At 33.4% G+C, this 70,775-nt stretch overlaps 2 protein-coding genes across 2 annotated transcripts; both read left to right on the top strand.

Annotated features, from left to right (window-relative positions):
- Window positions 1–2,417: 2,417 nt before the first annotated feature.
- LOC143250380 (uncharacterized) lies at window positions 2,418–7,210 on the top strand. Its single transcript, XM_076500824.1, has 5 exons — window positions 2,418–2,442; window positions 3,454–3,549; window positions 5,053–5,161; window positions 5,286–5,562; window positions 6,980–7,210. The coding sequence occupies exons 1-5, from the start codon at window positions 2,418–2,420 to the stop codon at window positions 7,187–7,189; spliced, it is 717 nt and encodes a 238-aa protein (XP_076356939.1). The 3' UTR covers window positions 7,190–7,210.
- Window positions 7,211–60,266: 53,056 nt separating this feature from the next.
- LOC143250382 (uncharacterized) lies at window positions 60,267–64,776 on the top strand. The gene is made up of 4 exons (XM_076500826.1): window positions 60,267–60,424; window positions 61,711–61,821; window positions 62,919–63,088; window positions 64,598–64,776. Exons 1-4 carry the CDS (start codon window positions 60,267–60,269, stop codon window positions 64,774–64,776), a joined length of 618 nt encoding a protein of 205 aa, XP_076356941.1.
- The last annotated feature ends 5,999 nt before the right edge of the window (window positions 64,777–70,775 follow it).

Genomic DNA, 70,775 nt, shown 5'->3' on the forward strand with positions numbered 1-70,775 from the left:
GTGAAGCCTAATAATTATGTTTAATGTCACATTTGCTCGCAAATATTTCTGACTCATTTTTCTCAATATGCTTATTTTAAGTCAGTGGTGTGCGGAAATCTCGTTTTGGGAGATTACTTTAATACTAGAACTCGTTAGTATGTCTCATTTACAGCGATCAAAAATATATTTTTTTTATGCGTTGTATCTATCGAAAAGTATCGAAAAGCTTTTCATTCTCTACAGTTAATTAGTAAGTTAAGTTCTTGTTTTCTACTCCAAGTAAGCTGTCAGATCTATTAGACAAAAGTGAAAGAAGATTAATTCATACTTACGGTTTGTGGTCCCCATATATAGTTGTCAGATTTTCATGTATTACACGTGGACTGATATTATGATATTAATACAGCTACAATAAGTACATTTCTATGTAACTTGTCTAAACATTTTCAAGGTATCTCTAATTGTAGCTGTATTAATGTCAGTTCACGTGTAATAAATGAAAATCTGATAACTATGTGTAGGACCACAAACTGCAAAAGTGAGGTGATCTTTCGCTTTTGTTTAATAGATTTGATAGCTTACTTGGAGCAGAAAACAAGAACTTAACTTTCTATTTGCGGTCACATACAGTACTTGTACTTACTTAGCGAACTCCGATCTACTGTTTTCCAGAGTAAAAGCTCACTACTGTCAGTTATTCTGAATTTTCTAATTGAACACTAACATCTCTGCTCTTGTTTTATATAATTTATTTTGTTTTTTCTGATATGTATTGATATATTAGTGATACTTACCAATGATCTGGATACTTTTCCAATCATGGTTTTCAGTTGTTTGAGGCAAATCATTCATATTATTCGTTTGTTCACCCACAGAGTACATAAATTCTTTATGGAATTGTCTCTGCTGATCACTCTGTTGTTACTGCACCGGATAGGAATTTTAAAATACTCTCATCTACGTTAATTAAACTGTGTTTTTATCGATTTCGTTCATAAAACGATACGTTATCTTTTATGTCATTTAATTCTAATGAAAATTGAACTGTCTTATCTTCATATGATAGTTTTTAACAACCTTCGTGTAATTTCCTATTAATACTATATGCATTACTCTTAGTACTCTCAGAATATTTTGTAAATTATAAAATCTTGTAAATTAAAAGTATCATGTTCAAATTATAATACATCGAACAAGATTTATTGAAGTTTATTAATTTTGATATAAAAGTGTTTCTTTATATTGGTTTAACGTGTGTTTGCTCTTGTATTGCAAGAAATTATTTGGTTTTCGTCTAGTGATGTTGGATTCTCTGTTTCGTATTTAAGTGTTACCTATAGTATATTTATTTGAGTTGCAGTGTTAAATTAAAAACGTGAGATCCTATTTTCTTGTGTTATATGAATCTTGTTTTGAGTTTAGGGCTTGTTTCTCTGACGTAAAATACGTGGAAGTTGTCATAAAATATTTTATAAATGACATTAGTATTGTATTTGCTTTATATTTTTCAAGAATTTAAGTATTTTGTTTATTGTATTTGGGGTTATTTGATATTTGGTAAACATATCCACACATAATTACTATAAATGTTACCATCAATACTACACATTCTAAAGATAAACCATACGACTCTTTGTTCGTCCATATACTGGTCCAACTAATCAGGACTCCAGTAATGGGTGATATTGCCCAACTCCAAGGTGCTAAGTGGGTCGGCAGATTATTTGAAGATGTTGATAATGACAGCTATAATATACTTATGAAAGATGCATCACATTCCATCAGTTGATGTTAAAGATGCCCTGAAAAGAGCTATTTCAGGGCAGTGATGAAGACGAACCCGCAATCTTATCGGTACTACTGTAATAAACATATAGTATCAGTCAGAGGTTGCCACTAATGTTCATAGCAATAATACTTTATAGTTTATAGGGATTAGTAAGCCATGCCAAAACAATATTGAATATGCAACCTGGCATATAATGTGACTCAATCTGATATAAAGTCACGATAGAACAGAATTTATCAGAACAACTTTATGACATTGCTTAACATTTCGTAAATGGTGTGATTTAACCGAAAATTGGTTGCTTTTGGGAAAGGTTTGTGACAGACCTTTCCAATGTAAATTTTTATATGCCCAAATATGAAAATATATTCAAATGAGAATTTAAATTTTTCGAAACAAAGATATTTATTGTAATGTAAGAGCATCGAAAAAATAATTTTGGTTCGTCCGAACAATTCATAAAAAGACGTGCAACAAGTCGTACGAACACAAAGGTCAGGATAAAAAAGGCTGAAGTGTCCCAGGCGACAGTACGTAAAAAATATCCCAGTCTTCTAACCGCTGAGTAATTAGATAGATATGCATGTTATTGTACACACACACACTTACCACTCTCGTCACTGATGTAGTAATTATAGATTTCTATATGATCACAGACCAGATGGATTATGGTAAACCTGTAGAGAGAAGTGATGAGGCTCCAAAGTTATTTTGATATAATGAACTCAACTTGTGAATGTTGAAGCAAAGTCTTATGAACTGTAAAGATTCAAATCATATCTACGAAGTTTTTTAAGAACGTATTTTGAATAAACAATACTTTAAATTTACAGTGAAATGTGTTAGATCGCAATATTATTTATCTTGATAAATCCACAAAAAATTAAGTATTTGCTTTTATATTAACTTCAAATGAAAAATTTTTTCGGAATGCATTTCATGCAACTTCTGCATTATGAGGATATTATTTGATATTTTGTTTTTGCAAGACACAATCATGTACTGATACATTTTACCAACGTAATATTCACAAAGGAATCTGTATTTTCATAACTGATATTAACATAAACAGTGACAACAGTTTCACGTTTAACTGTGACAAATAAGAATTTTAGAAGGGAAACACCAACAGAAATCAAATGTACCAATAAAAAAAAGATCGTGTGTAATATCATAAATTTCTAAGTTTGTGTGATTAGTTTTATTAGTTAACTCCATTAAGAAGTACATAAAGAAACAAAACTCTGCTGTTAAGAAACTGTTTTGACACGTTTTATTTTTCTCACGATAGGTAACATTAATGTTGTTATTTTACAGAGTGAGTCATAATTAACATTATAACTAGTGCATCGTGCTCATTGTGAAAAACCTTAAAATTCCAACGGTGACACAAAACGTGCTAACAAAAATGTTAACGCTCTGTTGTTTTCCCCAGTGTATGTTCCAGCCGAGAATCTCAACTGTACTCGGGGATACCGAAGAGATGCTGACAGGTGTTGTAAGTATATATGACACTCAATTACTTTAAACTGTTCACAGTAAACACAAATAGATGAATGACTTTTAAAATTATGGAATTTTAGTTAAACAAATACGTTTTATGACGCTAAAGACGTTGTTAGAACAATAATAATTAACACTTGGTAAATAAATGTTTAGCTATGTACTTTTAACGCTTTTAGATCCATGTCCTCCTGGACACTATGATAACGGATCCCAAACTCACTGCCTGCCGTGTCCAGGAGGGACTTACATGACGTCTTTTGCTGCTGACGCCTGTGTAGCTTGTCCTGAAGACGAAATTACTAATGAAGAAGGAGCTGATAATAAAGATCTTTTTAAAAGTAATGGAACAAAAGGGTTTTAAAGTTTTCTTTTATTGTTTCCTTAACATTTCAAAAATGTTTATTTTTGTTCAAACAGATTGTTATAATAAGACACTTCTTCATAGCTTTCATGGTTTTTAATGCATTAAAAAGCTTTGCTTTAACTGGGAAATCCTACTACTCGTTTTTAAAGATGGACTGAAACATTTACGACAAGTAGTAATGAATAGCTGTCTTACCTCCAGTATATCATTTCAAAATTAGGAACGGCTAACGCTGAAAGCCCTCGTTCAGCTATCCGTGAAATTGAAAAACAAACAAACATAACAGTGTCTCAATATCACATCTGGGTGCGTCACATTATTACTAAAAAGACCTAAAGATATTTAACTAAAACAGTGTATGTCCCAAAACATAACTTAAATCTATGTTTAATATCTTTATTTTGTGTTCATAATGTCGTTTTTGTAATAAAATACAGTAATTTGTTCAAATGCAAAACAAATGTTTTAATATAAGTTTATAATAACATTGGATTATCAAAACGTTAGCAGCGTCTCATGAGTTCTCAATAAAACTATTAGAAAGAATTGTTACCAAGTAAACGAAAAACTTCATGAGCAGTGACGTACGACGTTCAGTGTTTGTGGTCAAAATGGTATCGTTATTTATCTGGGAAATTTAGAGTAAAGAGAAATTTGTAAAAATTACTGTTTTTAATAGTGTTGTAAAGACGCAGAAACTGTCATTCAGTGGATGGGATTCGATAGTAAAATATAATTATGCACCATAATAAGGGAAGTAGTTAATTATAAAACTTAACACAGTAAGTGAATACCGATTAAACAAACTGATTTTATTAAGTAGTCAATGGAAAGACAGTTTGTTTAATTTGTGTTATACATCTTTACAGTTTTAATGAATCGAAGTTGATTTAACTCACTGTGTTATACTGAGTTGTATAAAATGTCAATTATCGTAAAGAAATGTCGAGATTTTTCTTATATAGTCTGATCACGTGTGTTTGGAATGGAAAGTTAGTAGGGTTCTTGATATATTGTCTAATAATTTAAATATGTTGGAAAACTCAGCTGATTTCCCGTTATATAACTATATAGTTGTTGTTATTACATAACTGTACTACTTGTCTACAAGTAAGGAGCTCAAATAATATAACAGGCGTTATTTTTCTTTGCTAATTATCTGTTTAACGTGTAAAGAACAAATGTATATATACAGTTGTCAAATTGTAAAGGTTGTTATCAGTGCTTAATATGAAAATATATTATAAATGTAAGAAATTTCATATTTAGTCAATTGAAATTTTAATATGTTAATGAAGATTATTGTTGGGCTTAAAGATTTATACCCATTACTATTATTGTTAACTTACATTTGAAGTTTTATTTTTCTGTTTTACGTAAACTGATTTTAAATACGACTCTCTGTCTTAAGATCGAATTGAAGTGGTTCCGAAGGCTACGCTCCACTTGACTTCAAAATCTACAGTTCCAAAATGTGCTTGGTGGACAGCACTTATTTTGATGTGTCTTAGTGCTTTGTGGTAAGTTACAACTGCAAGTTTTAACTGTGACGCATTATCCATAGCTTATTTAATAACAATATGTATATTAATGGACTTGAAACACGTGATTCTTATTTATTTATTTTCTGCAATGATCATGCAGCGTACTTTGTGTTTTCTACGCCTGGAAATATAAACCTCGGGAAGAACGGAATGTTTTGAAAAACCGTGTCGAAAACAAACAGCCTGGTGCTGAAAAGATAACCACTGATGAATTGGATATATTGGAGGCTATGCCACTGATCCCTGAATGTGAGAAGAAGGTCTCTGCAAAGAATGTTAAGAAGACAAAAACTAATGTACCAAGAAAGCAAAAAGTAACCAAACGAACAACCCTGGAGACGATATATGAAAACGACCTTGGTGAAAGGAATTCTTTGGTTCGAAATTCAATTAAGTTTTTATTCATCTTACATTATAATTAATATTTGATGTAAGTAAATTCACATTTTTACAGTTAAAAAAAATGCGTTCAGAGAATCTTTAATGTTCAGAGTCGTTGAAATGCGTGCATTTTTTTTCTCCAAAATAGACTTATCCATGTTTGATACCATTGAGGTCTAATAAGTCTATATGCTAGTTAAATTGATGAATCACGTCTTCTTCAACCTTAGTACATGTTGGAAGACAATTACCATCCATTAAACTGAAGCCAGAGCCAATCATAACAATATATGATTGTGTAAGAAGTTCGCATTACCTTTACTGATGTCCACAGCATTAGTAACATCTGGAAAACATAAAGATCAGAATGCCCTTTCGTAATTTTTCATTCACATACATACTACCACTACTGATAATAAAAGCGAATTATTTTGTACCATAATATATCATATCCGCTCATATTATTCACTTTATTTCGTTTTTTAACTGTATGTACAATGAAATGACGTCATGTTGGAGCTTTGAACATCTGATTCAGATATTATCAGGTTACACATAATCGGTATATAACGGCAACCTTCTTTAAAAGTGGATTGGGACCTTCTTAGCCAAGTACCAGTGTATTTGTGCCATTTTGTTGCAAGTGGTTCTACTATATCTTGTTAATGACGCTTTGAGACATTTTACAATAGTTTTTTTCTTCTTTTGACTGTCAGCCAACTTTCATTGGTCTGAAAGACATTTAGTGAAATATCCAGTTCTCTTCTTTTGGACTTTACTAAGATTATTGATTGTTTTAAAACGCAATAAGGTGCGTGATTTATTCCAAAGTTGCAAAAAAATAAGACAGTTTGAAAACTGTTTCTCTCTGTAACATAAGGTATATAACTTCGTTTGAAGTTCAGATCGCATAACTTTTCATGTTTAATTTATATAAAAACAAATTGAGTAGAAAACATGACATTTAATTATAACCGTACTTTCTTCTTGTGTAATTATATAACAAAAAATTGAGTAGAACACTTAACATTTAATTATAACCGTACTTTCATCTTGTCTAGTTATATAACAATAAATTGAGTGAAACACTTGACATTTAATTGTAACCGTACTTTCATCTTGTCTAGACAATAATATAAACAATCTAGTTATCCTTTGTGAACGTGTAAAATATAAATGGAAAACAGTATTTAAGCTATTGTCTGCTGTATATCATTCTTTATTCACTGCGTTAAGCAATGTTGGAAATAGTTTTTCTAGTTTCCAGAAAACATTTATGAGATAACTGAAACCAATTTCATAATTTATAATTTTTGTAGATACATTTATTTGGTTTTATGCATGTTATAGTAAAATTATTGCTCAAAATTTGAGTGTTGCACCACTAAATATAACTATATTCTACATCTTCAGAGAGAAACACCAGCGTCAAAACAAGGAAAAGCTATTAAAGAATATATCCAGCGACCTCTGTTTCCTAGAAATGTGAACAATTACGATGAACTTATTATCGTTAAACCAAAGAGTAAACAAGGACATCGAAAAAAAAATGTTGTTATTCTCATTGAAAATTCTGACAGCCAAGATACGTTTATCATTGGAAAAGTTCGGAAACCAATCTGATTTTTCTTGAAAACTGAGAAATAGAATTAATAAACGAATTTATAAAACAGCCATTGTTGAAATGTTCACTCTGGAGTTAAGAGAAATCAAGATGGCTTTTATCTCCGCACTATACAGTTACACTAATGGGATTGATACTCACAAAATTGCACAAAATCTTTAAATTCACAAAGTAATTAAGCTATTTACATTTATGTACAAGCAAGTTAAATATAAACTGTGAAAACTTAGAGTCTTAACATTTTATCGGAACATTCATAACTATTATTGAAATTTAAGAGACTGTGGCTTTAGTTCAATGATTCACAAGCGTTTTTTTCATGTTTTTTTTATTATTTCCTTTTTTGTAGCATTTACTTATTACAATATATAATGTTAAAACTTGTTTATAATATTAAATCAAAAGTAACGAAATGTTTGTATACACATTTTTCGCCCATTTAAATGTAACAACTATTATACATTAAATGCTCATTTCGGTAATAATTGTGTGTTTGTTTATATTGTTTGTAAAATAGCTCTAAGTATATTTACTGTCATAATATAGTCCAGCAATTCACAGTTGTTACACTGAGATTTACATGCGACATATTTTACGGAAACGTATGATCTGCACGAACTTCTTCAATTTCTTCGTTTAATGTGTTTGACGTAGTTGATTACTTCGATTAAGCCACGTATTGGTTCTTCAATTATTACACATTGATAATTTTCTTGTGCTTTGTCTATATGTTGGATTACGTATTAATTATACAACATTTTCAGTAGAATTGTTGTGATATGCCTATGACATATTCTGTTCTTATCTTACAGTTTATATTTATCATTTTCAAATGGTACTCAGTGATTAACGTGTAACACTGTTAAGATATAATTTACATGCACCATTTTCGGTTATTAAAGTATTATTGACATGTGTCATCTTTCAGAGTGACGTGTAGCTGTTAGAGGTTGCGTCACACTGATTGTTACAGTTTATGCCTGAGATTAATGAACTAAAAGTTGAAATACATTTTTACTTTGTGTCCATCAGATGTGCTAGAACTCTAAATAAAGATAGCTTAACTGACTCTCGACCATAGTTAACTAGTTCACGTGTTTCACGTGCATGTATAACGTGTCCTCTGCATGAGGAACAAGACTCTTTCCATCATCTGATAATGAATGAATGAATGTCGTCGGTGTTTGGGTACATACCCTGGAGGGTCAGGTTCTCTAAGACTTCCTCCAACATCTGATAACATGGATACATGTTTTGTTTTTTGAAAAGGACGCCAGTCTCCCATTGGAAGGTCGTGTTTTCAAAATCAAAGTTTCCGTTAGATTATTGTTGATTTGGCGCATCTTAAATGTCGATCAAAATGTAAACAGGCAACTATGCTTTCAATGTGTTTTACAACTGAGCAACATTCTTGGAGTGTAAGTTAATAATCAACTAAAATTTTCTTATCATCAGTTTCACTATCATCAAATTCAATACACGTGCTCTGCCTGTAACTTTGTTGTTGCTTTAGTGGTTGGAGTTGAAGATATTCTAATTTCGTGGCTGTTTGATCTTAATTAATTCGTCCTGACAAAAAATGTCGGACAAAAACTTAATACAATTCATCACACGATAAAACGAATATTTTATTAGTTTAAGAAAGAAATGTTAAAACTAAACCGTCATTTAACTTTTAAATCCGATGTAGAATATCCACAATCACGAAAACTTCAGATTTTTACTCTCTCATGAGCTACATTTTTGAGGAAAACAATTTTCAACTAATATCAGTACTGATACATAGTGCAGAATAATTCTAATATTTTAACTACCAAAACTGCCATTATGCTATTAAACATAGGAGGATAGATTCAGAAAATCAGATGTTTCATTATAAAGTGGTTGTTTCTAATAATTTTTATATTTGATTAAATATTAATTTCACTATTTTTAAGAGAATTGTTAGAAATACTGAACAAATCTAATAACTGTAAAAGAGGGAGCTTCTATTTTATTGATCAACTGCCTGATCAGAAAATGTCAGTTGATAAATAATTTTTCTTTGAATTTCGCGCTAAGCTATACGAGGGCTATTTCCGCTAGCTGTCTTTAATATAGCAGTTAAAGACCCACCGACGATTGTAGGACTACTATTTTAAAAATAAATAGTGGTATTTACCATGACTTTATAACTTCCCCTACCGACGAAAGGGCGAGTATGTGTGACATCGATTCGACCATGTGACCCTCAGATTATGGAACGAGCGTCCGAATCACCTAGCCAATTAATAAATTGTGAAAATTTTGAAAAATGTCGTCCAATTTGAGAATACAAAAATATATTATTATATTTTCAATAAAATTAAGTAATCCACTTTCATAGAAACGTTTATCATTTATACTTAAATAATTAGGTTGCTCCCTTACCTTCAATCAAAACATAATCACATTCAAATAATGGCGTATTCCACTTACCTTGAACAAAATTATCTTCCTATTATGCTTCAAAATTTGAATTGTATTTTTGACTCGTACAGTTATCAAAATTAAATTCAATAAGCTTCTTTATTTTGTATTTCATATGATTACTTTTCTTTTATATTTTATTTTGCACGTCTAGTTATATCAAAGACTATTGACGAAGAATAACGTTAATAAGTTTCAGATATTTCAAATACTAATTTATTCTAATACTCGAGTCATCATTCAAAAGTATCATCTAAACTAATAAGTACAGGCTATAAATACATCTAGGTAGTTATGTACACTATACAATATATTGTAGAAAAATATCATCTTTGATAATGAAAATAACAAATCAAACAAGAAATTCTTAGAAATAAAGTTTTCTTCCATTTTATTTTTCTTTACCTTAGATACTTTTTCTCATTTCTCCACAAATGTATAATTCACAGTAGACAAAAAAATCAAGCTTAACAGAATGTTCTCGCACTTTTGTAAAGTACATTTTTTTAGTTTATTGACACAAAATCGGAATTCGATTATTTAATCTATCGTTTCTTTATTCACTGAGAGAGCACGTCCTGGTGTTATCGTACCTGGAGGGTTTTTTATTGGCATCCCGCTGTTAAAAAATTTCTCTCGCACTTTAGGAAAATGGATTTGCTACAAGAGGGACAGTAAAATTCCAATATTTGTAAAACAGTTGACAATGAATAACTTTTTCTAACTGTCTTTTCTCTAGTTTAAAATACAAAACTTCTGAGCTCACAAAGTACTTGCTCAGCTTTTTGCTAAAATTATGAAACAAACAAAAACACCTTCACTTCGTTTTTATGAGCGTAAAAACACACACCTAAGATTATTTATTATACTTTTCGTGATGACACCTTTGTATTTTATGTTTCATCAATCACTTCAAAAAGAATCATTCGAGGTTATTTCACCTGATTTATAAGAGAGCTTCTCTTTTCATTAAGGACATTTTTCATAAACTAAATTATGAAGGCGATATAATTTAGGAGTGTCTTTGAGATCTTATGAACATGATAATCCATGTTAAAAAACTGTGTCTAACAATCCATTCTGCACATTAAGCTCTAATCTAACTGTAATTAATATACTCACAAACGTAAATAATAATAAATATCTATTTTCCTTAACTCCTTCAGCACCTTTATTTTGTACAATGTGTAAGCAAAGTTCATCGTTTTTCTATCATCCTAATGACGAGAAACGCCACTTGTAGATAAAATATATACACTGCCAGCCAAAATCTTAAGGCCAATGAACAGAAAGAAAAAATATGCATTTTGCGTTGTTAGACTCAACCACTTATTTGAGTAGAGCTTCGAAAGATGGAAATAAGAAAAGGAAAAAAAAAAAATTTTTTAGCATTTAGTAGGGAAAATGTGAAAACTATGAAATAAGCCTAAATACTATCTGGTCAAATGTTTAAGACCATACCAAAAAGTAGTCCTAAAGAGGATAGGAAATGCCCAACAAGAGGTCTCAGTAGTGAGTTGCACGGCTGTCATTGCGAATAACTTCAAACATTCGCTTTGGCATGATTAACAGAAACGTTTGCAGAAGGCTAACTGGAATGTTATTCCAAGTGGTGAAGATGATTTTACGAAGATCATGCACTGTTTGAAATTGACGTCCATTTCTATAGACTTCATTTGCCATCCACCCCAAACATTTTCATTGGGGTTCAATGAAACACGCTGAATGGTCCAAAAGAAACGCGTTATTCGCCATGAAAAAGTCCTTTGTCCTGCGGGTATTGTGGATTTCAACGTTGTCCTGCTGAAAGATCCAGTCATTTTCACACAAGCGAGGGTATTCAGTCAATAAGGATGACTGCCAATATCGCCAGCTGCTGTTTGACGCCCCTGTATAACCTGAAGCTTCATTGTTCCATGGAAAGAGAAAGCACCCCAGATCATAATGGAAGCTCCTTCACTGGGTCGTGTAGAAAATGTCTTCGGTGGGATATCCTTGTCGTGCCAATAACGTTTGAAATCATCTGGACCATCCAGGTTAACTTTTTTTCTTATTAGAGAACAAAACATTTGTCCACTTTTCTGCGTCCCATGTTTGGTGCTTCTCAGCAAAGTTTAAAAGAGCTGTTTTGTGGTGTGGAAGAAGGCGTGGCCATTGAACACGGTTACGTTTCCTAAAGCCTTTCTCTTGTAAATGCCGTCTTATTGTTTTTGAGCTGCATTCTGCGTCCGATATGGCCTTAAACTGGCTCTACGATTGGCTGGTGTTGTCTTGCCGGAAACCCGTCGAATCCTACTGCTCAACGTTAGCGAATTTTTTTTTGGTCGACCACTTGAAATTCTCGTTCCGGTCAAGGTCTTTTAAGATATTTGCAACAGTAGTTTTACTACGTTCAATCTCACCAGCAATGGCACGTTGAGAGAGACCTTGCTTTAGCAGCTTGACAATACTGCCACTTTCACACTATGTCAAGTTTTCAGCCTTTGCCATATATTTTCCTCAATGTAACACATGAGATGTCAGTGGGAGATGTTGAGAACGCTAATGCTTGAACACAAATGATTAAATTTCGTTACGTGTTTACCTATTAACGCTTCGTTTGAGTATGGTAATAAAGTTCGTTTTTTTTTATTACCCTTTTATTATTTTCATCTTTCGAAGGTCTTCTCAAATGAGTGGTTGAGTCTAAAAACAGAACACAAAAAATCACCTTCACACGTTTTCGAACACTTCAAATAAAATAAAAACAATATAACCATAAAAAAAAACACCCAATTACTAAATAAAGAAACCAATATAAAGAAACTGAAAATTAAATAAGCATTACTTATACAACAACTCAAGCCCAAAATAAACATCAAACATCTAAGCACTCCCTCTACATTCCTTCTCTCAATTACACATCCCTCTTCAAACATGTGGTCAGCTATCAGTCACTTACCTCTTTCTTTATTTGTGAGCTTGACGAAGATCGAAGAATGTCGAAACGTTGTTCGCTTCTCTTCTTAAAAGTTTCTTAACACATACAAGTTTTTAAATATATACGTTTTTCTATCAGATCTCTAGATTCTATCAGAACGTGACGTGTATAAAATTCAACTTGTTACGTATTATTCTTTATCCTTGACGAGTCTCCTCTTTATTACGTTACTTACTTTACGTATTACTGATTCAAATCAGTATAAATATGAATTTGAAAATAGAAGATAAATAAATGTTAATACGTATTAAATTTATGATATTTTGTAACAAGTTTGAAATAAACAACGTTCTTTTTTAAGAGAAATATATTTTAATACAAAAATTATAACTTATGAAAACCGTTATCACTAAGAGTTATTACAAATGATGGATTATATACAACAGTTTTATAAACTTGTAGACGTTAATAGTGCTACTCCTAGTTTAAGCTATTTAGTTTGATTGGCTGCACATCCTTACAAGCTGAATTTTTCCGCCGAATATATTTAACATTTTCGAAGTAATAATAATGTAAAAGTTGATTAACTGAAGTTGAACGGTTTGTAAAGTTAAAAATCTATAAATGCTGCTAGCCAAATTGTGTAGTTTTCCGATTATTTAGGCTAATCACAGTTCTAATGTTGCATTCTGATGGTAAGTGACTAAAAACATTCTTCACGTAATACTGTCTCTCGGTTTTTATATGAATCAAGTGTGTCGTTCGAAGTTTCAAGAATGTTCTAGTGCGTTTTCGTAAAAGACATTTTGTGTACTACTCTCAAGAAACTTCTACAAATTTCTCGGAAAGGCTGATCTCAAGAAAAATACAAATACAAATCAAATTAAAGAATTTTTGCTTTTAAAATTTCTTCTTTCCCACTATTTTATGATTGGTTATGTTAATATAGATTTAAAATAGAGATGAAGTTTCTATTTTTGCTACAATTACGACCAAAATAAATAAGATCGTAGATGTTTTTTTAAGAATGACTCCACTGACACAGTTTTATGAACATATAATTTAATGTGTATCTTTTTGTTCTATCTAATACAAAGTTAGTTTTCAGCTATAAGTGAAATGTGAGTGTACTGTTAGAATTCCATTACCATTTGACCTTCCTTCAAGCCTTCTTTTGTTAATCATTTCATCTGTGATTATTAAAAACTTTAGTAACAATTATTTGGTGCTTGTTAAAAACAAAACAGATATGATTATACGTTACACAGATATTTGTGTCTTCAACGTGTTTTATATGTTTTTACAGCAGTTTCTTAACTTTATATTTGTGATTAAGGTTAGAAAAAAAGGATTGGTACAGTTTTCCATGATGATAATCGCTTCCTGTAGGCGGAATGTTGGTGTGACTTTTAAACTTAACAACATTTACGAGTTTAAAAACACCTGATAGTAACAAATATTTTTAAATCTTCCATATTAAAAAAAGTTGTATCCATCTTAATACAAAAAAAAAAACAACTGTTTTCCTTCCTTGTTATAACCACGGCAGCTTTAGTCACCTAGCAGGAAACATACAGAGTAATGGACTAATAAAATGGACAATTTTGTCAAAGAGTTGACATTGATGGTGTCTGTTTGCAATATAACACATTCACACAGCTGAACAGGGCAGATATCCATTGGCATCTTATGGGTTTATCTTTACTATTTTCGAAAGAGCTGATATCCTACAAAGCTATGTGCAGCAAGAGATGTAAGACCTGTGGGTATCAAATAATATTACTGTTTCCGGAGGTGTTTAGATTCGTATGCTGCAATCATGTATATATTTGTATGGCTCTTATAATTGTGGTAAACTTTATATCCACAACTCATAAAACACCCACAGATAAAGTACTTATACATCTTTGTAAAATAGATACGATCCGTCAGACACCTAGAGATTTTTGGAAGAAAACAGTAGCGTATTTTGGAAAGCACTTAGTTTTCTATTGATTTTTTTTTAATTTCGCTCAAAACTACTTAATTGTTATCTGCGATAGATATCCCTAATTTTGCAGTGTAAGACTAGAAGGAAGGCAGCTAGTCATCACCACTCGCCGCCAACTCTTGGGTTACTCTTTTACCAACATTTTACCAAGATTGACCGTCATATTATAACGGTCGCACGGCTGAATGGTTGAGCATGTTTGGTGTAACCGGGATTCGAACCTCAGATTACGAGTCGAATACCTTTTCCCACCTGCCCATGCTGAACCTTGAGTCGAACACCTTAACCCTCCTGGCCATGCCGGACCTTTTCTATTGAAAAGACTGATGACTACTTTAAAAATTTAGTGGAGCTTTTATGTTACTTTGCGTTTTCAGCCTTTTACAGGTTTTCTTTCATTTTCTTTAATAGTGTGATTAAGTTTTCTCTTACATATATCGTCTAGTTAAATTTAAATCAATTTTTATCGTTACTAACTTTAATTGTCCTGTGGTCTTTATTTTTATAACTTTAATCACCAAAGTATAAATTTCTATAATTATATCTGTTTTTGCTGTTGTGTACATTCGAATTTTGTCTCTATCATCTCACTGGCAAGGACTCGAATGCACTTTTATCTTTTCACCATAAAACACTAACATCTGTACAGTTTATCAAAGTACATGTTTTGTCTTTATTGAGGGTAAAAACATTGGATATATTCACTTCTTTATTGATGAATCTACTGTTTCTTACTTCTCATCCGACTTATATTCCTGATGGTAAAAAAAATAATGATAATTTAAATAACGATGATTTTCAAAACCAAGTGTAGATGTTTATCAAGGCCGTTAATAGTGTAGTGTCGCATATTTTACTGTTCACATTATTAACAACACATAGACAATATATATAGTTTGATTCGAATTTTAACATGAAAGGCAACTGTATTTTATCTGCACATTTTATTTTTCATATTTTAACTGTCTCAAAGAAGGAACGTGCCAGTAGTTACATAGTAAGGTTGAGCTTCGTTTCTGTGATATTTTACCCGTTTAGGTTGTGGTGACCTTTGATTTTGGTTTTTAAACGTTGTAGTTGTTACTGTGTGTTTTCTTTATTAAGTGGATTATTTTCATTTTCTATAATCGACATCGCGGGAAACAGATGAAGATTCGGTTTGTTTTATGGAACACAGTTGTCATGACAACTTTAGACGAAACGTTAAAAATTCTGATTTCTGTCATGCCCCATCTTCTCGCATGCTGTATACCGCAGTATATTTAGAATCTGACAACGTAGAGAATCAAAGTAATTTTATTTATTAAATAAGTTATTTACACGCGTGCAGAATTAAACAATGAACAGCTCTGTATATATTATGCTTTAGGTAAGATAATTTTGAATCTGTCAAGGATTCTTGCGTGTAAGTATAGTGGGATGTTTTGATCCAGAGACCAAAACACTCTTAACTTAAATACCCTTGGTTAATTTTTGTGTAGGCTAAGAATATGTATAAGAAATGCAGATGTACAAGTTTAATGTGAAGTTGATCTCCCAATAATATCTACAAATAAGGAAAACATAATTTAGATTTTATCATGAGGAAACTGTTTGGATTAGCTTTAAATTAACCGAGAACTTGGAAAAGGATATAATCTGTATTTTGTAAAAGACAGTATTATAAATAATGTACATTGACATGCCAGTAAGACGATTGTGACTGTTAACTTTATTAATTAATTTAATTAAGAACGAAATATTGGAACAATCAACAGATGTTCATGCAAACGCATAACATTAATTAAAGTGTTAAATATATTACAAGTAGAAATAAGTAATTCGTCTTAGAGCGAGAATATGAAGTTTATTAATCATACCAACTAATTTATTTTATATTTATTGTTTTTATTACGTCAAACCTGGGATACTTTTAGAAATAATGAAACCAATTTAGAAGTGGACTTTATTGACTGTGAAGAATTTTGTAGAGTTTGTGTAGTTGTTGTTTTTTTAACATTGTCTGGAGAAGTATTCTGATGTATATATTATGTTTGAAATTAATCGCAAAGTCCACCATGGATATGAAACCCTGCTCACTAGAGTTGTAAATCCCCAATGCATACTGCTGTGTCACAGAGGGGTCTACTCGAGTTACCCAATTTGTATCACTTATTTATTTCAACTTTAACTTAAGTTAAACTTTAAAAATATTCAAAATCACAAGTGCAGTGGTATGTTGTCAACTGCACATTAGTTCTTTAAGTCATGTGTTTTTTGAATTTCAAGTTTTAAAAGAATATTTTAAATTATTAAACATATAAATTTATATATTACTAAATAATATATGCGTGGCAATATGTATTTATAACAACTCTCATTTTCCCTTAGTTTGCAATATTAAAAGTAAATACTAAATTGGAATACTGTTTTGATCTTCTGCAATAGTGGTGACGAAAGCCCTTTTAATTGTGAAAACTACTTTCGAATAATAAAACCAGTTATATTATTGTAATGTAGTCTAGCAAGTCTAATCCTTAGGAAAACCGAGCTGAAACCCTTTTACATACTATGTAGCTATAGTTATTACATAGCATAACATACTTATGTTATATAACTGAGAGAGATCTTGTGAAACTAACTGTGTCTAGGTGATTAATTTAATTAGTAAAGTGTGTTGTTAAAGCTAGTAAATAGGAGTTAAAGATACCAGCTGGTTTACTTCTGTATTGTTTATAAAGATTTGTATAGGTTGAATTAACTAGTTTCATTCTTGTTTTATAGTTTCAAAAGGTGAGTAACGATCTTTAAAGTAAGCTACTTTGGGATTAAATAAACTTAATTTACTTTAGTGAAATAAGTCAGATTTTATACTTTATTATCATTATATATTATAAAAATGCAAGAAATGTCGTTCTTATTTAATTAAAAATTTTAAGATATTAAATCAAGATATCGTTAGGCTTAGAGAATTACACATTTTTCTGTTATTAATAACTTATATTTTCATTTTTGTCTCGGTTTCCTGTAATCGATACAGTACGTAAATCGGTTTTAAATACGACTCTTTCTCTTAAGGTTCAACTGAAGTGGTTCTTAAGCACCATTCCTCTGGGCTTCAAAACCTGCAGCTGTGAGATTCCAGTTTTTGATATTTAAAGTATGTGGAACAGGAATTAATCATTTTATCATACAGTTGTGGAAGAGAATCTGACCTCAATACCGACTATCGTTTAATTGAATAGTAGGGTTAGATGTTATAATTTGTAGCGCTCCCTCATTTCAAAATGCCAAGTGTGTTCAAAGTCCCTTTTTGGAAGTTCAAAAGTTAGTACGTTTAATTAAACTTACAAATAAAACCAAACAAGGTTTGGTTATAGCTAATACTACTTACCGACATTCTATATAATGATTAAACATGTTTTTCCTCATAGTAACTATTATTTACTAAATTGTTCTGTGATTTTTCAAGTATTTATCGTAAGTGAATAAAATGATAAAAATACATTGATTTAGATTTAATATACAAGAAACTGAAAGAAAAAAACACTTTTTTTTTTTTTCTCATTTTATTGAACAGCAATGTTATTTATATTACTTACCTAAATGCTTCATTAAAGTTTGGTTTGTGTGCCCAAACTGCTGTTAGAAATATCTTTCTTCATGTGAGATACTATAGTCATGTATCTTCTTGCATACGGGATATTATGTTGATACATCTGATTTCAGGCTAAGTATTAATTTAAGACCTTCGACTATTTATGAGGTACTATGGTGATACATCCGCCTTCATATGAGATACTATATTTGATGGTGTGAAATAATGAAATATTATGACTGAATACACTTAGCTAAGAAATAGAGGCAATTATTTATTGCCCAAGCATAAGAGTACTGTTAAAATTATATCTGTAGGTAGATTCGGTTTCAATAAATAAAGGCGCAACCCAATATCTAGCTTATGTAATAATGTGAGAGAAAGACGTCGACAGAGAATAAAGAGAGAAACTTATATCCTGTTAAAGGAAAAATGTTCGGTGTGATTTAATGATTAGCATGTTATATTTTGTATTAGAGGGTCTATATTGGCATCTGATGACAAACAAGCAAACAATTTATTACACATCGCATTTAAGAGCTACCAGTGTATTATTGTGTGTGATCCTTTTTTCTTTTTTTTTTTAATTTCGCGTAAACGTACATGCGGCTATCTGTGCTAGCTGTCTCTAATTTAGCAGTACAGGAAGGTGGCTACCATCACCTCTCACAGCCAACACTTTTGCCAACGTATAGTGAAATTGGTCACACCTTATAACGCCCCAAGGCTGAAAGGGTAAGCATGTTTGATGGGACGGGATTCGAACCCGCGATACTTAGATTACGAGTCGATCGCCTTAACCACCTAGTCAGGCCAGGACCACTTGGGGTACCACAATTGATAGTGGAGGAAGCTATATACTGACTGTCTGCCTTCCCTTGTGGAAAGTTTCAGTTTTAAGATAACGTAAATTAAACACTAATTCCTGCAATCTAATCTTTATTGACATATATATTTGACTCTTGAACTACTCTTGTTTGACTGTCACTCTTATAGCATGCCAACACAGCACTAAAGTGCAGGGTATTATTTCGTTTAGTAGTAACTGGACTTAACCAAGAACCCTCAGTCCCATAGTCTGGATTACTGGTAGTTCGCTTAAAGAAGTGAGCAATAGGCCGCAAATGCTTTTATTGTTTAAGTCCGTATTCCTCGCATTCGTGGGTTAAGTTTGTTGTTTTTCTGCATAATTCTCACTGTTTTCGTATGAATGACACACAGGTTGGTTCTTCGAAGAGGCCCACCAAAATGGCCTCACTATCCTGTTGATAGCTATGACGTGGAGCTCTGGAATCGCAGGTCAGTCTTGAAGTCCTGAGCTATGGGTACTTCACCCCTAGGTTTTCTTGCATTTTGTTTTATTCAGTATGACGTCTTCGGTATGGAGGGTCTGTAAGGAAGCGATATAATCCATATCGGGTACTAAGACCTGAGAGATTGATTGGTTGCTTTTAATTTAACGGTAGCTATCTGTGTCACCAGCCCCTGACTTTGAAGTGATAGAGTAGAGGGAAAACAACTAATCAACTCCAAATATCACCAACATTTGGGCTATTCGTAACGAACAAAATGTTAGATTCTCATGTTCTTATGACCATGTTCTTATTTAATTTGGGTCTTGTGTTTGAGAAGTGGTTCTACTGACCATGCTTCGTTCTTTCAGCTGTATGTGCGTCATAATGGTAACAGTCAATCCCACTTTTTCTTTAAGAAAAACTCTTCAGACGGTGAATGGGGTGGACTGATTACCTTACCAATGTTTTTTGGTTCAAAATTACGGTCTGTTAAGCCTAAATCAATGAGTGTCTCCGACATGGTAACTTATCGCATTATGCGCATAATATGTCAATTAATTGTACAAAGTAACTTATAATACGTGTATTTTTTTAATAATAATTTCCTTGCTACTGTATATGACAATTTTTAATTGAGTTAAACAATCAACTTCTGTAACCACTGCAAACCTTACAAGAGCAACGTCTTGAACCTACTCTTTTTACTGGCAACAGACTGTGATATTAATTATTGTGTTTTTAGGGCCTTGCATAGCTTGGGAATCAGTACATTTGACTCGTGGTCCATTTATTTGTTTTGAATTAAGCAGAAAGCCACACAATGTGATATCTGTGTTATCCCTACCATGAGTATTGAAACGCGATTAATGATTTACATGTTATTAGAGTCCCATCTTCAAGTTGTAATACACACAACAATATTTAATAAAAGTTTTAAGTATAGGTATAAACGTGTTTTACTTTGCATAGGTTTAAAGTGGTTTTACTCTTGTATTAGAAAGAATTATAAGGTTTATTGCCTTATGATGTTGAATTTCCTCTTTGGTAAGTAATTGTTACCAATGATATACTTACCTGAGGTGCAATTTTTAAAAAAAACGTGAGATTTTTTGTTGAGTCATATGAATTTTTTTCAGAGTTATGGTGTTGCTTCCCCGACTTAAAATACATGAGACTTACCATCATGTAATTTATATACGACATTAGTATTGTGTTTTCTTTCTATTTTTTTACCAGAATGAAATAATTTTGTTGTTAATTCTTTTTTGGATTAGGGTTATTCACAGGGTGATTATTAGGGTTATTCACAGGGTGATTATCGCATTGTTGACTTGTTACTTGAAATATCCTTCCCAGTCACTCTATAACCTAAAAATGTTGAATATTATTTGAATATCGTAATAAAAAGTTTTAAGTCACTCATTTCAGAATGTTTCCTAAACTAATTATCTTCAAGTGCGTTTCTCAACAGGCATGGCATGGCCACGTGCGTAAGGCGTGTGACTCGTAATCCGCGGGTCGCGGGTTCGCGCCCGCGTCGCGCTAAACATGCTCGCCCTCCCAGCCGTGGAAGCGTAGAATATAACAGTCAATCCCACTATTCGTTGGTAAAAGAGTAGCCCAAGAGTTGGCGGTAGGTGGTGATAACTAGCTGCCTTCACTCTAGTCTTACACTACTAAATTAGGGACGGCTTGCACAGATAGCCCTCGAGTAGCTTTGTGCGAAATTACAAAACAAACAAACAAACAAACGTTTCTCAACAAAATAAATGCACGAAATAGAATGGTTGCAATGGTGTTAAAATACTTACAATATAAATCCACGTGAGCAGTATCATTTTTATATAACATGGAGGCTTCATTTCCAAATAATCTGAAGTTAACGATTTATTACTTTCGAAGGAACATGAAATCACATTCTCTTAATTTTTATGGGAGGACTTATCCATGTGGAAATATGATTGGTAAACATACCTACCTCTAATTCCTATGAATACTACCATAAATCCCACACATTCTAAAGAGAAACCATTGGAACATTTGTACGTCTATATACTGATCCAATTAATCACGACTCCAGTCTTATTAGTGATATCGCCAAATTCAACATGCTAAGTAGATCGATACAATCTTTGAATATATTTATAGTAACACCAACAGGATACTCTTGGAACATTAATCTTATTCCATTAATTGATACTAAAGATGACCTGCAAGGGATATTTCAGGGAAATGATGAAGAAGAACTCGTGATATTATTGGTACTGTATCAGTGCCAGGCTGCCCTTGAAATTTATAGTTATAATACTCTTCAGTTTATAGGAATGAATAAATCACCCCAAAACCGTTTTGAATATGCAAACTGGTAAACAATGTGACAATCAATGAGATATGAAGTCGTAGTACAACAGAATTTATCAGAACTTCTTTATGACATAGCTTAGCATTTCGTAGATATTTTGATGTAACCGAAGATTGCTCGCTTTTGGAAAAGGTATATGATAGGCCTTTGCAATGTATATGTTTATATGCTCGAATGGGAATTTAAATTTTCTAAACAATCTTGGTTCGCTAGAACAATTCGGAAAAAGTTCTGCAAAATTTCGTAGAAACACAAATGTCAGAGACGCTGAAGCAACGAAAAATATCTGGAAACTAGGTCAACCTGGTATGGATTATTTATTTATTATTTATTTCTGACTTGGTAGTAGTTTAGGATTTTAAAGTCCTTAGAAGAGACCCTTAAGGCAAACCTGGGGCGCTCAGAAACCTTTGTTTCTCTTCAGCCCCACACGCGTATAAGGTAAGATGTGTCGTGAGGAGAAAGGTAGAAAAAACGAATTGAATGATGTATTACAGAAAATAACGATAATATAGGAAATTTGAGGAGCGGGAGAGCTGGACTGGTACACTTTGGACGGAAATCATCATGATCACGAGCAGGGGAGACCAAGCTGCAGCAGGTCACAAATTCGTAAAGGAACCGGTGACATAAGGAGGGATAGAGAAAGGAGAGAGAGAGAAAGAAGGAAAGATAATAAAATATGGAGAGAGCGATAGGAAAGAGGATAGTGTGGAGAGTGAGAGGAAGAGAGACAGAAGGTTCTTTTAGAGCTAGGGTGCCGGAGATCTATAAATCAAATGGCGAGAAATTAAATGTGTGGGAAACCGGAGTACCCGGAGAAAACCACTTTCACTGGGTGGGCGCGGAAAAAAATACGAACCCAGTGCCCAACCTGGAATGTAAAAAACATTAATGACATATAAATGAGTAACACAGTATTGTCTGTTTTATCGGTAATTGTTATTACTGGTCTCTGTGGTTTGTAGTCCAGTTTAATGGTGAAGTATACTTTGAGGTGTGTATGCCAGTCGGAATAATTGGCGAGTTTGGGAGTTTCTGTCAGTAGCTTTAGTGTAGTATCGTTTGGTAAGTTTGATGAATCGATTCTTAATTGATAATAGTTGAGTAATGAAGTTGAGGTATGCTGCGGGAGTATAGTTGGGGAGGCGGTAAGCGGTTTTAATGGTGCGGTTTTGCAGGTTTTGTAACACTGAGTATTGTCTTTCAGTCATGTTACATGTGGCCGAACTACCATATTCGAAAAGGGGTCTAATGAATGCTTTGTATATTGCGAGAATGATTTTGGGAGAACAGACTTTGTTGGGGCCACTAATACGTTTAAGAAAGAAAATTCTATTACTTGCTCGGGTAGCGATTTTCTGAAAGTGTGGTGTCCAAGATAGGTTGTGAGACATGGTAAGGCCTAGAAAAGTGATAGACTTTGTGAAGATGGTGTTAGTTTTATTGAGGTTAAGTTTAATGTTTTTGATTTTTTTTTTCTGAAAAGTTATGTCATTAACATATATATTATAAAGTACTGGGCTGAGTACAGATCCTTGGGGCACGCCTGCATTTAAATTGAATGGGTGTGTGACCGAGGTATTTATCTTAACACTTGCCTTACGAATGGTAAGGGTATGGAAGAAACAATATAAGACTTTCATTTGTATCTGATACTCAGCAAGCAGCTGGGAAAGAAAACAGATATGTGTGTTATTTTACTCATAAACACACCGGTCACGTCACTGATGCAGCAACGATATGTGATTATATACCATCATCTTCGTATACTAGATGGATTAACAAAAACCTCTATAGAGGAGTGGTAAGCCTTCAAAGCTTACATAATTGATAAAGAGAAGAACTGTGAGTGCTTTCATAAAATCCCAAATTTCTGTGATTAGTTTAATGAGTTGACTCAGTTACTCAGCATATAAAGAAATAAAAGTCTGCTGTAAAGAAACGATTTAGAAGAACGCGTTTTATTTTTCGCACGAATCTCGCACTCTGTAAAACTTTCTATTCCTATCGGTGACAGAAAATGAGCTAAAAAATATTTAACTTTCTGTTGTTTTCTTCAGTGTATGTTCCAGCAGAAAACCTCACTTGCACTCGAGGATACGGAAGAGATGCTGACACGTGTTGTTAGTATATATTACACACAATAACGTTAATAGTTTCCATTAAACACAAAAAGATGACAGACTTTTAATATCGTGTAGTTTTGATAAAATAAATTTGTTTTTTGATAATAAAGTCGTTGATCGGACTATAAAAATAAACACTGAGTGAATAAATGCGTAGCTATGTACTTTTAACGGTTTTAGATCCATGTCCTCCTGGTCACTATGACAATGGATTACAAACTTACTGCCTGCCGTGTCCAGGAGGGACTTATATGGCACATTTTGCTTCTGACGCCTGTATAGCTTGTTCTGGAGATGAAATTACTGATGATGAAGGAGCTGATAATAAAGATCTTTGTAAAAGTAATGGTTTTCTTTTATTGTTTCTTTAATAGTTAAAATATGTTTATTTTTGTTAAAACAGGTGGTAACAGTTGTTGTAACGATTTGGTATGTTAACATTTTTTGTCAAACTTATATTTACATAAAAACATATATATGACAAAGTGGTATTGTTTTGGTAAAATAGTTTATAATTCCATATATATATATATACTTACTTTTACGAATTATTTCCCCTCTACTTTGAATGATTATATCACGTAGACATTCTATGTACCTGATATTATAATTAAAGTAAAAGTTCTTTTTGAAACAACACATGAATCAAAATCTACATGTATTTTTGTTAAAGTTACACTAAAATGTATAGAAATGAGTAGTGTTTCGAGACTTGCGACTGTAATGTAAATCTCTTAAACGTATCAGCCCCCAAATATAGCCTCGACATTAGACTTTGTTAGACCAAGGCCTCTGATCAAGTCATCGAGGTCTCTTTGGTTGGGGTCGTGTGGGTTTCTCTCACCAGCTGCACCTCTGAAATTGTAATCTGGATCTTCAACGTCGACCTCCTCTTCTGATTTGCTGCTCTCTTTTGAAGATGGCTGCTTTCTTTCTGGCAAATTGGATACGCTGAGGCGATGGATGATGGAAGGTTCGAATACATGATAGCAAAACCATTCTTATCAACCCGACATTTGGAAAAGTTAACCACGCAGAAGTAGCAGTTGATTGAGTGGTCAGTGGGTTCACGCCAAATTCTTGAAATAGTGAACTCCATGTACTCTGTACCATCCTGAAAAAGAGCAAAATAAAATTATTACGAAGAATAAATTTATCTCATCCACAACTAATGTGTAAGAGGTTCATGCAAAATATTTTATATGTGATACTTTTCTATAATATTGGAATTAAAAAATAAATTAAAATACATTTAAATTTCAAAAGATCTAAAATTTTATATTATAAAATCTTGCTATTCGAACAAGCAAAAATTGTCCATCTTACCATCTAAAGTTTTTTACAATGTTCACAGGTAAAATGAGGTGCTCAGGGTTTGTTTTGATCCCTGCCAGACATGCCGAAAAATTAATGTAACCAAGCAACCCAGAAAAGAACTTATCATTACCGACTTTTAATAATGCAGAAATATAAACATCCAAATATAGTCAACTACGTGGATAGCTTTCTTGATGGTGATGAACTCTGGGTTAGTGTTTTTGTGTGACGTACATGTTAAATCTCTTATATTTCTAATCTTACCTGTTTTACAGTGTAGGTTAACGTACTGTTTTCATTTAATTAAGTGGTCAATTTCAAGCAACCCTACAAGTTTAAGAATATTTTTACATATCACTCTCAGAGGTCTGCTTTGTTTAAATTATAATTATAAATAATACGCAATAATTTTAGTGTGGGAGGATGCAGCCACATTTGCTTTAACACAATAACTTTATATTTCCATTCTCAGCTTCTACCAGTATGTTATCTCTTATGAGCATCTGTAATTTTTTAATATGCTTGATTCATCTTCCTGGTATGTTTTACACATAATGTTTTATACGTAGTTATTTTATTCAAGAAAGGTTGAGTATGTTACATTATTAGCAGCTTATACAATACACTCAAATGTAGCATTATCTACAAAACTGTAAACATTGTTTAGTGTGTAATACAATAAATATTAAATTATTAAATTTTCAGTCTCTCACACAAAATACAATCCAATGTAATCTTTTATAAATTTTGGGTAACAGATTACAGCATTAATTACCAATATATAAAAAGAGTGTACTTCAAAAAACGAAAAACATCTTTTGACGTAGAAAAAATAAAAGTTAGAAATTGAAGAATTAACAAAAATGTATAAGAGTGGTCTTTACAAATTCACGTTTCCTTTCTAAGAAAAACTGATAGTTCAAATAAAATACATACTGTATAAACTTACAAAGTGGTTTGGCATGAAAATGGGTTAAAAATTTACAATTATAGAATTGATTTTATCGAAAAATCACAAACTAATTAAAGATATCAAGAGCATATATTTAAAAACTACTGCAGGCAACAGTCTAGTCTTTCAAGATTACATGGAAACATGAAAAATCTACTGTGTATGTTGTGCAAGTAATATTATGCTGAGCATTGTTTATCTATAATAATAAAATGGTGTGTATCTGTGTATGTGTGTGGCCACCACAGCTCTAAAAGGAAAGAACCTTGAAATGTGACATTTTGCACCCTTGCTAAGTGGATCTCGACGGTATGAATCTGAGTATTAGTACTTATACACTTGTGTATGTATTCTTTTTTATGTGGAAAGGTAGCAAAAGAAAAGAAGTGGTACCTTGTATAACAACTTCACGAATATAAAATAGTCAATAAATGTTCGTGAAGATGTTTTCCAATAATGAGTTTTATGTCATGTTCCTGAGCAAGAAAACTATATAGGTTGTAGTTTTATGCTGAAATAGGCTCAGAATATCTACAATCACATAGTCATGTAGCAGAGGTGGTCTGGGTCCCTTTTGGGGGGCATGCCATTTTATTATGAAATGGGGCTCATACCATCCCACCAGTAATCAGAGTCATATGTGATCTTTGAATTACATACAAGGAAGCCCGTGTCCACCTCGATCACACAAAATATATGGACCTAAAAACAAGACAGTTGCTCGGTACATTCGTTCATATAAGATATAATACATAGAAAACCAATGTGTCTCGGTAATCGTACTTTCCTGAAGTGGCTTTTGTCATGTTATTTAGCAATAAAAGTATTGCTTAATATCGTACTGTAAAGATAAAACGAAATATATAAATAACAAAAATGGAAAATATTAAATAACTTCATTTTTCATTAAAAACATTGGTGACATAACAGCAAATACCTTAGTTCAAAAATAATTTAAGTTTAAAATTACCCAGAGGTAGTTACTCAAGGTTGTGGGTGTCAACCTACAATGCCCACACTTTATTCACGGCCAGCTTTATACTGGATGTTGCGGTTTGTAAGATCCTTTACCTCTTGGCAACAGATGTTAAAACAACTAATATATCAACCAAATAACATGATGAAAGTAATTCTGGTATTTTATTAATGTACAGAAACTTTGATATTTTTTGTTTTAATTAATTTTTATGTTGTTGTCTCCAACTTTCACAAGAAATACATATATATATATAAAATATTGAACACAACAAACACACTGATTTAACTTTTAAATAAATTAATATTTCATTTAGATACTCCAGGCAATACAAGATTTTCATCTCAACAACATAGTTCACAGATATATTAAAAGTTACAACATTTTACTTGGGAAAGATTGGACCATAAAATTAGATAAGTGCTTAAACATATAATGACTTAGTGAACACAAGCATTTCTAAGTATTTTAGCTTGTCTGTAATAATTTGATGTTAGCATAGATTACTTGACAACTTATATATATTATTAATATGTTGACTAGCAGTTATTTACAAGTTATTTATGTTTTCTATCTCTCTCACATGGTCACTTTACTTTAGTTTCTTTCCATCATATAGCTGTTTCGGAAAAAGTGCTCAGCTCTCCCCAAAACAAATTAAGCGAACATCATTAGTTGAAACTCGTCACTGGATAGCTCCATAATTAGTAAGAAGGATAAAGTATGGACCTGAGGTTGAAATTTGGTCCCTTGGTATAACAGCCATTGAAATGGTCAATGGTCAACCTCCTTATCATGAGGAAAATAGTGACATGGTAAATATTGGTAACTAGTAATTACAGCCAATATCCAAGTTCTTAAAAGCTACATATTTACACTTTAAAACACAATCGTACGCTTTGTCGAGAATGTTTTTCACCAACTTCAGGGAATAGCTATAATAAAGACAAAAACAAGACTTCACATTATTCAAACATGAAGATGTATTCAAGATAATGATGAACAGTTGAACGATCAAGCAACAATGAACATTTGAGAAAACTGTATACAGTAACAAACAATTAATTATTGAATGTACATGTTATATTATTATATTTCAACTTCTTAAACTATAGTATTTTCTGCAATAGTATCACTACCATTTTGTTAACCCTCCTATAAATAAACACTAACACACTAGATAATTCACCCGTGTTATTTAACTGGTATAAAGGTATACCTCTAGTAATATTTAGACATCATTAGGAAGGATTATCCAAATATTTGTACACACTGTTAAGTTAGGTTATTGATTTAGTCATCAAGTCGCACTCTTTTTCAGGTATTTGATTTGATATCAAAAAGTGGAAAACCAAACATTGAGAATAAAGATAACTTATTCCTGGACAGGTGTCTAGAAGTGGACATAAATAAACGATACACTGCTTCTGAACTCTTAGAGGTGTGGTATAAATTGCTGTTATTTTACTAAGCTATTTTTGTTTGATTGACACTAGAGAAATGGTATATTATAAAACCCATCAAGCATTTGGAAACATCAGTTGAGTAACGTTTGTCATAATTAGAACGACGAAGAAAATCGTTAGAATGAAGGAAACAGTTTCTCCAATGTGAGTTTTTACCCCATTTTGAAGAGTATAGTTTGTTTAACGTGTAAAAATTGCAAGTAACCCCTGTACTTTGCACTATAAAACCCCTACTATGCGGGTTCGCGTCCGCATTGCGCGAAACATGATCGCCCTCCCAGACGTGGGGGCGTTATAATGTAACGGTCAATCCCACTATTCGTTGGTAAAAGAGTAGCCCAAGAGTTGGTGGTGTGTGGTGATGACTAGCTGCCTTCTCTCTAGTCTTACACTACTAAATAAGGGACGGCTCGGTGCAGTGGGCTAACAACCTACTCACTTAAATACCTTTTGAGAATCCGCAAGTGATTGCGGCTCTTTGTTCCTTGATGGAATCGAGTGGTGAATGAATGATGAATGATATACGATATATAGTTGTCACTTACACAGACGGACTCTTTTATTATTCTAGATATAACAGACATATCAGATGCGTAAGGTAGTGTTTTGATATATAAAATAATAAAAACATAATTAGAGTTATACCAATAAAACGGCCTGGTTTAATCATGTGGTTATGTCCTTTGATTTTATTCGATCAACAATTCCTTTATAGTACAAATGGTAGGAAAGGCAAAAACAAATGAGTTGAAATCAAAATAAATAAATAAACACCGTATCGCTGGATCTGTTAACTAATGTGAAACTTTTCCAGTAATCTGTATTGAGTTACCTCTCCTCAAACATTTAGATTTTTTTATGAGGATGGTGTTGACGAATAACCGTTTTCCCTTCAGTTTGGGCCTGGCATGGCCAAGCGCGTAAGGCGTGCGATTCTTAATCCGAGGGTCGCGGGTTCGCGCCCGCGTCGCGCTAAACATGCTCGCCCTTCCAACCGTGGGGGTATATATATATGTGACGGTCAATCCCACTATTCGTTGGTAAAAGAGTAGCCCAAGAGTTGGCGGTGGGTGGTGATGACTAGCTGCCTTCCCTCTAGTCTTACACTGCTAAATTAGGGACGGCTAGACAGATAGCCCCCGAGTAGCTTTGTGCGAAATTTCAAAATAAACAAACAAACAAGGTATTTATGTACACCATACAATATATTGTAGAAAAATATCATTTTTCATAATGAAAATAACAAATCAAACAAGAAATTCTTAGAAATAAAGTTTTCTCCCATTTTATTTTTCTTTACCTTAGGTACTTTTTCTCATTTCTCCACAAATGTATAATTCACAGTAGACAAAAAAATCAAGGTTAACAGAATGTTCTCGCGCTTTCGTGAAGTACATTTTTTCAGTTGATTAACACAAAATCGGAGTTCGATTATTTAATCTATCGTTTCTTTATTCACTAAGACAGCACGTCCTGGTGTTAGCGTACCTTGAGAGTTTATTTTTTGCATCCCGCTGTTAAACAATTTCTCTCACACTTTAGGAAAATGGATTCGCTACAAGAGAGACAGTAAAATTCCAATATTTGTAAAACAGTTGACAATGAATACCTTTTTCTAGCTGTCTTTTCTCTAGTTCAAAATACAAAACTGCTGAGCTTACAAAGTACTTGCTCAGTTTTACGCTAAAATTATGAAAGAAACAAAAATACCTTCACTTCGTTTTTATGAGCCTAAAAACACACACCTAAGATTATTTATTATACTTTTCGTGGTGACACCTTTGTATTTTATGCTTCATCAATCACTTCAAAAAGAATCATTCGAGGTTATTTCACCTTATTTATAAGAGAGCTTCTCTTTTCATTAAGGACATTTTTTATAAACTAAATTATGACAGCGATATAATTTAGGAGTGTCTTTGAGATCTTATGAACATGATAATCCATGTTAAAAACTGTGTATAACAATCGATTCTGCACATTAAGCTCTAATCTAACTGTAATTAATATACTCACAAGCGTAAATAACAATAAATATCTATTTTCCTTAACTCCTTCAGCACCTTTATTTTGTACAATGTGTAAGCAAAGTTCATCGTTTTTCTATCATCTTAATGACGAGAAAAACCACTTGTAGATGACATATATACACTGCTAGCCAAACTCTTATGGCCAATGAACATAAAGAGAAAATATGCATTTTGCGTTGTTAGACTGAACCACTTATTTGAGTAGAGCTTCGAAAGATGGAAATAAGAAAAGGAAAAAAAAAAAAATTTTTAGCATTTAGTAGGGAAAATGTGAAAACTATGAAATAAGCCTAAATACTATCTGGTCAAATGTTTAAGACCATACCAAAAAGTAGTCCTAAACAGGATAGAAAATGCCCAACAAGAAGTCTCAGTAGTGAGTTGCACGGCTGTCAATGCGAATAACTTCAAACATTCGCTTTGGCATGATTAACAGAAACGTTTGCAGAAGGCTGACTGGAATGTTATTCCAAGTGGTGAAGATGACTTTACGAAGATCATGCACTGTTTGAAATTGACGTCCATTTCTATAGACTTCCTTTGCCATACACCCCAAACATTTTCATTGGGGTTCAGTTTTGACGAACACGCTGAATGGTCCAAAAGAAACATGTTATTCGCCATGAAAAAGTTCTTTGTCCTGCGGGTATTGTGGATTTCAACGTTGTCCTGCTGAAAGATCCAGTCATTTTCACACAAGCGAGGGTATTCAGTCAATAAGAATGACTGCCAATATCGCCAACTGCTGTTTGACGCCCCTGTATAACCTGAAGCTCCATTGTTTCATGGAAGGAGAAAGCACCCCAGATCATAATGGAAGCTCCTTCACTGTGTCGTGTAGAAAATGTCTTCGGTGAGATATCCTTGTAGTGCCAATAACGTTTGAAGCCATCTGGACCATCCAGGTTAAATTTTTTCTCATTAGAGAACAAAACCTTTGCCCACTTTTCTACGTCCCATGTTTCGTGCTTCTCAGCAAAGTTTAAAAGAGCTGTTTTGTGGTGTGGAAGGAGGCGTGTCCTTTAAACACGTTTACGTTTTCTAAAGCCTTTCTCTTGTAAATGCCGTCTTATTGTTTTTGAGCTGCATTCTGCGTTCGATAGGGCCTTAATCTGGTTCTTCGATTGGCTGGTGTTATCTTACCGCACAACCCGTCGAATCCTACTGTTCAACGTAAGCGAAATTTTTTTTGGTCGACCGCTTGAAATTCTCGTTCCGGTCAAGGTCTTTTAAGATATTTGCAACAGTAGTTTTACTACGTTCAATCTCACCAGCAATGACACGTTGAGAGAGACCTTGCTTTAGCAGCTTGACAATTCTGCCACTTTCACACTATGACAAGTTTTCAGCCTTTGCCATATATTTTCCTCAATGTAACACAGGAGATGTCAGTGAAAGATGTTGAGAACGCTAATGCTTGAACACAAATGATTAAATTTCCTTACGTGTTCACCTATTAACGCTTCGTTTGAGTATGGTAATAAAGTTGTGTTTTTTATTTTCCCTTTTATTATTTTCATCTTTCGAAGCTCTTCTCAAATGAGTGGTTGAGTCTAAAAACAGAATACAAAAAATGACCTTCACACGTTTTCGAAAACTTCAAATCAAATAAAAACAATATAACCATAAAAAACACCCAATTACTAAACAAAAAAATCAACATAAACAAACTCAAAATCAAAGAAGCATTACTTATACAACAACTCAAGCCCAAAATAAACATCAAACATCTAAGCACGCCCTCTATATTCCTTCTCTCAATTACACAACCCTCTTCAAACATGTGGTCAGCTATCAGTCACTTACCTCTTTCTTTCTTTGTGAGCTTGACGACGATCGAAGAAGGTCGAAACGTTGTTCGTTTCTCTTCTTATAAGTTTTCGTAACACATACAAGCAGTTTTTAAATATATACATTTTTCTATGAGATCATTTTTGTTAATCATTTCACCTGTGATTATTAAAAAATTTACTAACAATTATTTGGTGCTTGTTAAAACAAAACAGATCTCATTATCCGTTACACAGATATTTGTGTGTTCAACGTGTTTTATATGTTTTTCAGCAGTTTGGTTAATTTATATTTGTGATTAAGGTTAGAAAAAAAGGATTGGTACAGTTTTCCATGATGATAATCGCTTCCTGTAGGCGGACTGTTGGTGTGACTTTTAAACATAACAACATTTACGAGTTTAAAACACCTGATAGCAACAAATATTTTTAAATCTTCCATATTAAAAAAGTTGTATCCATTTTAATACAAAAAAAACAGTTTTCCTTCCTTGTTATAACCACGGCAGCCTGAGTCACCTAGCAGGAAACATACAGAGCAATGGACTAATAAAATGGACAATTTTGTCAAAGAGTTGACATTGATGGTGTCTGTTTGCAATATAACACATTCACACAGCTGAACAGGGCAGATATCCATTGGCATCTTATGGGTTTATCTTTACTATTTTCGATAGAGCTGATATCCTACAAAGCTATGTGCAGCAAGAGTTGTAAGACCTGTGGGTATCAAATAATATTACTGTTTCCGGAGGTGTTTAGATTCGTATGCTGCAGTCATGTATATATTTGTATGGCTCTTATAATTGTGGTAAACTTTATATCCACAACTCATAAAACACCCACAGATAAAGTACTTATACATCTTTGTAAAATAGATACGATCCGTCAGACACCTAGAGATTTTTGGAAGAAAACAGTAGCGTATTTTGGAAAGCACTTAGTTTTCTGTTGAATTTTTTTTTTTAATTTCGCTCAAAACTGCTTAATTGTTATCTGCGATAGATGTCCCTAATTTTGCAGTGTTAGACTAGAAGAAAGGCAGCTAGTCATCACCACTCGCCGCCAACTCTTGGGTTACTCTTTACCAACATTTTACCAAGATTGACCGTCATATTATAACGGTGGTACGGCTGAAAGGTTGAGCATGTTTAGTGTCACCGAAATATCTTTCTTCATGTGAGATACTATATTCATGTATCTTCTTTCATACGAGATACTATATTGATACATCCGCCTTCATGTGAGATACTACATTTAATGGTGTGAAATAATGAAATATTATGACTGAATACACTTAGCTGAGGAATAGAGGCAATTATTTATTGCTGAAACATGAGAGTACTGTTAAACTTATATCTGTAGGTAGATTCAGTTTCAATAAATAAAGGCGCAACCCAATATCTCTAGCTTATGTAATAATGTGAGAGAAAGACCTCGACAGAGAATTAAGAGAGAAACTTATATCCTGTTAAAGAAAAAATGTTCGGTGTGATTTAATGATTAGAATGTTATATTTTGTATTAGAGGGTCTATGTTGGCATCTGATGACAAACAAGCAAACAATTTATTACACATCGCATTTAAGAGCTACGAGTGTATTATTGTGTGTGATTCTTTTTTCTTTTTTTTAATTTTGCGTAAACGTACATGCGGCTATCTATGCTAGCCGTCTCTAATTTAGCAGTACAGGGAAGGTGGCGACTCATCACCTCTCACAGACAACACTTGTGCCAACGAATAGTGAAATTGGTCACACATTATAACGCCCCCAAGGCTGAAAGGGTAAGCATGTTTGATGGGACGGGGATTCGAATCCGCGATACTTAGATTACGAGTCGATCGCCTTAACCACCTGGTCAGGCCAGGACCACTTGGGGTACCACAATTGATAGTGGAGGAAGCTATATACTGACTGTCTGCCTTCCCTTGTGGAAAGTTTCAGCTTTAAGATAACGTAAATCAAACAGTAATTCATGCAATCTAATCTTTATTGATAGATATATTTGACTCTTGAACTACTATTGTTTGACTGTCACTCTTATAGCATGCCAACACAGCACCAAAGTGCAGGGCATTATTTCGTTTAGTAGTAACTGGACTTAACCAAGAACCCTCAGTCCCATAGTCTGGATTACTGGTAGTTCGCTTTCATTTAGATACTCCAGGCAATACAATTCTTTCATCTCAACAACATAGTTCATAGAGATATTAAAAGTTACAACATTTTATTTGGGAAAGATTGGACCATAAAATTAGATAAGTGCTTAAACATATAATGACTTAGTGAACACAAGCATTTCTAAGTATTTTAGCTTGTCTCTAATAATTTGATGTTAACATAGATTACTTGACAACATATATATATTATTCGTATGTTGACTGGCAGTTATTTACAAGTTATTTATGTTTTCTTTTTATCTCACATGGTCACTTTATTTTTGTTTCTTTCCATCATATAGCTGTTTCGGAAAAAGTGCTCAGCTCTCCCCAAAACAAATTAAGCGAACATCATTGGTCGAAACTCGTCACTGGATAGCTCCAGAGTTAAAAAGAAGGATAGAGTATGGACCTGAGGTTAAAATTTGGTCCCTTGGTATAACAGCCATTGAAATGGTCAATGGTCAACCTCCTTATCATTAGGAAAATAGTGACATGGTAAATATTAGTAACTAGTAATTACAGCCAATATCCAAGTTCTTAAAAGCTACATATTTATACTTTAAAACACAATCGTACGCTTTGTCGAGAATGTTTGTTACCAACTACAGGGAATAGCTATAATAAAGACAAAAACAAGACTTCACATTATTCAAACATGAAGATGTATTCAAGATAATGATGAACAGTTGAACGATCAAGCAACAATGAACATTTGTGAAAACTGTATACAGTAACAAACAATTAATTATTGAATGTACATGTTATATTATTATATTTCAACTTCTTAAACTATAGTATTTTCTGCAATAGTATCACTACCATTTTGTTAACCCTCCTATAAATAAACACTAACACACTAGATAATTCACCCGTGTTATTTAACTGGTATAAAATATACCTCTAGTAATATTTAGACATTATTACGAAAGATTATCCAAATATTTGTACACACTGTTAAGTTAGGTTATTGATTTAGTCATTTAGTCATAATTAGAACGACAAAGAAAATCGTTAGAATGAATGGAAACAGTTTCTTCAATGTGAGCTTTTACCCCATTTTGAAGAGTATGGTTTGTTTAACGTGTAAAAATTGCAAGTAACCCTGTACTTTGCACTATGAAACCCCTACTATGCGGTTTCGCGTCCGCATTGCGCTAAACATGCTCGCCCTCCCAGCCGTTGGGGCATTATAATGTGACGGTTAATCCCACTATTCGTTGGTAAAAGAGTAGCCCAAGAGTTGGCAGTGTGTGGTGATGACTAGCTGCCTTCTCTCTAGTCTTACACTACTAAATTAGGGACGACTCGGTGCAGTGGGCTAACAACCTACTCACTTAAATACCTTTTGAGAATCCGCAAGTGATTGCGGCTCTTTGTTCCTTGATGGAATCGAGTGGTGAATGAATGATGAATGATATACGATATATAGTTGTCACTTACACAGACGGACTCTTTTATTATTCTAGATATAACAGACATATCAGATGCGTAAGGTAGTGTTTTGATGTATAAAATAATAGAAACATAATTAGAGTTATACCAATAAAACGGCCTGGTTTAATAATGTGGTTATGTCCTTTGATTTTATTCGATCAACAACTCCTTTATAGTACAAATGGTAGGAAAGGCAAAAGCAAATGAGTTGAAATTAAAATAAATAAATAAACACCGTATCGCTGTATCTGTTAACTAATGTAAAACTTTTCCAGTAATCTGTATTGAGTAACCTCTCCTCAAACATTTAGATTTTTTTTATGAGGATGGTGTTGACGAATAACCGTCTTCCCTTCAGTTTGTCACCAGAAAAGTAGGAACAGCTAGAGCAAATAGGTCTTGCTTAGATTTGTGGTTAGGGCACTCAACTTGTAATCTGACGATCACGGGTTCGAATTTCCGCCACACCGAAAATGCTCGCCCTTTCAGCCGTGTGAGCGTCATAATGTGACGGTCAATCCCACTGTTCGTTGGTAAAAAAGTAGCCCAAGAGTTGGCGGTGGGTGGTGACGACAAGCTGCCTTCCCTCTAGTCTTACACTTCTAAATTAGAGACGACTAGCACAAATAGCCTTCTAGTAGCTTTGTGCGAAATTCAAAAACAAAAACAAACTAATGAAATCTTATTAGTTTTGAAGAACAGAATATTTGATAGAGTTAATTGTAGTTATTAATCCCTATATAACACCATGGAATGCAGTATTTGTCACATAAGTTATATATTCGAATATTCTTTAACTGATTTTTTTAAAATTTAAATATGGTTACAATGTTTATACATTTATAACTACTCAATTATAATTTATATGTGTCATGAGAGATCTGTTAGCAGTCTTATTGTGGTTGATATCATAAATACCGACAAGACTTGTATTATCAAAAGAAATTGCAAAGCAAAACTTCGAATAAATTTTATTTGCTTTAACTAAATTACAAATTGAAATCTTAGGCAAGTGTTGTTATTGTTTATTAAATCTAAATTACTTGAGTTGGTACTGCATAACATAAACATGACTATAATTTCTCACTTCAACCAATAACAGAAAACAATACACTTTGAAATCACCAATCATTATTGTTAGTACAACTTTTTCCACCTAACAATGCCACTTCAGTTCATGACGTCATTCAAACAAGAATTCTTTGTAAGCATAGTAACACTGATATTTCACATAGAAACAATACAGAAAGTGACTTACAAAGCGTACAGTTCAGAGAGATATCAATGGCTAATTACACTCAATTATTTTATATTTTCGGTAGTTTCCTGCTTGTTTCAGGTTTTAAATTCGTCTACGAAACTGAACGTGGTTCTACTCTTACATTAATATGTTCAAACCAAGCTTATAAAAGAGGGAGAGAAGAACCAGTTATTTGGTACTCAAATCGCAATGAACTAGTTACTAATAATGAAAGAACGCAAATAAAATACGGTGGCAAATTAGTGCTAACCGACGTGCAATTTGTAGACGCGGGAATTTACACATGCAAAAAATCGTGAAGGTGATTACAAACATGATGTCAGAGGTAAATTCAAAGTTTTTTTGTAGACCATATTTTTATTTATTAAACAATAGTAATTTAACAGAAATAACATCTAAATCTGAATCGTCCATCTTGCTTTTAAATTTCTTTCAGCCATTACCTTTTCGTTTGATATTTCACCATGTGTATTGATTATAAAAATAATTGCCTGTGTATACGTAAGATTACACTATGTAACAAAATTTTTACTTTTTCTTGTTCTTGGGGACAAACTGTTATGTCCTAATTGCTTATGCCTAAAGTAAATGGAAAAGGCCTGTTCTGTTCAAACTTTGCTTTTGTGACTTGGGTGCGTGTACAACGAAAACATGATAGGGGAATATATTTGGGGCTGACACTTGAAAGGATTTATATATTTCAGTCACAAATCTCGAAAAGTACTTCTAAACATCTTTGTATAAATTAAGTACAAGTACATGTAAATCTTGATTCATATGTTGTTTTATTCAGACATTATGGGGCCTGGCATGGCCTAGCGCGTTAAGGCGTGCGCTTCGTAATCTGAGGGTCGCGGGTTCGCGCCCGAGTCGCATAAACATGCTCGCCCTCCCAGCCGTGGGGGCGTTATAATGTGACGGTCAATCCCACTATTCTTTGGTAAAAGAGTAGCCCAAGAGTTGGCGGTGGGTGGTGATGACTAGCTGCCTTCCCTCTAGTCTTACACTGCTAAATTAGGGACGGCTAGCACAGATAGCCCTCGAGTTGCTTTGTGCGAAGTTCCAAAAACAAAACCAAACCAGACATTATGTAAATGTGCCCGTTTCTACACGTGTATTGACTACAAAATTATTTATATTGCCCATGTAGACATAAGATTATAATGACAATAGTATCACTTTTAACTTAATTATTTCGCAATAAAAATTTCATATTATGTGTTACTTATTTGTAAACAACCAAGCGGGATGTTCATACGAAGAAAAATGAAAATTAATTCTGTCATTAATTATCGTTTGTAAAGCATTTGAAATTAGTTTAATTGTCATTAAAAATTCGATAACCAATATTTTATCAATCTTACTATATGTTTGTGATATTTATTTGTAAGTCACGGTAGAACAAAATTTATCAGAACTACTTTATGACATTGCTTAACATTTCGTAAATGGTGTGATGTAACCGAAAATTGGTTGCTATTGGGAAAGGTTTGTAACAGACCTTTCCAATGTAAATTTTTATATGCCCAAATATGAAAATATATTCAAATGAGAATTTAAATTTTTCGAAACAAAGATATTTGTACTTAAGAGCATCGAAAAAATAATTTTGGTTCGCCAGAACAGTTCATAAAAAGACGTGCAACAAGTCGTTCGAACACAAATGTCAGGATAAAAAACGCTGAAGTGTCCCAGGCGACAGTACGTAAAAAATATCCCAGTCTTCTAACCGCTGAGTAATTAGATAGATATGCATGTTATTGTACACACACACACTTACCAGTCACGTCACTGATGTAGTAATTATAGATTTCTTTGTGATCAGAGACCAGATGCATTTCATGCAACTTCTGCATTATAAGGATATTATTTGATATTTTGTTTTTGCAAGACACAATCATATACTGATACATTTTACCAACGTAATATTCCCAAAAGAACCTGTATTTTCATAACTGATATTAACATAAACAATGACAACAGTTTAACGTTTAACTGTGACAAATAAGAATTTTACAAGGGAAACACCAACAGAAATCAAATGTACCAATAAAAAAAGATCGTGTGTAATTTCATAAATTTCCAAGTTTGTGTGATTAGTTTCATTAGATAACTCCATTAAGAAGTACATAAATAAACGAAAGTCTACTGTTAAGAAACTGTTTTGACACGTTTTATTTTTCTAACGATAGGTAACATTTATGTTGTTATTTTACAGAGTGAGTCATAATTAATATTATAACTAGTGCGTCGTGCTCATTGTGAAAAACCTCAAAATTCCAACGGTGACACAAAACGTGCTAACAAAAATATTAACGCTCTGTTGTTTTCCACAGTGTATGTTCCAGCCGAGAATCTCAACTGTACTCGGGGATACCGAAGAGATGCTGACAGGTGTTGTAAGTATATATGACACTCAATTACTTTAAACTGTTCACATTAAACACAAATAGATGAATGACTTTTAAAATTATGGAATTTTGGTTAAACAAATACGTTTTTTTGACACTAAAGACGTTGTTAGAACAATAAAAATTAACACTGTGTAAATAAATGTTTAGCTATGTACTTTTAACGCTTTTAGATCCATGTCCTCCTGGACACTATGATAACGGATCCCAAACTCACTGCCTGCCGTGTCCAGGAGGGACTTACATGACATCTTTTTGCTGCTGACGCCTGTGTAGCTTGTCCTGCAGACAAAATTACTGATCAAGAAGGAGCTGATAATAAAGATCTTTGTAAAAGTAATGGAACAAAAGGGTTTTAAAGTTTTCTTTTATTGTTTCCTTAACATTTTAAAATGTTTATTTTGTTCAAACAGATTGTTATAATAAGACACTTCTTCATAACTTTCATGGTTTTTAATGCATTAAAAAGCTTTCCTTCAACTGGGAAATCCTACTACTCGTTTTTAAAGATGGACTGAAACATTTACGACAAATAGTATTGAATAGCTGTCTTACCTCCAGTATACGATGTCTGTTCAAAAAATACGCGAACTGTTTGAATTGCGCGGCTCCAGATGGTTCCAGAGGAATCCGCTTGGTGTCTCTAGGTTTGCACAGATCAGCTGATTACGACGCCATTTCCGGATTGTAGATATCTTCATTTGTGTATTAGCTACGCGGTTTTAAGTGAAGTGCGATTTTTTCGTTTGGCGGATTTCAGAATGAATGACCTGAAAGAGAAACGACTTGCTGTGAAATTTTGTGTTAAACTTGGAAAAATCTGCGACTGAAACTTTTGTTATGCTTAAAACGGCTTACGGTGATGTTGCTATGAAGCGTACGGCATGTTTCAAGTGGCATGAACGTTTTAAGAATGGTCGACAGTCCATTGAAGATGATGAGCGTCCTGGACGTCCTTCCACGTCAACTGACGACCCACACGTCGACAAAATCAACACCCTGGTGCGGACAAATCGACGTCTGACTGTCAGGGAGCTTGCTGAAGAGTGTGGGATATCAGTTGGATCTTGTTACGAGATTTTGACCGAAAAATTGAAGATGCACCGCGTTGCTGCGAAATTTGTGCCTCAGAACTCGTAAGGTTTTGGCCAAACACTCGATCACTGTTCTTTCCCATCCCCCCTCCTCACCTGACTTTGCTCCTTGGGATTGTTTCTTGTTCCCCAAACTCAAAAGACCCTTGAAAGGAAGAAGATTTGAGACGATTCGAGATTAAGGCAAATGCGACGAAGGAGCTGGAGGACATAACAAAAGAAGTACCAGGAGTGTTTCAACAAGTGGAAACACCGTTGGGATAAGAGTGTGCGTTGGGGAGAAGAGTACTTTGAAGGGGTCCCAGACCTGTAACTTCTAAATAAAGTACATTTTGTTTTATGACGTCAGTCCGCGTATTTTGAACAGCCCTCGTATCATTTCAAAATGAGGAACGGCTAACGCTGAAAGCCCTCGTTCAGCTATCCGCGAAATTGAAAAAGAAACAAAACATTATTACTAAAAGACCTAAAGATATTTAACTAAAACAGTGTATGTCCCAAAACATAAATTAAATCTATGTTTAATATGTTTATTTTGTGTTCATAATGTCGTTTTGTAATAAAATACAATAATTTGTTCAAATGCAAAACAAATGTTTTAATATAAGTTTATAATAACATTGGATTATCAAAACGTTAGCAGTGTCTCATGAGTTCTCAATAAAACTATTCAAAACAATTGTTACCAAGTAAACGAAAAACTTCATGAGCAGTGACGTACGACGTTCAGTGTTTGTGGTCAAAATGGTATCCTTATTTCTCTGGGAAATTTAGAGTAAAGAGAAATTTGTAAAATTACTGTTTTAATAGTGTTGTAAAGACGCAGAAACTACCATTCAGTGGATGGGATTCGATAGTAAAATATAATTATGCACCATAATAAGTGAAGTAGTTAATTATAAAACTTAACACAGTGAGCGAATACCGATTAAACAAACTGACTTTATTAAGTAGTCAATGGAAAGACAGTTTGTTTAATTTGTGTTATTCGTCTTTACAGTTTTAATGAATCGAAGTTAATTTAACTAACTGTATCATACTGAATTGAAAAATATGTCAATTATCGTAAAGAAAATGTCGAGATTTTTCTTATACAGTGTGATCACGTGTGTTTGGAAGGGAAAGCCAGTAGGGTTCTTGATATATTGTCTAATAATGTAAATATGTTGGAAAACTTAGCTGATTTCCCGTTATATAACTATATAGTTGTTGTTATTATATAAATGTACCATTTGTCTACCAGTAAGGAGCTCAAATAATATAACAGGCGTCATTTTTCTTTGCTAATTATCTGTTTAACGTGTAAAGAAAAAATGTATATATACAGTTGTCAAATTGTAAAGGTTGTTATCAGTGCTTAATATGAAAATATATTATAAATGTAAGAAATTTCATATTTATTCAATTGAAATTTTAATATGTTAATGAAGATTATTGTTGAACTTAAAGAATTATACACATTACTATTATTGTTAACTTACATTTGAAGTTTTATTTTTCGGTTTTACGTAATCGGTAGAGTACGTAAACTGATTTTAAATACGACTCTCTGTCTTAAGATCGAATTGAAGTGGTTTCGAAGGCTACGCTCCACTTGACTTCAAAATCTACAGTTCCAAAATGTGCTTGGCGGACAGCACTCATTTTGATGTGTCTTACTGCTTTGTGGTAAGTTACGACTGCAAGTTTTAACTGTGACGCATTATCCATAGCTTATTTAATTACAATATGTATTTTAATGGACTTGAAACACGTGATTGTTATTTATTTATTTTCTGTAATGATCATGCAGCGTACTTTGTGTTTTCTACGCCTGGAAATATAAACCTCGGGAAGAACGGAATGTTTTGAAAAACCGTGTCGAACACAAACAGCCTGGTGCTGAAAAGATAACCACTGATGAATTGGATATATTGGAGGCTATGCCACTGATCCCTGAATGTGAGAAGAAGGTCTCTGCAAAGAATGTTAAGAAGACAAAAACTAATATACCAAGAAAGCAAAAAGTGACCAAACGAACAACCCTGGAGACGATATATGAAAACGACCTAGGAGAAAGGAATACATTGGTTCGAAATTCAATTAAGTTCTTATTCATCTTACGTTATAATTAATATTTGATGCAAGTAAATTCACATTTTTACAGTTAAAAAAAATACGTTCAGAGAATCTTTAATATTCAGAGTCGTTTGAATGCGTGCAATTTTTTTCTTCAAAATAGACTTATACATGTTTGATACCATTGAGGTCTAATAAGTCTATATGCTAGTTAAATTGATGAATCACCTCTTCTTCAATCTTAGTACATGTTGGAAGACAATTACCATCCATTAAACTGAAGCCAGAGCCAATCGTAACAATATATGATTGTGTAAGAAGTTCGCATTACCTTTACTGATGTCCACAGCATTAGTAACATCTGTAAAACATAAAGATCAGAATGCCCTTTCGTGATTTATCATTCACATACATACTACCCCTACTGATAATAAAAGCGAATTCTTTTGTACATTAGTGGCACCATAATATATCATTTCCGCTCATATTGCTCACTTTATTTCGTTGTTACACATAATCGGTATATGACGGTAACCTGCTTTAAATGTGGATTGGGACCTTCTTAGCCAAGTACCAGTGTATTTATGCCATTTTGTTGCAAGTGGTTCTACTATATCTTGTTAATGACGCTTTGAGACATTTTACAACAGTTTTTTTCTTCTTTTACTGTCAGCCAACTTTCATTGGTCTGAAAGACATTTAGTGAAATATCCAGTTCTCTTTTTTTGGACTTTACTAAGATTATTGATTGTTTTAAAACGCAATAAGGTGCGTGATTTATTCCAAAGTATCAAAAAAATAATACAGTTTGAAAACTGTTTCTCTGTGTAACATAAGTTATGTGACCAGTCGTTTGAAGTTCAGATCGCATAACTTTTCATGTTTAATTTATATAACAACAAATTGAGTAGAACACTTGACATTTAATTATAACCGTACTTTCATCTTGTCTAATTATATAACAACAAATTGAGTAGAAGACTTAACATTTAATTATAACCGTACTTTCATCTTGTCTAATTATATAACAATAAATTGAGTGGAACACTTGACATTTAATTGTAACCGTACTTTCATCTTGTCTAGTTATATAACAATAAATTGAGTGGAACACTTGACATTTAATTATAACCGTACTTTCATCTTGTCTAGACAATAATATAAACAATCTAGTTATCCTTTGTGAACGTGTAAAATATAAATGGAAAACAGTATTTAAGCTATTGTCTGCTGAATATCATTCTTTATTCACTGCGTGAAACAATGTTTGAAATAGTTTTTCTAGTTTCCAGAAAACATTTATGAGATAACTGAAACCAATTTCATAATTTATAATTTTTATAGAAACATTTATTTGGTTTTATACATGTTATAGTAAAATTATTGCTCAAAATTTGAGTGTTGCACCACTAAATATAACTATATTCTACATCTTCAGACAGAAACACCAGCGTCAAAACAAGGAAAAGCTATTAAAGAATATATCCAGCGACCTCTGTTTCCTAGAAATGTGAATAATTACGATGAACTTATTATCGTTAAACCAAAGAGTAAACAAGGACATCGAAAAAAAAAGGTTGTTATTCTCATTGAAAATTCTGACAGCCAAGATACGTTTATCATTGGAAAAGTTCGGAAACCAATCTGATTTTTCTTCAAAACTGAGAAATAGAATTAATTAACGAATTTATAAAACAGCCATTGTTAATATGTTCACTCTAGAGTTAAGAGAAATCAAGATGGCTTTTATCTCCGCACTATACAGTTACACTAATGGGATTGATACTCACAAAATTGCACAAAATTTTTAAATTCTCCATTATTGATATTATTGGTTTAGCAGAAACTTACATAGTAATTTAGCTATTTACATTGATGTAAATTACTTATTACAATATAAAATGTTAAAACTTGTTTATAATATTAAATCAAAAGTAACGAAATGTTTGTATACATATTTTTCGCCCATTTAAATGTAACAGCTATTATACATTAAATGCTAATTTCGGTAATAATTGTGTGTTTGTTTATATTGTTTGTAATATAGCTCTAAGTATATTGACTGTAATAATATAGTCCAGCAATTCACAGTTGTTACACTGAGATTTACATGCGACATTTTTTACTGAAACGTATGATCTACATAAACTTCTTCAATTTCTACGTTTAATGTGTTTGACATAGTTGATTACTTCGCTCAAGCCACGTATTGGTTCTTCAGTTATTACACATTGATAATTTTCTTGTGCTTTGTCTACATGTTGAATTACGTATTAATTATACAACATTTTCAGTAGAATTGTTGTGATATGCCTATGACATATTCTGTTCTTATCTTACAGTTTATATTTATCGTTTTCAAATGGTACTCAGTGATTAACGTGTAACACTTTTAAGATATAATTTACATGCACCATTTTCGGTTATTAAAGAATTATTGACATGTGTCATCTTTCAGAGTGACGTGTAGCTGTTAGAGGTTGCGTCACACTGATTGTTACAGTTTATGCCTGAGATCAATAAACTAAAAGTTGAAATACATTTTTACTTTGTGTCCATCAGATATGCTAGAACTCTAAATAAATCTTTAAAGCTTAACTGACTCTCGACCATAGTTAACTAGTTCACGTGTTTCACGTGCATGTACAGCGTGTCCTCTGCACAAGACTCTTTCCATCATCTGATAATGAATGAATGAATGTCGTCGGTGTTTGGGTACATACCCTGGAGGGTCAGGTTCTCTAAGACTTCCTCCAACATCTGATAACATGGATACATGTTTTGTTTTTTGAAAAGGACGCCAGTCTCCCATTGGAAGGTCGTGTTTTCAAAATCAAAGTTTCCGTTAGATTATTGTTGATTTGGCGCATCTTAAATGTCGATCAAAATGTAAACAGGCAACTATGCTTTCAATCTGTTTTACAACTGAGCAACATTCTTGGAGTGTAAGTTAATAATCAACTAGAATTTTCTTATCATCAGTTTTACTATCATCAAATTCAATACACGTGCTCTGCCTGTAACTTTGTTGTTGCTCTAGTGGCTGGAGTCGAAGATATTCTAATTTCGTGGCTGTTTGATCTTAATTAATTCTTCCTGACAAAAAATGTCGGACAAAAACTTAATACAATTCATCACACGATAAAACGAATATTTTATTAGTTTAAGAAAGAAATGTTAAAACTAAACCGTCATTTAACTTTTAAATCCGATGTAGAATATCCACAATCACGAAAACTTCAGATTTTTACTCTCTCATGAGCTACATTTTTTCAGAAAAACAATTTTCAACTAATAGCAGTACTGATACATAGTGCAGAATAATTCTAATATTTTAACTACCAAAAACTGTCATCATGCTATTAAACATAGGAGGATAGATTCAGAAAATCAGATGTTTCATTATAAAGTGGTTATTTCTAATAATTTTCATATTTGATTAAATATTAAGTTCACTATTTTTAAGATAATTGTTAGGAATATTGGACAAATCTAATAACGGTAAAAGAGGGAGCTTCTATTTTATTGATCAACTGCCTGATCAGAAAATGTCAGTTGATAAATAATTTTTGTTTGAATTTCGCGCTAAGCTATACGAGTGCTATTTCCGCTAGCTGTCTTTAATATAGCAGTTAAAGACCCACCGACGATTGTAGGACTACTAGTTTAAAAATAAATAGTGGTATTTAACATGACTTTATGACTTCCCCTACCGACGAAAGGGCGAGTATGTGTGACGTCGATTCGACCACATTACCCTCAGATAATAGAACGAGCGTCCGAACCACCTAGCCAATTAATAAATTATGAACATTTTGAAAAATGTCTTCAAATTTATAATACAAAAATATATTTTTGTATTTACAATAAAATTAAGTAATCCACTTTCGTACAAACGTTTATCATTTATACTTAAATAATTAGGTTGCTCCCTTACATTCAGTCAAAACGTAATCATATTCAAATAATGGCGTATTCCACTTACCTTGAACAAAATTAACTTCCTATTATGCTTCAAAATTTGAATTGTATTTTATTTATTATATTTTTGACTTGTACAGTTATCAAAATTAAATTCAATAAAGCTTCTTTGTTTTGTATTTCATATGATTATTTTTCTTTTATATTATATTTTGCACGTCTAGTTATATCAAAGACTATTGACGAAGAATAACGTTAATAAGTTTCAGATATTTCAAGTACTAATTTATTCTAATACTCGAGTCATCATTCAAAAGTATCATCTAAACTATTCGGTACAGGCTATAAATACATCTAGGTATTTATGTACACTATATAATATATTGTAGAACAATATTTTTCATAATGAAAATAAGAAATTAAACAAGAAATTCTTAGAAATAAAGTTTTCTCCCATTTTATTTTTCTTTACCTTAGGTACTTTTTCTCATTTCTCCACAAATGTATAATTCACAGTAGACAAAAATATCAAGGTTAACAGAATGTTCTCGCGCTTTCGTAAAGTACATTTTTTTAGTTTATTGACACAAAATCGGAGTTCGATTATTTAATCTATCGTTTCTTTATTCACTGAGAGAGCACGTCCTGGTGTTAGCGTACCTGGAGGGTATTTTATTCGCATCCCGCTGTTAAAAAATTTCTCTCGCACTTTAGGAAAATGGATTCGCTACAAGAGGTACAGTAACATTCTAATATTTGTAAAACAGTTGACAATGAATACCTTTTTCTAACTGTCTTTTCTCTAGTTCAAAATACAAAACTTCTGAACTCACAAAGTACTTGCTCATCTTTTCGCTAAAATTGTGAAACAAACAAAAACACCTTCACTTCGTTTTTATGAGCGTAAAAACACACACCTAAGATTATTTATTATACTTTTCGTGATGACACCTTTGTATTTTATGTTTCATCAATCACTTCAAAAAGAAACATTCAAGGTTATTTCACCTGATTTATAAGAGAGCTTCTCTTTTCATTAAGCACGTTTTTCATAAACTAAATTATGACGCGATATAATTTAGGAGTGTCTTTGAGATCTTATGAACATGATAATCCATGTTAAAAACTGTGCCTAACAATTCATTCTGCACATTAAGCTCTAATCTAACTGTAATTAATATACTCACAAACGTAAATAACAATAAATATCTATTTTCCTTAACTCCTTCAGCACCTTTATTTTGTACAATGTGTAAGCAAAGTTCATCGTTTTTCTATCATCTTAATGACGAGAAACGCCACTTGTAGATAAAATATATACACTGCTAGCCAAAATCTTAAGGCCAATGAACATAAAGAAAAAATATGCATTTTGCGTTGTTAGACTGAACCACTTATTTGAGTAGAGCTTCGAAAGATGGAAATAAGAAAAGGAAAAAAAAAACAAATTTTTAGCATTTAGTAGGGAAAATGTGAATACTATGAAAAAAGCCTAAATACTGTCTGGTCAAATGTTTGAGACCATACCAAAAAGAAGTCCTAAACAGAACAGGAAATGCCCAATAAAGAGGTCTCAGTAGTGAGTTGCACGGCTGTCATTGCGAATAACTTCAAACATTCGCTTTGGTATGATTGACAGAAACGTTTGCAGAAGACTGACTGGAATGTTATTCCAAGTGGTGAAGATGGCTTTATGAAGATTATGCACTGTTTGAAATTGACGTCCATTTCTATAGACTTCCTTTGCCATACACCCCAAGTATTTTCAGTGGGGTTTTGACGAACACGCTGAATGGTCCAAAAGAAACGTGTTATTCTCCATGAAAAAGTCCTTTGTCCTGCGGGTATTGTGGATTTCAACGTTGTCCTGCTGAAAGATCCAGTGATTTCATACAAGCGAGGGTATTCAGTCAATAAGGATGACTGCCAATATCGCCAGCTGCTGTTTGACGCCCTTGTATAACCTGAAGCTCCATTGTTTCATGGAAGAAGAAAGCACTCCAGATCATGATGGAAGCTCCTTCACTGTGTCGTGTAGAAAATGTCTTCGGTGGGATATCCTTGTTGTCCAATGACGTTTGAAGCCATCTGGACCATCCAGGTTATTTTTTTTCTCCTTAGGGAACAAAACCTTTGTTCACTTTTCTACGTCTCATGTTTGGTGCTTTTCAGCAAAGTTTAAAAGAGCTGTTTTGTGGTGTGGAAGGAGGCGTGTCCTTTGAACACGTTTACGTTTTCTGAAGTCTTTCTCTTGTAAATGCCGTCTTATTGTTTTTGAGCTGCATTCAGCGTCCGATAGTGCCTTAATCTGGTTCTACGATTGGCTGGTATTGTCTTGCCGGACGACCTGTCGAATCCTACTGCTCAACGTTTCCAAAATTTTTTTTGGTCGACCGCTTGAAATTCTCGTTCCGGTCAAGGTCTTTTAAGATATTTGCAACAGTAGTTTTACTACGTTCAATCTCACCAGCAATGGCACGTTGAGAGAGACCTTGCTTTAGCAGCTTGACAATTCTGCCACTTTCACACTACGACAAGTTTTCAGCCTTTGCCATATATTTTCCTCAATGTTCTATAGGAGATGTCAGTGAAAGATGTTGAGAACGCTAATTCTTGAACGCAAATGATTAAATTTCGTTACGTGTTCACCTATTAACGCTTCGTTTGAGTATGGTAATAAAGTTGTGTTTTTTATTTTCCCTTTTATTATTTTCATCTTTCGAAGCTATTCTCAAATGAGTGGTTGAGTCTAAAAACAGAACACAAAAAATCACCTTCACACCTTTTCGAACACTTCAAATCAAATAAAAAGAAAATAACCATAAAAAACACCCAATTACTAAACAAAAAAATCAACATAAACAAACTCAAAATCAAAGAAGCATTACTTATACAACAACTCAAGCCCAAAATAAACATCAAACATCTGAGCACGCCCTCTACATTCCTTTTCTCAATTACACAACCCTCTTCAAACATGTGGTCAGCTATCAGTCACTTACCTCTTTCTTTCTTTGTGAGCTTGACGACGATCGAAGAAGGTCGAAACGTTGTTCGTTTCTCTTCTTAAAAGTTTTCGTAACACATACAAGCAGTTTTTAAATATATACATTTTTCCATCAGATCATTTCTATTAATCATTTCATCTGTGATTATTAAAAATTTAGTAACAATTATTTGGTGCTTGTTAAAAACAAAACAGATCTGATTATCCGTTTCACAGATATTTCTGTGTTCATCGTGTTTTATATGTTTTTACAGCAGTTTCTTAACTTTGTATTTGTGATTAAGATTAGAAAAAAAGGATTGGTACAGTTTTCCATGATGATAATCGCTTCCTGTAGGCGGACTGTTGGTGTGACTTTTAAACATAACAACATTTACGAGTTTAAAAACACCTGATAGCAACAAATATTTTTAAATCTTCCATATTAAAAAAAGTTGTATCCATCTTAATACAAAAAAAAAACAGTTTTCCTTCCTTGTTATAACCACGGCAGCCTGAGTCACCTAGCAGGAAACATACAGAGCAATGGACTAATAAAATGGACAATTTTGTCAAAGAGTTGACATTGATGGTGTCTGTTTGCAATATAACACATTCACACAGCTGAATAGGGCAGATATCCATTGGCATCTTATGGGTTTTTCTTTACTATTTTCGAAAGAGCTGATATCCTACAAAGCTATGTGTAGCAAGGGATGTAAGACCTGTGGGTATCAAATAATATTACTCTTTCCGGAGGTGTTCAGATTCGTATGCTGGAGTCATGTATATATTTGTATGGCTCTTATAATTGTGGTAAACTTTATACCCACAACTCATAAAACACCCACAGATAAAGTATTTATACATCTTTGTAAAACAGATACGATCCGGCAGACACCTAGAGATTTTTGGAAGAAAACAGTAGCGTATTTTGGAAAGCACTTAGTTTTCTGTTGAATTTTTTTAAAATTTCGCTCAAAACTGCTTAATTGTTATCTGCGATAGATGTCCCTAATTTTGCAGTGTAAGACTAGAAGAAAGGCAGCTAGTCATCACCACTTGCCGCCAACTCTTGGGTTACTCTTTTACCAACATTTTACCAAGATTGACCGTCATACTATAACGGTCGCACGGCTGAAAGGTTGAGCATGTTTAGTGTCACCGGGATTCGAACCTCAGATAACGAGTCGAACACCTTAACCCTCCTGGCCATGCCGGATCTTTTCTATTGAAAAGACTGATGACTACTTTAAAAATTTAGTGGAGCTTTTACGTTACTTTGTGCTTTCAGCCTTTACAGGTTTTCTTTCATTTTCTTCAACAGTGTGATTAAGTTTTCTCTTACATATATCGTCTAGTTAAATTTAAATCAATTTTTATCGTTACTAACTTTAATTGTCCTGTGGTCTTTATTTTTATAACTTTAATCACCAAAGTATAAATTTCTATAATTATATCTGTTTTTGCTGTTGTGTACATTCAAATTTTGTCTCTATCATCTCACTGGCAAGGACTCGAATGCACTTTTATCTTTTCACCAAAAAACGCTAACATCTCTACAGTTTATCAAAGTACATGTTTTGTCTTTATTGAAGGTTAAAACATTAGATATATTCACTTCTTTATTGATGAATCTACTGTTTCTTACTTCTCATCCGACTTATATTCCTGATGGTAAAAAAAATAATGATAATTTAAATAACGATGATTTTCAAAACCAAGTGTAGATGTTTATCAAGGCCGTTAATAGTGTAGTGTCGCATATTTTACTGTTCACATTATTAACAACACAGAGACAATATATATAGTTTGATTCGAATTTTAACATGAAAGGCAACTGTATTTTTATCTGCACATTTTATTTTTCATATTTTAACTGTCTCAAAGAAGGAACGTGCCAGTAGTTACATAGTAAGGCTGAGCTTTGTTTCTGTGGAATTTTACCCGTTTAGGTTGTGGTGACCTTTGATTTTGGTTTTTTAAACGTTGTAGTTGTTACTGTGTGTTTTCTTTATTAAGTGGATTATTTTCATTTTTCTATAATCGACATCGCGGGAAACAGATGAAGATTCGGTTTGTTTTGTGGAACACAGTTGTCATGACAACTTTAGACGAAACGTTAAAAATTCTGATTTCTGTCATGCCCCATCTTCTCGCATGCTGTATACCGCAGTATATTTAGAATCTGACAACGTAGAGAATCAAAGTAATTTTATTTATTAAATAAGTTATTTACATGCGTGCAGAATTAAACAATGAACAGCTCTGAATATATTATGCTTTAATTAAGATAATTTTGAATCTGTCAAGGATTGTTGCGTGTAAGTATAGTGGGATGTCTTGATCCAGAGACCAAAACACTCTTAACTTAAATACCCTTGGTTAATTTCTGTGTAGGCTAAGTATATGTATAAGAAATACAGATGTACAAGTTTAATGTGAAGTTGATCTCCCAATAATATCTACAAATAAGGAAAACATAATTTAGATTTTATCATGAGAAAACTGTTTGGATTATCTTTAAATTAATCGAGAACTTGGAAAAGGATATAATCTGTATTTTGTAAAAGACAGTATTATAAATAATGTACATTCATATGTCAGTATAATTAATTTAATTAGGAACGAAATATTGGAACAATCAACAGACGTTCATGCAAACGCATAACATTAATTAAAGTGATAAATATATAAATAAAAAAAATAAAAAATAAGCAATTCGTCTTAGAGCAAGAATATGAAGTTTATTAATCATACCGACTAATTTATTTTATATTTATTGTTTTTATTACGTCAAACCTGGGATATTTTTAGAAATAATGAAACCAATTTAAAGAGGGCTTTATTGACTGTGAAGAATTTTGTAGAGTTTGTGTTGTTCTTGTTGTTTTTTTAACATTGTCTGGAGAAGTACTCTGATGTATATATTATGTTTGTAATTAATCGCAAAGCTACAAAATGCGGTATTTGTTCTCAGCCCACCATGGATATGAAACCCTGCTCACTAGAGTTGTAAATCCCCAATGCATACCGCTGTGTCACAGAGGGTCCACTCGAGTTACCCAATTTGTATCATTTATTTATTTCATCTTCAACTTAAGTTAAACTTTAAAAATATTCAAAATCACATGTGCAGTGGCATGTTGTCAACTGCACATTAGTTCTTTGAGTCATGTGTTTTTTGAATTTCAATTTTTAAAAGAATATTTTAAATTATTAAACATATAAATTTATAAATTACTAAGTAATATATGCGTGGCAATATGTATTTATAACAACTCACATTTTCCCTTAGTCTGCAGTATTAAAAGTAAATACTGAATTGAAATACTGTTTTGATCTTCTGCAATAGTGGTGACGAAAGCCCTTTTAATTGTGAAAACTACTTTCGAATAATAAAACCAGTTATATTATTGTAATGTAGTCTAGTAAGGTGTATCCTCAGGAAAATCGAGCTAAAACCCTTTTACATACTATATAGCTATAGTTATTACATAGTAATATAACTGAGAGAGATCTTGTGAAACTAACTGTGTCTAGGTGATTAATTTAATTAGTAAAGTGTGTTGTTAAAGCTAGGAAATAGGAGTTAAAGATACCAGCTGGTTTACTTCTGTATTGTTTATAAAGATTTGTATAGGTTGAATTAACTAGTTTTATTCTTGTTTTATAGTTACAAAAGAAGAGTAACGATCTTTTAAAGTAAGTTATTTAGGGATTAAATAAAATAACTTAATTTACTTAAGTGGAATAATTCAGATTTTATACTTTATTATCAATATATAATATAAAAATGCAAGAAATGTCGTTCTTATTTAATTAAACGTTTTAAAATATTAAATCAAGATATCGTTAGGCTTAAAGAATTACACATTTTTCTGTTATTTATAACTGATATTTTCATTTTTCTCTCGGTTTCATGTAATCGATACAGTACGTAAATCGGTTTTAAATACGACTCTCTCTCTTAAGGTTCAACTGAAGTGGTTCTTAAGCACCCTTCCTCTGGGCTTCAAAACCTGCAGCTGTGAGATTCCAGTTCTTGATATTTAAAGTATGTGGAACAGGAATTAATCATTTTATCATACAGTTGTGGGAGAGTATCTGAACTCAATACCGACTATCGTTTAATTGAATAGTAGGGTTAGGTGTTCAATTGTAGCGCTCCCACATTTCAAAATGCCAAGTGTCTTCAAAGTCCCTTTTTGGAAGTTCAAATGTTAGTTCGTTTAATAAACTTACGAATAAAACCAAACAAGGTTTTCAGTTATAGCTAATGCTACTTACCGACATTCTATATAATGATTAAAGATGTTTTTCCTCATAGTAACTTTTATTTACTAAATTTTTGTGTGAAGATTTTTCAAGTATTTCTCGTAAGTGAATAAAATGATAAAAAGTACATTGATTTAGAATTAATATACAAGAAACTGAAAGAAAAAACACTTTTTTGTTTCTTATTTTGTTGAACAGCAATGTTATTTATATTACTTACCTAAATGCTTCATTAAAGTTTGGTTTGTGTGCCCAAAGTGCTGTTAGAAATATCTTTCTTTATGTGAGATACTATAGTCATGTATCTTCTTTCATACGGGATATTATGTTGATACATCTGATTTCAGGCTTGGTATTAATTTAAGACCTTCGACTATTTATGAGGTACTATGTTGATACATCCGCCTTCATATGAGATACTATATTTGATGGTGTGAAATAATGAAATATTATGACTGAATACACTTAGCTAAGAAATAGAGGCAATTATTTATTGCTCAAGCATGAGAATACTGTTAAAATTATATCTGTAGGTAGATTCAGTTTCAATAAATAAAGGCGCAACCCAATATCTCTAGCTTATGTAATAATGTGAGAGAAAGACCTCGACAGAGAATAAAGAGAGAAACCTATATCCTGTTAAAGGAAAAATGTTTGGTGTGATTTAATGATTAGCATGTTATATTTTTTGTATCAGAGGGTCTATGTTGGCATCTGATGACAAACAAGCAAACAATTTATTACACATCGCATTTAAGATCTACGAGTGTATTATAGTGTGTGATCCTTTTTTCTTTTTTTTAATTTCGCGTAAACGTACATGCGGCTATCTGTGCTAGCTGTCTCTAATTTAGCAGTACAGGGAGGGCGGCTACTCATCACCTCTCACAGCCAACACTTGTGCCAACGAATAGTGAAATTGGTCACACATTATAACGCCTTCAAGGCTGAAAGGGTAAGCATGTTTGATGGGACGGGGATTCGAATCCGCGATACTTAGATTACTAGTCGATCGCCTTAACCACCTAGTCAGGCCAGGACCACTTGGGGTACCACAATTGATAGTGGAGGAAGCTGTATACTGACTGTCTGCCTTCCCTCGTGGAAAGTTTCAGTTTTAAGATAACGTAAATTAAACACTAATTCCTGCAATCTAATCTTTATTGATAGATATATTTGACTCTTGAACTACTATTGTTTGACTGTCACTCTTATAGCATGCCAACACAGCACCAAAGTGCAGGGCATTATTTCGTTTAGTAGTAACTGGACTTAACCAAGAACCCTTAGTCCCATAGTCTGGATTACTGGTAGTTCGCTTAAAGAAGTGAGCAATAGGCCGCAAATGCTTTTATTGTTTAAGCCCGTATTCCTCGCATTCGTGGGTTACGTTTGTTGTTTTTCTGCATGATTCTTACTGTTTTCGTATGAATGACACACAGGTTGGTTCTTCGAAGAGGCCCACCAAGATGGCCTCACTATCCTGTTGAAAGCTATGACGTGGAACTCTGGAATCGCAGGTCAGTCTTGAAGTCCTGAGCTATGGGTACTTCACTCCCTAGGTTTTCTTGCATTTTGTTTTATACAGTACGACGTCTTCGGAATGAAGGGTCTGCAAGGAAGCGATATAATCCATATCGGGTACTAAGACCTGAGAGATTGATTGGTTGTTTTTAATTTAGCGATGACAATCTGTGTCACCAGCCCCTGACTTTGAAGTGATAGAGTAGAGGGAAAACAACTAATCAACTCCAAACATCACCAACATTTGGGCTATTCGTAACGAACAAAATGTTAGATTCTCATGTTCTTATGACCATGTTCTTATTTAATTTGGGTCTTGTGTTTGAGAAGTGGTTCTACTGACCATGCTTCGTTCTTTCAGCTGTATGTGCGTCATAATGGTAACAGTCAATCCCACTTTTTCTTTAAGAAAAACTCTTCAGACGGTGAATGGGGTGGACTGATTACCTTATCAATGTTTTTTTTGGTTCAAAAATTTGGTTAAGTCTAAATCACTGGGTATCTCCGACATGGCAACTTATCGCATTATGCGCATAATATGTCAACTAATTGTACAAAGTAACTTATAATACGTGTATTGTTTTAATAATAATTTCCTTGCTTCTGTAGATGACAATTTTTAATTGAGTTAAACAATCAACTCCTGTAACCACTGCAAACTTTACATGAGCAACGTCTTGAACCTACTGTTGTTATTGGCAACAGACTGTGATATTAATTATTGCGTTTTTAGGGCCTTGCATAGCCTGGGAATCAGTACATTTGACTCGTAATCTGTGGATCGCGGGTTTGAATCCACATCACCGAACATGATTACCCTTTTAGTCATAGAAGCTTTATAATTGACAGACAATCCAACAGTTCTTTTGTAAAGGAGAAACCCCAAATTTGTCAGTGGATAATGTTGACTAGCTCCTTTCCAGTAATATATCACTGCTATATTAAGGACGTCTAGAAGAGATAGCTCTGTACTATCTCTGCGCGAATTTCGAATCACACAAAATTTTAGGTTTTGGGGTAAATTGCATGATTCAAAACATGCATCAAAAACATAGTTGTAAAGTGTCATCTAAAGAAAGTGCACAAGTATGCAAACTCTCTTTGTTAACCTGAAGATGACCTAAGGAGTTTGAAGCTTTGTTGTCTTCTTTATTTTAATAAAAGTTTTAATACCCACACTAGCAGTAGTGAAATACATTGTTACATCAAGTAGGTTTCTCGTGATCACGAAGTGCACTATGTTGAAGACTCGAGAGAAAAAAACTTAACTTTACATAACAGTCTGATGGCAGTAGTAGTAACTTGGCCAAATTGTTGATTTATGAAGTTTGTAGTGATTAGAGGAGCTGGATATCTAACAACCAAACTCTCATTCGAAATGATGCTTCTTTCCTCAAACAGATAATTAAAGTAAAACAATACATAAGTTATGTGAACGTCACTCTGCGAACCCAAAACACATTTCAAAGACGAAGAGAAGTATCTATGATGATATTTATTAAATTAAACATTTATAGAAATATAAAACAACGTTTTAAAAACTGAAATGTTACAGTAACAAAAAATACCTTAACGAGGGCTGACATTACTTATATTTTTAGTTTGTTAAATGATTTATGCTTAAGTTTTGGATGCTTTTGTTCTCGGTTCATGGGTAGTTTAACTGAGAAATGGACATGTTAAGATGCTGGGTGCAAAAGTACATTAACATCAAATAAAGAGATAGACACGCTTAAAGTCGGAACATGTAGTCCGTTTAGGTTTGAATTTCCGTCACACCAAACATGCTAGCCGTTTCAGAGATGGTGGAGTTATAATGTGACGTGCAATATCACTATTAGTTAGCAAGTTGGTGCTGGGAGGTAATGACAAACTACCTTCCCTCAACTCTTATACTGTTGAAGAAAGGACGGCTATCGCAGGTAGCCCTTGTGTAACTTTGCGAAAAACTGAAAACAAAACAAACATATTACGATATACTTATCCAGTATAACTTTTTTATATAATTTTTATACTTTTTTATATAATTGTTTAATTATGCTGATGGTATGAGTAGCCTAGCCCTCAAAGTATGAGGTGCTAAAGTCTTGATAAAAATATTTCTTTATGTTCTATATTGATATTAAGATCCAGACACAAGTAATAACCACAGAGTAAATGTTGGAAATGTAAGGATGCAGCGTATGACCGGAAAAACAGAATTAGGAAACTAAAATAACTACACGTTTTTTTAAACAGATGTTGTATTTTTTGTAATAAGGATTTAGAAACTTGAATGACTATGATAACTAATAATTTTTAACCATTATTTTTTATTTTGTAACATAGATTTCTGGGATTAAGTACAATTCGATACAGTGGGCTGTCGGCGCTCTGCCCTTGGCGAGAATACAGTTGAGAACAGCTCTTTAGGTAATGAAATCCAGCTATTATTACATACTAACATATTAATACTAAATAGTATCAGTAATTTTAAAACACTAGTGTAATTAACAGCCATAAGAACTTTTTTATATTAACGAATCGCATCAACTGCTACATACCAATAATAATGAGAGACAAAATATTTCCCAAAACGTCATTTGTATGTCCAGCCTGATACTGTATGCGGTTTACGTGATTTTTATCATAAGATATATATAGCATGGTTATTAATGCAGAGATTAGTGAAGCAAAGAAGGTTTTTCGATAATAAAAGTGTTGAAGAACCACTTCAAGCGAAGATATCCTTTGGACTAATTCCTCTCTGAATGATTTTACACTTCTTATGATTTAGTGTCTGAATTGGACTAAATACGATAAAAAACCGGTAGTTGAAAGGTATTTGAATTAAAACTTTTAATTGTAATTTCATTTATAAAACCAACACATGATCGACCATATCATTACAGATGAGGCCTATTGTTATCACTAGAGATCGTAAAGACAACAAGATTCGTAATGTTGTTTATGAATACAGATAACAGTACATATATATATATATATGAGAAATGACCCGGCATGGCCAGGTGGGTTAAGGCGTTCGATTCATAATCCGAGGGTCACGGGTTTGAATCCCCGTCGCTCTAAACGTGTTTTCCCTTTCAGCCGTGGGGGCGTTATAATATGAAGGTCATTTCCACTATTCGTTGGTAAAAGAGTAGCCCAAGAGTTGGCGGTGGGTGGTGATGACTAGTTTCCTTCCATCTAGTCTTACACTGCTAAATTAAAAACTGCTACCGAGCCGAAAGGGTTAGTATGTTTGGTGCGACATGGATTTGAACACGCGAATTGCGGGTCGAACGTCTTAACCTACCTTTCCATTCCGGGCCTACTAGCTTCTAATATTCATGATTTGGGATATATATTGTATTCAAATTATACAGAGTATTGCATTCTTTCGCTGAATACAGTGGTAAGTCTACGGATTTACAACTCAAAAATCAGGGGCTCGATTTCTCTCCGTGGACTCAGCATATAACCCGACGCAGCTTTCCTATAAGAAAAAAAACACACATACACATGAGGTACAGTGAAGAAGTGGTTGATTTATTGTTGAGAATTAAGCAGAAAGCCACACAATGTGATATCTGTGTTATCCCTACCATGAGTATTGAAACGCGATTAATGATTTACATGTTATAATTTAAGAGTCCCATCTTCAAGTTGTAATACACACAACAATATTTAATAAAAGTTTTAAGTATAGGTATAAACGTGTTTTACTTTGCATAGGTTTAAAGTGGTTTTACTCTTGTATTAAAAGGAATTATTAAGTTTATTGCCTTATGATGTTGAATTTCCTCTTTGGTAAGTAAATATTACCAATGGTATACTTAACTGAGGTGCAGATTTTAAAAATAAACGTGAGATTTTTTGTTGAGTTATATGAATTTTTTATCAGAGTTGTGGGGTTGCTTCCCCGACTTAAAATACATGAGACTTACCATCATGTAATTTATATACGACATTAGTATTGTGTTTGCTTTCTATTTTTTTACCAGAATGAAAGAATTTTGTTGTTAATTCTTGTTTGGATTAGGGTTATTCACAGGGTGATTATCGCGTTGTTGGCTGAGGTTTCTCCCTTTACTAGTTACTTCAAATATCCTTCCCAGTCACTCTATAACCTAAAAATGTTGAATATTATTTGAATATCGTAATAAAAAGTTTTAAGTCACTCATTTCAGAATGTTTCCTAAATTAATTATCTTCAAGTGCGTTTCTCAACAGGCCTGGCATGACCACGTGCGTAAGGCGTGTGACTCGTAATCCGAGGGTCGCGGGTTCGCGCCCGCGTCGCGCTAAACATGCTCGCCCTCCCAGCCGTGGAAGCGTAGAATGTAAGAGTCAATCCCATTATTCGTTGGTAAAAAGAGTAGCCCAAGAGTTGGCGGTAGGTGGTGATGACTAGCTGCCTTCCCTCTAGTCTTACACTACTAAAATAGGGACGGCTGGCACAGATAGCCCTCGAGTAGCTTTGTCAACAAAATAAATGCACGAAATAGACTGCTTGCAATGGTGTTAAAATACTTACAATATAAATTCACGTGAGCAGTATCATTTTTATATAACGTGAAGGCTTCATTTCCAAATAATCTAAAGTGAACGATTTATTACTTTCGAAGGAACATGAAATCAGATTCTCTTAATTTTTATGGGAGGACTTATCCATGTGGAAATATGATTGGTAAACATACCTACCTCTAATTCCTATGAATATTACCATAAATCCCACACATTCTAAAGACAAACCATTGGAACATTTGTACGTCTATATACTGATATACTTAGATGAATATTGGCCAATTAATGATACAATCTGGAATGAAGAAGAAGAATCAGTTCCTTCCGGGATTTTCATACCCAAAAGGTATGTATTCTCAAGTTCCTACCGGGATTTTCATACCCAATAGGTATGTATTCTCAAATAAATCCTGACTTTTATCTAAGTGGTTGCCAGGACGCTCTGCTCACAATACCCGGAAAACTGTTTTGAGCTCCTGTCACACCAAACACATTCAACCTATTTAGTCGAAAGGGAAAATTAAAATATGACAGTCTATTTCATTATTCGTTGATCTAAGAGTAACCCAATAGTTGACAGTGTAAGGTGTTGACTTGGTGTCTTTCCTTTAGACTACAATTGCTGAAAATATGGTTGGTGTATACAGCCTACGTGTTGTTTCGCGCAAAATTTAAAAGAAGCCAAATCAAATAGACTAAGTATCGAAAAAAATTAAAATTATAAAAAATATTTTAAAATAGTTTCTCAGTAAATATGTAACAGTTCATGTATATTATATATTGTTGTTCTTAGTTGTTTTTATCTCACCATAAAACTTGTGTTTTGATAAGAATGCGTACTATTGATGATTATAATCTGTTATCAAGCAGAAAAACTGTTAACTTAAAAATTCAATGAAAAGTATGTAATCCAATGATATAATTAGGTTTCATAGTTACTTACATAACCTATGTATTTCTTCAATACATTGCACCTTTGCTGCTTGGCTAAAACTAGTAAAACGCTACCTGTCATAACATCTTTGCCGTCAACATCTTGTAGAGTCGTTTTCACTTATAATTTGTTTTGGGACCTAATTCTTGTCTTTTTGATTCAAGCAGACAAATTTGGTAACATATGTTTTATGTGACTTTGAAATAACCATAATTCGTTATCTATTCCACCATATAAATTTTCAAATACGTTTAATAATCATTTGACAAACCTCAACTACTGTTTTTCTCTATACACAATTGCAACCATTTTTCATTATAAGTAATTTTAGTGTGGGTATTATAGTAACTTGTGAATGAGAGTAGAGAAGAATATGTTAATTCCATTACATCTGCAATATCTACTATTATCGAGGACCTCTGTATAATAGCTGACTCCACAGTTTCACTGATACACGACAGATCTAGTAGTTATTGAAATACTGTTCATACTGTTATACTGTCTGAACAATAATTGTTTTAGTGTGGATCGTGATATTTACCAATTTTATCTCAGTTGTTAACCATTAACATTAAGGAACTGATTTATCAATATAACACAATTCATTCAAATAAATATTGATCTTCTCTCATACAAGTCACTTTTGTGTAAATATACTATGACAAATTAATTATTTGTAAGTATTGCTTCTATTCCAGTGACTTTGCCCCGCAGAAGAAATCATTGAAGGAGAGGATTGAGGACGGGTTTAGAAGAGTTTTTTGTTGTAAGCATCAAACCAAGCAGGAAAGAGTCTGGTGTCACGACTCGTAAGTTCTAGGTTTTTTATGAATTAACTAGGATACCGTATTTTCATACTACATATACTCAACGTAATGTATAGCTTTACGAAAAAAGTCTGACTGAACTTATCGCTTCTTACGGCCCTTTTAGAAACCTACATTTCTTACTACACATATCCATGTAATCGTTTTTCACAGTGTACAGTTTAGCCGAAGGATAAACACTAAAGCTTTTTCGATAAGTGGCTTTGTGGACAACGTTGTGTGCCTTTCGTGTATTTTTTCTGATCCGAGTGAAAGCTATACTGAATATTTAACTCTATTTTACCTGAGAGTAAACATCTAGAGGGTGAATAACTTGAACATCCAATTGACATTTAGTAGGCGTTTTCTTTTTGTTTTTGTATGAAACTCTCGTACATTTCATCACGAATATTCTCTGGTTGAAAACTGAGTTCTTAATTTCTCAACTCTCCTGGAAAGTCTCTCAGTAGCTTGATACCGATATTTTCAATTGATGGGTATTTTATGCTCACAAAGGCTAAATGGCAAGTCAGAATCACTTAACATTCCTAATTCTAAACAACTGACCAACTACTCATTACCATAAGAAACTTTAGCCGTCTGTTAGACCCGAAGAATGGGAATGACTGCCATTACTATAACCCGAGCACAACCGAACTTACGGGCTGTATTCAGCTGCATTGTGGCTCGAATATTAGACACTGAGAAACGCAACACTGCACACTGAATATCAGTTACTGCTGGCCCGTCCAAGTAGAATATAATAAGTATAAATTTATCTTTTAATCTCTGAAAGGATCTGTTTGAAGGAAGAGTGATGTGAAAAATGTAACAGATTTTAACATGTCCTTAGGGTAATCTACGATTTCTAATTTAAAATACGTTTATATTAAACTTTAACTTGTATTGACTTTGTATATCATACAGCTTCGTTGGACTTCTTTGAACAACCATGTCGTAGTTTCTTTTCTGTTTATTTCTTACTATCATCCGCGTGGCATGACAGTAATTGGATGTCTCACCTTTTTAATTTATGCATGTAAAAGGGAAACAACAATCTGTGCTTTAACAACATTTTTTCTCTCCAAAACACACTCCAGTTGCAATGATAATGAAGAAATCGAGTTGGATAGCTCACCAGTTGTGAATTACCCGACTGGTCGTGTCATTAAGTTTGAAGAGGGTGAAAAACGTGTTATAGAGATAGTGAAGCCTAAAACTAGACCTTTCGGATTTTGTATTGCTAAGAAGAAGTTAAAGAACAGTAATGGTAAGCAGTCTCTTGTTTGTATCAGAATAGCGTTTCTTTTATTATTATTATTACAGTAAAAGATGACCTGGAGAGATCACCCATTTTAATCATTTACACCACTTTATGGTAGTGTGTTGTCTGTCTATAACTTAGTTACTAGACACTGAAATGTTGTCATTTAAGAAACGCTTAACATTGCAATTTGTACTGCCGTGACGTTAGTGAATCGTGCACATGCCACGAATTATGAGAATAATAATACAATCTGTAGGATACAACACATCATGTAGTCATAGTTTATATTTCGTTAAGGATAAGGCTGCTCTGAGTTGACCTAAGGTTTGGTTTTGGAGTCTGTTGCTGTCCTGTGTGCTCTGCTATACGATTGCTTTCGCTTCATTGGAAAACACTTCAATAGTTTTGAGCCCGACTTGGCCCGATGGTTAACACATTGAAATCGTAATCCGAGGGTTGCGAGTTCGAATCCCTGTCACACGAAACATACTCGTCCTTTCAGCCGTGGGTCTGTTATAACTGACGGTCAATCCCACTATTCGCTGGTAAAAGAGTAGCTCAAGAGTTGGCTATGGGCGGTGATGACTAGCTGCCTTCCTTGTTGTATTACATTTTAAATTAGGAACGCCTAGAATAGATAGCTCTCGTGAAGCTTTGTGCGAATTTCAAACACAAACAAACTTTATTGGTTTTACACTTTGCGCTTAATATGGTTTTAAAATAAAGTTTTTAAAACAGTTAGGGTGAGCATAGGGCAGATAGACCTTTGTTAAGATTAAACGCGCACACACACAGATTCACTCCGAATTGTCGTAACAGATTGATTATTGTATGGCTTAGGATATTCTTCACTCAAAGCCACCTATGGAATAACTGCACATAGCAGTTCCAGGTTTTAAACTTATTAATAAGATAGAAGTTAATTACTCAATAAAACCGTTGTCCTTTTCAACCTACTCCAGAGCAACATCCTGCCCATTTAACAGTTTCAATAGGTAAAAACAATTGTTCGATATGACCTAATATGTTGTTTTTCCTCCTGAAGTTAACAGCCAAGAACAAGTCCATAATTTGAGGGATAAGTAATGTAATAAATATACGAATTGAGCACAGTCAATGAGGACCAATTTGCTCAGAGCACGTTGTATTACCAACAGTTTTATAACAGAGTCTAGAAAAATTGCGTTATCATGCCTACATAGTTGTAAGTCGCTATTCCATGTGTCTTTCATTGATTTGTTGTTACTTTAAGGAATGTTTTTGTTGTGAAAAGAGAAGAGGAAGGAATTTAACTGGTTAACGCGATCTAAATATTCAAACATTTTCTTTTTCTTATTCGGACAATATGTTTTCAAGCTATTTTGTATTCGTGTCTTACCTCATTAACATTGTTAAACAAAACAAGTTAGCAATTCATAGACGAATTTTAGTAAAGAAGATTGACGCACTAAATAGCAAAAATTACTACAAAGTGTACATATATGTATATATTTATTGTTTTAATGGTTTCAGGAGTTTTCGTTACTCGTATACAAAATTTCGAAACATTTATTTCACTCACTGGAATTCTTGATCCCGGTGACGAAATTCTAGAAATAGATAGCGTTAGTGTCAGCCGAAAAAACATCAAAGAAATCAGAAATATGATAACAAATACCGACAAAATACGGTTCACAACCCGGTCATTTTGAATTTGGAAGGAGAAATAAATACATTGTAAATAGTAATTTGTGTATTTATATATGTTATGTTTGTTGTTTAAAATTGTAAAGTGTAAATTGTATTGTTTATTTTATTAAATGTATTGCAAAATGTTGTATTGGATTTTATTGTTCAAATGATGAAATAACACCAACAGAATTCAAGACAGATAATACAAAATTGTCTGCTGGATTTTATTGTTCAAATGATGAAACAACAGAAACAGAATTCAAGACAGACTTGCTACAGAGGAATCAATCCAGAAAGAGATATAATTTTATGAACAAAGCTTCACTGAATATAATCAATATATAATTAATACAATCAGTTTAAATCAGTAATTTACCAGTTAATTAACTTTCCTTACCATTCAATTAAATCATCCTGAAAAAGGATGATACTGTAGAATAATTGAAACGAACTCTTAAATATTAAATTAACTCAATAATGATTTTCGGTTACATGATTACAATAAAATAATCTGGACATATTTCTTTTTAACAATTTATTAATTTTCTCACAACGTAGATTGTGCAGTATGACCTACACACAATGACACTCTATTCACATAGTATTTTCGAAAAACATTAGTCAATCTCGGTTGTGTCATCTTCAAAACCAAATTAAAATAATTTAAAAATAATTAAAGCCAGTCGTTATCATTCATACACTTTTCAAGCTTTTTATCTGAACTCTTATGTACTGGTTTTTCAACGTCTGAAGATAACCCATTCCAAAGGCCAACCAAACTCTTAAATAATTAAAACTGCCTAAGCTGAAGATGATTCCTACCAGTCCATAAGTTATACTTGTGTCCCCTAGTTCTGCTATTTTCGTTGGCAAATATGAAAACAAAACAAAACGATTATGCAACAGCATCTCCACGTATGATAAAACAATATTTTCTTTTCTTTTAGTGTGCTTTAAAAAAGTCTGTACTCTTAATTTTTTAATTTACAGTCTTTTTTTTCATATTTTCATTTCTTCTTTCAACAACTTTTTGATCTTATGAATCTCGTGTAATACCAGTTAATTCAAATTTCTTAAATTTATGATGATTTTAATAAATCTTATATCTTAAACTGTTGCAAGTCAACCTGTTTATTGTTTCCTTGTAGCTACCATTTTCATTCTGTAAGGAATATGTTTATCTTGAATATTGAAGAAATTACCTTTAAAAAGTTTATACATGTGATCAGTGTCGCTAAATAACTCAGTTGACCAATTCAGAACAGATTATTCTTGTCGCATCCTTTCAATTTTTATTTTAAATTATGACCCTAATATCGTTGTCATTTATCTCTATTTGCAACAGAACATTTCACCTGATAGAGCACTTAGCATACGCATCCATACGTTCTCCAATTTCCATAATAATTTCTGTATTTGAAGTTAACAATAAATTTAACATAGCATTGTTTCAAAGATTCCTTGACTATTTCCTTATGAAGCTCAACAGTTTTAAAAGCATTTCTCCCTCATGGTTTGACTTTAATATTACCCAATACATATGTTCCATCATGGTTTGACTTTAATATTACCCAATATATATGTTCCATCATGGTTTGACTTTAATATTACCCAATACATATGTTCCCTCATGGTTTCATTAAGAGCTGAAATCTTAATCTGATTCTAAAGATTCTCACTAACTTCATCAGTGCAATTGTGGTTTTTAAGAAATTCCCACTAAAAGGCCTTTCTTTTATATCCACTAATAACAACCAAAATCAATTTTATCTTCACACTGATATCCTTAATTTGACCATATACCATTAGGCATATCTTTTAAAACGCACTTTATTGTTGAATGAAAAGCGTCGTATGCAACAGACATGTCGAAATTGAAGTGGTTTGAATATTATTGCTATACATTATTCTAATTGTTGAAAGTTTTCATGGGACTAGATATAGTATTATAAATATATGTTTAACATTTATTTCACACGATAAGTACATTAATATAATCTCTCATTCCCAGCTTGATGTAAAAAGTTTGAGTCTTCTTGCTGAACGTGATGTTGATATTTGTTACGGTTGATACGTCTGCAGTCTTAATGAGCGTGGGTTGAGCTTGGCAGGATGCTGTCTTCTTTGGTTTGAGTCGCTGCTGAAAGGTAACGTCTACGTAGGTCGGAGTATCCTTGTCTTTCTTCTTAGCATTAATTAAAGTATTCCTGCTTGCATCAGAGATAATTGGCATACATGAAGATAAGAAGCTTACTGGAATAGAAGTACCATGATTGACGGACTTGACATTTTGAAGATTAGTTGATCGATGTTGGGGACGTTCGGCACTAAAGTGAAAATACTGTAGGATACATCCGTGTTTAAGTATAAAATCAGCTACCTGTTTGTCTTCGGTCACAACTTTAACAAAGTTAGTTGGCAATGCCGTGGTCTTGGAATGAATTCTGTGAGCAGCATGGAGTTGCGTGAAAGTTGTTGTTTCCAGAGAATGTCGAATTCCAGCAGGAGTTAAGACAAATGAACGTTCTTAATAAATATCGAATACAAGCAACGTGAACTTCAGGCAGGAGAGCATTGAACGTTAATATCTACTTTCCCTGGTTTACATACATATGCATGGTCCTGGAGTGTTGAAAGCTGCAGTAACATGCCTCCTCGCTGAAGAATTTTGGTTTTTTCTAGGGTCAACTGAGACGCTAGGATTGAACTGATCGATGAAGACAACATGGCAGCGATGACTTCTCACGTCTAAACACTTCAGCTACTTGTCGAAGAATGAAACGAGGTTATTGATGTCAATTCGTCTCTGCATTTATACGCTTCTAACGGTAAACTAACACGTTATGTGATTAGTCTTATTCTTGATAGGTACAAAACTACAGAATGGAATACACAGGAATACCTCGTACAGGGCGGTTAATGCGTGGGAAACACAACCGCATTGATTGAATCAGCATTGAACAGGGAATAGTTTCAACAGGAAAAATAACGATATACGTGGGTATCATAAGGGATTTTTTCATAGTAGAAATAATTAAGCCTGATTAGTTAGAAAAATAGAAATAGTTATGAGGTAAAATAAAAGCGATATTAATTTGTAAACTTTGAATTTTTTTGTAATTTTGAAAAAATAAAAAAAATTAAAATGTTACTGATTAAAGAAAATCTATCTCTTCTTGGTTGCACCATTTTCTTTTTCTTTATTTCAATTCTCGGTAACATCGAATGACATTTTATAACCGCACTCCAGGTCTGAATCATGATTAAGTATGTAGCAGTTTCCACTGCCCGAAACATTGTTTCAAGTTCCAGTAAGATAAATCATTCTTCCTGCTCTTCACTAGCACCTTCGTTACACTCCGGACTTTCTTCTTCTTTCTGATATGCCCGATCTTGGTCTAAATTAAAGAGCGTATCATTGTCGAGAGTTTGAGAATGTGCGTAAATGCACTCTCGGACATTAGCCACGACCAAAGACTCGAAATAAATAGTGTCCAATTTAGATGACGTCTTCGGAAACATCCCTAATTTCGGACTCAAAGCCGAAGGAATGACTTGCGCCATCAGGCAAAACGTGCTTCCACGTCGCTCTCGTGTTACTCTTGCTAACTTGGAACCATGCTTCGTTGATGTTTTCGACAGCACTTCTGATGTAATTTTTTCCAGAATTCAGTCATAGATAGTGCAGCTTCTCTAGTTGTAGCCTTTCTTGCTTGAGAAAATGTTCGCTTAATATAATAAGCTTTAAACGTCGCAATGACACCTTGATCCGTTGGTTGCAGTGGACATGTTCTATTGAATGGAAAAAAGTGAATTTTGAGATTTTCGTAAAAGTCACAATGTCCCGTTAGACGGCTTGGTGCATTACCTAATAAAAACAAAGCTTTAAAGTCCAAGTTGTTTGTTTTCTTTGCAGTAATGTTCAGCTGTTGGACAAAATTAGCTTTTTCACCAGTCATCAAACAAAGTTTTCGTAATTCATACTTTTTTATTTGATCGCCAAACAAGTGAAAGGGTCTTCCTAGCACGCAAGGTGACGTTGAATAAACGTTGAAATGAGGTTGGAAAGGTTGAAGAATGGTTGAGGTTGGATACTCAACGTCTAACCAACGTTGATAATTGGTTGTATGGCCAACCATGCTAACTGCGTTGAGAGTGTAACGTTGATTAAACGTCGGAACAACGTCTGAATATTGACGTACCCAATGGCGTTGAATATACGACATATAATCAACGTTGAGGACTTGTGGTATGGCCAACCATTGCAGTTACGTGGAGCGACAGACGTTGATTCATCGTTGCACCAAAGACAAATTATCCACGTGAAAAAACACGACATTTATTCAATGTTGAGAACATGTAGTTTTGCTAAACGTTCAAATATCGTTGAGTGACAGACGTCAGGGGCGTAGCTAGAGAGTTATGAAAGTATATACGGTGTGTGGGAGAGCCCGCCTACCCACCCACCCAACAACAAAATTTTACGTGCAGACAGTTTCATAAACTGTAGGCCTATATAAAAACTTGGAATTCAACCGTGAATTACTTAAATTACCATGTAATTTTCGAGTGACAGGCCTTAAGCGTTTAATTTTTATCTATTTATGTTTAAAACTTTCTGACTACTTTCTTTTACATGTAATGCCGATTTGCGAAAAAAATAATCACCACTGCTGCAAAACCAAAAATGTCATCATTAAAAGTTCTTCTTTCACTGAACAGTGGCGAATCCAGGGGGGGTTAGGGGGTTTAAACCCCTTGCCGGAAAAAATTACCTTTTTTTGCATATTTCTGTGAATTTCTAGTGCTAAACCCCCCTCGGGACCTTGTTCATAGGGTTTCTTCAGGTCCCATAGTCTGATCCCCCCTTTCCAAAATCCTAGATCCGCCCCTGCTGAAAGATCACTTTTTCACATAAACTAAGTATGAAGTTGAATTCAGAAACTAGTAGTATATACATATATATTGATCACATCCTTTAAATATAGTCAAGTAGAGATACAACGCATCAATATGAACACTTTCAGGGACGTATATTACCATTAAACCATGTATATAGACAAAAGTTGCGAGGGCGCGAAAGACCCGGGGGTAGGATATTAAAATTTTCCAAAATTACATTATAAATGGGCTAAATTTAAACATATTGAAGCTTAGGAGAATGAAATTTATAGGACTGAAATTATAAGATATATAATTCTGGACAGCCTTTGATGTTAAGGCAAATGCCTAATGGTAATATACGCCCCTGACTTTGAAAAATGATACTGTAAGGAAAGTCAAAATGCTTTCAATGCTCTCTTCCTTAAAGAGCCATTGTTGTACACTATCAGTACAGACAATAATGCTGATTGTACTTCATCGTACGGGCAAATAGGAACATAGGAACTATCTTAGGGCAGATGACTGCAGAGACTGGGATGAATCTGTGGCTGGAGCAATCTATTATGACGAAACGGTAAAGATGCGAAGGAAAAATTTTGAAAATGACCTTGTTTTGCTTTCTCCCAAACTTCTATGTTGGTAATTGATCTCTCCCTCCCCTGACGGTTTTTTCATCTAACCATCACCAGACGGGTGCAGAGGGTTATCTATTTTCAAAGTGACTAACAGAATGGGTGGTTAAAATAGCAAACATCATACTCGGTTTTGGAAATCTCCCAAGACTGCTGTCAGACATAAATTTTCATTATTAAACTGATCGCAGAAAATTGTGGAATGTTGGCCGGAATATTTTGATCAGATAAAATTAATGATTTTTTACAATGACAACTATTTAAATTAAAAGTTTCTAGAAACTTAACATCAAACACGATAACTAACACACATTGAAGATCGAAGATTTGGAATCTTTACTGCAGTGCATGGTATTTTTTGAAAGAAAAGTATTTCTGTACAGAATTTCACCAAAATCTATTATACAGGCAAGTATTTCCATTCAATAATGAACGAACGATATAGAATATTAGGCAGCCTAAAATACTACCTTTTTTTTTTGCTTGTCCAACCTGCGTCGGGA

Source organism: Tachypleus tridentatus, chromosome 5 (genome assembly GCF_004210375.1).
Source record: "Tachypleus tridentatus isolate NWPU-2018 chromosome 5, ASM421037v1, whole genome shotgun sequence".
Lineage (NCBI taxonomy): Eukaryota > Metazoa > Arthropoda > Merostomata > Xiphosura > Limulidae > Tachypleus > Tachypleus tridentatus.

Bases quoted from the DNA above. Each gene is read 5' to 3' on its own strand.
- LOC143250380 (XM_076500824.1), top strand. From the start codon at position 2,418: ATGATCACAGACCAGATGGATTATG. The intron at 2,443-3,453 runs GTAAACCTGTAG...TAACGCTTTTAG, and splicing joins CACAGACCAGATGGATTATG to ATCCATGTCCTCCTGGACAC. The intron at 5,563-6,979 runs GTTCGAAATTCA...CTACATCTTCAG, and splicing joins TTGGTGAAAGGAATTCTTTG to AGAGAAACACCAGCGTCAAA.
- LOC143250382 (XM_076500826.1), top strand. From the start codon at position 60,267: ATGAATATTACCATAAATCCCACACATTCTAAAGACAAACCATTGGAA. The intron at 60,425-61,710 runs GTATGTATTCTC...CTTCTATTCCAG, and splicing joins GGGATTTTCATACCCAAAAG to TGACTTTGCCCCGCAGAAGA. The intron at 61,822-62,918 runs GTAAGTTCTAGG...AACACACTCCAG, and splicing joins AGAGTCTGGTGTCACGACTC to TTGCAATGATAATGAAGAAA.